Genomic DNA, 71,615 nt, shown 5'->3' with positions numbered 1-71,615 from the left:
CCACTGATCTCAGTGCAAGACAGTTTCCTACGCATGTGAAGCCTGCACACTACCTCACTATGCAGTTTTCAACCCCATGGATACCAATGAGGGAAGCATGTTCTTTCTCTCAGTGGTGTTAGTGGAGTTTCAACATGATTAGCTTTAATTGGTTTGTGTGCTTGACGTTCACCTGAATTAATTTGCCATCTCCCTGTGTAGCATTTCCTTCTTTCCCACCCTGTTGTTGCTCCCCTTCTTCCCCAGCTCCTACTGATTCTCTGGCATCCACGACTGCTAAGATGCGATGTTCTACTGCCCTGTCTCTCTTTTGCCCTCTACTTAAGAGAATGGCTTCCTTCATCTTCATTTTCACCCGAGATGGTAAGGCTGCAGAGGAAATGTTACTAGGACAGCTAGCATTCATTTAAATAAATACATTTAAAATTATTACTGCATAAAAACCCATAAGATACAGAGACATTGTTTGTATTCATAGCGCATATTGATGGTTGCATTTGTTTTCCCTTAATGCAAATCACTTTTTACACTGTTTTAATTAGCTTTAAATGGAAAAGCACCATTGTGATCTAATTGTTCTATTGCTATTGAACTGTTTAATTGCCAGACTGCATTGAGTGTGTGGTTAACCTGGGGTGGTTGTTGTTGTTTTTCTTCACCAGCTATAAACAAATAGTGCATTCAGCTGAAATAATTGCCCTCTCATTAGCAGCTTTCCTGTATCTTCCCTTGAAAGAGTGGGAACAAACAGATCATCCGGTGATTATATTTGGAGTTTTAGATGACAGCGACCAACCTCTTTGCATACATTCTAAATGGATTCACTATCCTGAACTCAGGGTGAGGGTACATGCCTTCAGCCTTTGCCAACCTGGTGCCCTTCAACTATTTTGGATAACTATCAGCCCCAGTCAGCATGGCCATGTTTTCTACACTAGTGTAGCTTTGCTTCCTGGGATTAATGGGAGCTGTAGTCTAAAGCAGCCAGAGAACACCAGGTTGCTGAAAGTTGCATTACATTAACTGAAAGCATGGATGCTTAAGTAGGTTGAGGATTGTGTTACAATCAATGGCACACATTACCCCACCATGTGGGAATCCCTTGCAGAGACAATCAGGTCAAGTATCCACAGCAGCACCATCACCATAAAGAAGGCTGATCGCCGAAGAATTGATGCTTCTGAATTATGAATTTTGAATTATGGTGCTGGAGGAGACTCTTGAGAGTCCCATGAACTGCAAGAAGATCAAACCTATCCATTCTTAAAGAAATCAGTCCTGAGTGCTCACTGGAAGGACAGATCCTGAAGTTGAGGCTCCAGTACTTTGCCCACCTCATGAGAAGAGAAGACTCCCTGGAAAAGACCCTGATGTTGGGAAAGATGGAGGGCACAAGGAGAAGGGGACGACAGAGGATGAGATGGTTGGACAGTGTTCTCGAAGCTACTAACATGAGTTTGGCCAAACTGCGAGAGGCAGTGAAGGATAGGCGTGCCTGGCGTGCTCTGGTCCATGGGGTCACGAAGAGTCGGACACGACTGAACGACTGAACAACAACAATCCACAGCAGCAACCAGAGGAGGAATGACTGCTAAGAGGAGCGCAGAGAGAAATGCCATGGTGCATCCACATCAGAACTGCACTCCTTCACCTGCCCAGCTGCAACAAAACATGGAATCACAGAATTGTACAGTTGGAAGGGACCTCAAGTGTCATCTAGTCCAACCCCCTGAAATGCAGGAATCTCAACTAAAGCATCCACGGCAGATGGCCATCCAACCTCTGCTTAAAACTTTCAAGAAAGGAGAGTCCACAACCTCCTGAGGGAGACCGTTCCACTGTCAAACAGCTCTGTCAGAAAGTTCTTCCTGGTGTTTTGTCGGATTTTGCTTTCTTGTAACTTGAATCATGTCTCTCCCATATCAACACTCACGGCCAAAGCAGGTGCTGCAATTCTCCAATAGTTTGACTTCAGCCCTGAAGGTGCACCCTTCCAGACAAACAGATGCCAACCAACACACTGCTAGATGCAAACTATTCCCTAGCTCAATCCCCAGCATGCTGCTAGATTTGGCAAAGGCCTTTTTTGGCATCGTTTTTATTAAGTTTTCAGTTTAAACTGAAAAGGCCTTGTCCGCTAGAGGCCACTGGGTAAATCACTCAGCGGGTCCGCTGAGTTGACTCCCCCTAACATTTCCCCAAATACACAGCTGTCACCACCTCCTGAGCTAGAGAAAGGAGTAAGATTCTCCTCTTACTGTCACTTACAAGAAGGATGGGGGGGTTGCATCTCCCAGCATACGGTTCCTTCCCAATATTTAAAATTTAGCATGGCATGCCGGTATATTGACTAAAAAGCCACAGTTCCTAAGGCAACAAGCTTCTTCAGTGTAAAAGAATGATGGAAATCAGGACAGAAGCACTAGCATTGTAAGCAGCAAACACACACAATAAACCCTATATCTGAATGCAGCCTTGCTCAACTAACTCTCCTGCTCAGCTGGCTCTCTCCACATGTCACTCATTCTTGCTCTGCCTGCCATTCCATCTAGCTCTCCTGCTGTCACTCATTTTTCCTCTCATCCTTCCCATCACACGTTTCACCAGCAATGGGAATGGTATCTGCCTGAGGAGCTGCCAGTCTGAGTCAGCAATACTGGTCTGATTCTGTATAACACAACTTCCTATGTTCACCTGAAAGGTTTCAGTTTGGAACCACCTTGAATCGCATCAAATGGCTCACTTGCAGAATCCCTGGGGCATTTAGTTGTTCAGGAGTAGGGGTGGGTGAATGTCAGGTTTGGTATCTCTCAGGTTCTCATTTTCCGATCTTCAGTTCAGTTTTCTACATTTTCACATCAGTTTGTGATTAAAAATGAGTTCTCATAAAAATATATCAGCATTTCAGTGTGAACTTCTAATATGTACATTTGTAAGCAATCTTCCTTAAGGTTTGCATTTTGCAAAGCAGTTTCCCATAATCTAAAGCATATTTGTACGCCATGTTCACTAATATGTGCATTATGATGCACATCTTATCTCAGTATATGCATTTTTGGACACAATACTTGGCTAGAGAACTACACTGAAAGATTTGGAGGAATCTGAATGTTGAAGGGTGGCTGTTTCAGTTTTCGTGTTGTTTGGAAAGTGTGATTTTAGGTAGCTTCTTCTTTCAATGTGAACTGAATCAAATTTCTTCCACACCCCTATCCAGGGGATCTCATTTCAGTGATCAGAATCCCATATCAATGATGACAGAACAGTGAACGCTGCTCACAAGATCAGACTTAAAGAGGCAGAACTGTTCTACTCATATCAGCTACAGACTTGGCTTCGTTATCGTTCTCTATATTTTATTAACTATTGGAGAAACTTGATAGCAATTCACCTTCGGAATTACAGGACTACAGAGACACATGTCAGATAAGTGCCAGACATTATGCTATGACTTGAATATGACCTAAGCCCAGAAGTCGCTTTCTGTGCTGAAACATTATGAAAACATAAGGAAAAATCAAATGTATTAGAGAAGATCTTAAAGTTCACGGCAATACATCAATGTTAACCACCGGGACAGGATTCTGTCATCATTCATTTCCACGTGACATCTGAGGCATCACGTAGCTATTATGCCAAACCCTATAATTGCTACAAATGATGTCACGTAGGAGCAAGCCATTTCAATAAATAATGCAAATTGCTAAAAGAATGAATACTAGAAATCTGGACAAGTAATAAATAATGTTGATGAACTACAAGGGGAGAACTACTTAAGAAGAAAGTGACACATACATTTCCCTGTTGTGGTTGAGAAGTATGTTGCTTAAAATGATATTCTTGAAAAAGAAGGGAATGGGTTTGTTCTTCAAACGAACGAAGGGCTCCGAAGGGCTCCGGTCTTTCCAGGAGCCACTTTCTGGCTATTGGCCTTCACACTACCAGGCAGGTGAGGCAGAGGGCTCAACCACTTGCCCTCTGGCACAAAGCTTCTTTTCTTTCTTATACAGTACTAATGACCCCTATTTAGGGACCATTATGGGCCCTGCCTGGTTAATTCAACAGTGGGATCCTCCATTAGATGTTAGCCCTTGCTGGATCCAGGAATTAGCTCAGGCATCATGTAGCCTAAAACCTCACCAAACTTGCAATAACCCCTTTGTTCATGGCTCTGGCTCCATCTACCACTAGCATGTGGCCCTCAGCAGAAAAAAAAATTGCCCTAAAGTATCAGGTTTGCAGTATTGAGGGGCTCATTGATCTTTGCTGTAACTTGAAGCAAAACTGACATCTATGGCACACAGTACTTTTCATCAGTTAAGACTAGTGTCTCAAATCACAATGTTTAGAATAATGATTCGGAGCAGACTTTTCAGTATAGCAGCCCCAGGTCGGTGAAACAGTGCTCCTGTTGAGATACCACAGGTGCTATCTACTTTCTGGGGGGAAATAAGACATTTTTGGATGTAGCCATCCTGATTCTTCCTGCTGCACTTTTTACAGTGGAGACACATACAAAGAAATGTATTCTGCTTCTATGCAACCCACCTTTAGAAGTTCTGTCACTCCTTTGGTAGCAACTGACATTCCAGCCATGTTCCCGTTGGGTTCCCTGCTTCTGATGTACTTAATGAGCAATCACTTATTAACATGGTAGTGATGGATAAACACTTTTCAGCAGAGGTAATTCACACATTTGGCCAAGTGTCAAGTGATGATCAAGGGATGTATGTGAATGTGTGAACCTGTTCCAAGTCTGGCGGTAGACTAAATTGAATTACTCTTCAGGAAATATTTCCTGCTACCTTAATGAAATTGATTGTTACGATTATTGCATCATTCTTTAAGCAGCAGAATAAATAACTTACTTGGAGATGATGTAAAGGCAGAGAGACAGATGCTGAAAGCAAGCAATTCCTCTTTCAATCTCACTCTCAACATGATTGTTAAGATTTGCAGTCAGGTGAAGAGAGAGCTATTCTTTTGCCAGAACAGTGCTCTATATTCCTTCCTGAGCTCCTAAGCCTACAGGGATCCTGACTCTCAGAAATGTGTTTGTTAACAAGTCAGTTGAAATTCTGTTGTCAGCCAGCCAACTCTCTCTCTCTCTCTCTCTCTTCCTGACAGCTGTCATGGATAACATTTTCCTGCATGACCCCAGCAACAATACAGGTTTTATTTTTCCCCTTAAAAAAATAAATCACAGCTTGACATTATTGACCAGCTTGAGAGAGGGGCAGATCTTGAAAAAAACCAAGGATGGGTTCAGATTTTTATCAATGGCAGGTTGATCGTCTCCAACTGCTCCATCTGATAGAGGTAATTCAGCCAAAGGAAATATCCAGCCTTTGCGTTACTGATGAGGCATCAAGGAAATGTGCAGTGGTGAACTTCTGCTTAATCCAGAAATGCCCAGCATATAGTCCATGGATAAGATCCAACCTCTAGCCATTTTTATTCGGACCTGGCCACCTCTACCAAATTATAACCATGGTACAATGGTTGCCCCCATGTCAATGAAAAAAGAAATCTCTTTAAACAAAAAGGAGAGATGTTCAAATCCAAAATGCACACGCACACACTTTTCTAGATGGCACTAAATTCATGATGTCTTGAGCATTCAGTATAGCAAAGTTATATACAATTGGCCCCCACCTCTCAAAAGGATTTTGCTTTCTGTTCTGTGGTTGAATTATGCACTGGATTTCACTCTGTACTGGCTGATCTGCAACTCATTGCACCAACTGGAGGGTGTCTTATGTGCTTTGCTGGCAAAACAGGAATTTCAAAATTCTGCAGAAATTTCTACAGCATCCGCTGAGAAAAGCTTGCAGGTGTATTGGTGATTATAGCTGTGTAGTTCTCAGTTTTCACTTTATTGTTTATTTATACAAATATTTATATACTGCTGTATCATTAAAAATATATTACAGCAGTTTATAACAGTATAAAAACGTAAAGCTCATCACTTTACAAATTAAAAACAAAAGCAAAAATAAATTAAAAACAAACAATAGACGATTGTGGTGAATGCACTCTTAAGTGTTTGCATAGGTCTGGCCGAAAAGTTTTCAGCATGTGTTTAAAAGTTGGCACAGAAGATGCCCAGCTGAATCTCTATTGGCAGGATGTTGCATAGGCCTGGGCCAATGACCCTGAAGGCTTGGTTTCTTGTTGATGTCAAACGAGCCTCACCAACTCAGGAAATGACCAAAAAAGCTCCTGCAGACAATCTTAAGTCTTAAGCTGGATTATAAAGGGTTAAGGCAACCCTGAGATATATCCTGGACCCAATAATAAACTTAAACCTGGATCAGTAGCAGCAAGGGTGATTGGAAAACATGGCGACCAATGTGACTACCTGCTAACACGACCTGTTGTTAAAGGCAAAGAAGAAGCAACAGCCCATAGAAGAGGTGTGGGCAACCTTTGGTTCTTCAGGTGTTGCTGAACTATAACTCCCAACATCCTTGGCCATTGGGCATTCTGGCTAGGGCTGACTGGAGTAGTACTTCAGCAGCATCTGGAGGGACAAAAGCTCCCCACACCTACAGTGAAACATTAATGGAAGCTGATTGCATTGTACTGATATCAAGACAAGACTGCATACTGAATGACCTTACAAAACATTTTCAGAAAATGAAATGTCTGTTCTTTTTAGCAAGCATTTTGCATTTGTTTTTTATATTTGTACATACAGGTGGCATTCTGTTTCCAGGAGAGCTGTCAGGTTTTTTGGTTGTTTGATTTCCTTGGAAAGAAGCTCCTCCACCTTTTTGCAAAAGGCAAAGTAATACAAAAATGTCTTTGGTGTGTACAGTAATTTCAAAAATAGTCCTGAAGATTTCAAGAACTTTAGGATTTTCAGATGCTGCCATTCATTCTTTTTTATATATATAAAATAGTACATTTTAACAAGAATTCAAGTATTAAAGGTGCATTGCAAAATTGAAACTCAGAATTGTAACCCCCAATAATTTTCCATAAAAATTTCAACTAATCTCAGACATACTCAGAGCAGAACCACTTAAGTCCACTGATTTCAATGCGTCTGTTCTGCGTATGGCTAATGTTGGATATCATTCAGTTAAGTTTCAGGACTGGAGCCTGTACTGGATAAAAAAAAATATGAATGAATGAGAGAAAAAGTAGTTTAATATAATTGACCCAAATCAGAACCACATTTTCTGAATTTTATAGCTGCACATCCTTAGTATCTATGATGCCATACAAAGAATCAGGCACAATGAATTGTGAAGTGGGATAGATTTAAACAATTATAGAAAAGTGAAATTAGTCTGCTTTTAAGGCTTATTAATGGAAATTTCTTAAACACTGTAGCTATAATTTTAGATGTAAGACTAAGTATATGTTGTACTATACAGTTCCTAAATTGTGTCCAGCTTAATCAAGTCATAAATGTCTGCAAATTAATTAATTGAATACATTGCGCTATACAACCCTGAGATTCAGAATACGTGAAATTCTTATGAACATTTCTTTAATTAACCTTTTTTATATACCTAGTAAATAGTAATTGCATTGAGATCAACAGCAGCTTTAATTCTAACTTTGTTTCTTTTACACGAAAAATATTAAGTGACAAGTGCAAATTTAAAAAAAGAACCCGAGAGATATAATTTTCCAACTAACTAGCGTTGGCTCTCATTGTTGGGGCTTCTTTAATGTGGAAGAACTACTCTAAGATAAGACACCTTCACAGATCCAGTGTCTGTTAAGTAATCTTTGGCAATATGGTGGTCTTGATCCACACATATCCCTTACCGCCCCCCGCTACGCCAAGGAGGTGAGGAAGCCACAGGCAGACAAGATGATGATGCGTTTCCCCCCGTTCTGCATCCTTCTCATTTGTGCTTGCTTCTTTCTGCTTACGGTACTTCCCCATGTCTCACAGTGGGGGAAAGCGAGGGCAGGAGAGAGAGGAGTAGTAGGAGGGAAAGAACGTAAGCATCTGCTCACCATTCCCCCTTTCTCTTCAAGGTGGGCAAATCATGTGCCAGACTGTAACTTTAGGGAACCTGAATCAGCCCAACTAGCACTAGTTGTCAACCCAATTGTCACTAGTTGTTTAGGCAGTACTTTGGCTTGTCATCCAACCAGAAAGTCTAACTCAAGAAACAGAAGCAAACAACTTACTTGAATGCTCAAGTATGCTCATGTGTTGTATTTTCTGGGCCCACAAACTGTTCTACTTCATTCTGCACACAGAATGCTCAGGATTTTTGAGACTCAACCAAGGAAAGATCATTGGAAACATAGAATTCCTGGAGTTCTTCCTGCTCATATTTTATGCAAGGCCTTTCTAAGTGGGTCCCAGGTTCCAGGGCATTCTGACCAACAATCTTTAGGTTCACAAACTTGATTTTCCACGTATTCTCCCTAAAGGGGCAGCGGATGAGTCCAAAGATTTGTTCAAAGATGCCCAAGCAAGAAGTATTTCTATGAACTGTGCCTGCTACTGCCACCACAACTAACCCATGTCGTGAAACTGTCCACTTCATGCCACCAGCGTCTAAGTTCGGGTTCAGGAAGAGGTATTCTTCTTTCACCAATGACAGTAAACGAAGGCTAACCAATTCTGCACCCAAGTACTCTTCCATGTTTTGTTCTGAAGTGTTATAGCAAAACTTTAGGATTACATCATCCCAAAAATGTTGTGGTCCCCATTCATCATGTGGTTCTCCAACCAACGGGTTCTGAGAGTTCAGAATTCCAAAGAACCACTGGCAAAACTCCTCTCCCAGACTGTGGCAATCTTTGCTGTGATCTTGCTTGTCTCCTCCTTCCTTCCCTCCCTCTTCAGGTTTCTGAAAAACAAAGTAGGGACTTTTATTTTTAAGCAGTAACAAAATGTACTGATTCCTTTCCACATGGTACTGTTCAGCAAAGTTGAAATGGACCCTATGACTATAACTAACATGGAATGCAACAATTAACACAGCCATAATTTCTGCTTTGAAAATGTTTAGAACTGTGCATACCAAATGAAGGGGCTGTCTAAAGATGTGTGGAATAGACAGCTTACTTGGATCCACTTTATTAGGCAGAAAAAACCTCTGTAGATTTCTGTTTTGTGCAAACAGGAACCTTTCATTAGTCATGGGTTGTATGAAATGCTGAGCAAGTGGATTTCACACAATAGGACTTTCACTTCCTCTCCTCCCCCATGTTCCAAGCAGCAAAAGAAGTAGGGGGAAATCAGATATACACATAGTACTCTCCAAACTGAGTGAATGAGCAGGAAAATGGCAAATACAAATCAATGTAAGCAAGTGAAAATGGATGGATCTTAATTTCACATGTACACTCATGGGGCCTGAACTGGCAAGTGACTACCCAGGAACAAAAGCTGTCGGTAGTTCTGGGTAGCTCAATGAAGATGCTGACCCAGTGTGCAGCAGCTGTGAGAAAGGCAAATTCTTATCAAATTCCACGCTAAGGATCATTAGGAAGGAACTGAAAATAAAACTGCTGATATAATAATACCATGATGCAAATCTATGGCATGAGTGCATTTGGAATACTGTTTATGGTTCTGGTTGTGTCACCTGAAAAATGTGTAGAAGCTTGCAGAGAATGAAAGGGGTTTGACTCAAACATCTAGATGGTCACAGGTTCCCCATCTCTGCTCTAAAGCAGTGTTGTGCTGAATATGGCTTCCAAAATCGGCATACTTTCTGTAGGAATCACTTACAGAAGCCTCTCTTATTTAGACACCTATTATTCTACTATCTTCAAAGCATGTGAGGGACAGACAGGAAGGTCCAATGCTTATGTTGCACAAAAACGCTGTCACATGACACACTTCTAATAGAAAGAATATGCCCCCTGCTACTCCACAGCAGAAAAATGTGAACAACATATTAAAGCATGAACAAGCAACTAATTTCCAAAAGGAATGCTTTGAATTTCTAAAACAGGTACAAAAACCTCACCTGTACATCAGGCTTAGTATAGATTTCCTCCGAGCCATTATCTTTTAGCTGTTCACACCAGTACTCCTTTGCACGGTCAACAAGTTGGTGCTTTTCAGAAGAAGGTGGCACTATGACTCCTTTTGCTGCCAAATACTTGAAGATTACCTCTCGAAAGACCTTCTTTCTCTTCAGCAGCTCTTCTGCACTTTGACTGTACAATACAATGGCATTTATGGCTTCTGAAAATAAAATCAGAAACAGGGGTGTTGCTAGAATCCAATTATCATTCTGCAAAAGAAAGCTGGAACTTGAATGTTGGTGTTAATCACCTGAGAAGTTAAAAGGTGCTTTTGAGCTATTATGTCTCTCAAACATGCCAAATTTTGCCACTGGTGTTCCTTCCCTCATTTCCTTCTCCCAAGCCAAAGAAACATTACCCTGATGGGTAAAAGGCAGCAAGGTTCTCTCTCAAGACAGAGGCCTAAATATTGTTGATTTTGCTTTCTTGAGTAATTATCAGTCTGTCTTCAGTGGCAACTGCTATTCAGAACATATTTTTCCACACAGGTTCATGGCCCAATGTAATTAAGTCACATGTTGGTTGGCAAGAAAACAAGTTCCATGTGTCATAGCAAGCTAGTTGCCTTATATTGGGTCAGGTCATTGGTCCATCTTGCTCAGTATTATTTACACTGAACAGCAGCAGCAGCTCTCCAGGGTTTCAGACTGGGTCATTCCCTATCCCACCTGGAGACGCTAGGGCCTGAACCTGGGATCTTCTGCATGCAAAGCAGCTGCTCTGCTACATAGCGACAACCCTTTAGTGTGCCATTCACAGCCAATAAGAAATCAATTGGAAATGCATGTTTCAATCAAGAATTATTCACCAATCAAAACAGAATAATCCTTATTGTAATTTAGTCTGCCTTCAACTACAAGGATAAATATTTGCAACAAGTTATTTCCCCCCCTATAGTTATTTACTAGGAATATACACAGAAAAATACAGTACTTTTAGCACTTTTCGCCTTTCCCTTGGAGCCTCCATACAGTATTCTGCTTGCCTCCTCCCACTCTGCCCACCCTACAGCTGGGAGGGAGGCTGTAGGCAGTCCGTTTTTGCCATGTGGTGTCTTTGCGCGACTCCATTTGTGCGCGGGCGGCACAACATTACACAGGAGGAGTGTGGCGATTGAAGTAATATCCCCCTTCTGAGCCTTTAACATCAGTGAAACATCGTGCCTTGCGCTCCTCCTGTGTAATGTTGTGCCACCCGCACACAAATGGAGCTGCGTGAAGACGCTGCACAGAAAAAACAGATCGCATGCAGCTTCCCCCACGCAGCCTCTGCCATAGGGTGGGCAGAGTGGGAGGAGGCAAGCAAGCTGAGATTGCCCTGTGGGAAAGACACTGCCTCTCCAGTTGGCCGCGAAGATATCTCTCCCTTCCGCACCTTTCCTGTGGGGCATTCTCCTTTTTATAGTACTGCGACTGCACGTTTACATGGCATTTGTATTAGTTGAGGCATTTGTGTTATGTGGTAGATGTGCAGCTGTATGAAAATATTGGTTATGTAACAATAGGCAGCAACACAAAGAAGCCCCGACGCCAAGAATCCACATACAGTACAATCTAAATTCAGACAGGGACGGCAGAGGCAAGGGCAGATCAGCTGAATACACTTTCTTTTAGTTGCAAACAATGGGTTGTATCCCACCAATTCTTACTCAGGGTTGACCCACTGAAATTAATGTCCAATAACTTCAATGGATCTACTGTGAGTAGGACTAGTGTTCAATACCACTCGAGGATTGGAGAGGCAGAGCTGCCACTGTCCTGGCGGTCAGAAGTGAACCAAGCAGAATGGAAGCTGCCTCTTGACCCATGACATAGAGTCACTAATGCCTCCTTCTCAATGGCAAGAACAGGCTTCGAAAACTTTAGAAGCTCCCCTAATTTTTTTTCAGTGTCCCACCTCTGCGGCTGCAGAAGCCATGAACACTACTAACTCCACACAGTAACCACATACTTCAACTTCTATCTACCTACAAATAAGCATTACCTTTTATCATACGACACTATTACTCATGCAGCTGTATGAAATCATCAGCCAAGTAACAATAGGAAACAACACAAAGCAATTTTCTCATAATGGCTCTCTTATATCTGGACACAGTTAAAATAATAGTAAAAGACCCAAACTGCAAGCTATTTTAAAGGTGTATTAGCAATATAAAGTACTTCTTTATTTTGGTCTCATCAAAGACACATGAATTTAACATGTCAGTATCATATTTAATTGGCAAATAGTCTTTAAGAAACATATGCTGTCAGAAGATCATTAAAATCCCTATGTTAACAAAATAAAACAAAAAATTATAGCTAACATGACATCATACATTTTTGTCTGGATATATTTTCTGGTCAAATTTATTTCTAACACCCACTAAATGTTAGTGGAAAAGGCTCCCAGAATGGCTTACAAATATCAACCTCTTCAATCAGATCTGGAAGCAGGACAGGTGACAAAGGGCAAGACAAGAGGGCAGACGGGGCTGTTCCTGGCAGCTAGAATCTTCAGATGGATTTGTTAAGGATTTTAAAAAAATACGGATTTCAGTTAATGAAGTTTAAGGATTCGCCCTTCCAAATACATACTTTTGCAACTACTGTATGCCCCCTTAAAACAGTGCACAACGACAACACAGCTCCTGAAGACTTGCTAACTGAACTCTGCCTGCTGTTTTCTCTGCAGTTCTATGAGCCAAAGAGTCAAGTCACACTTGGAGCAGAATATCAGTTTTGTTCCTACAACCCGAAGACCTACTGTGGCAAAACAGCATACAAATATCTGCACTTGTTTTCAAATCGCTGGCGGTGTTTTTTTGTTTTTTTTTAAAAAAACAAAAACAAAACTGAAAGTTAGGAGGGTGTGTGTGTGTGTGTGTGTGGAGAGAAATAAAGTAGCTTAAAAACAAACACCATAATACTAACCCTATCTTTTCATTGTTGCCCTCATCTCTCCCCACGCACGTCTCTTAGAAATACCAAAATTACGCAGTATTATTGTTTTTTTCCCATTCGGTTCGAACATTTCCCCTCTAGGCCCTCTATAGGCGCTTATGTTCGAAAAAGCGATTATTGTTATTGTTTGTTTACACAAAACCCGCATTTTCCCTTGACAGGTCCCCGCCCCGCTTTCGCCCATCTCTCGCCAGTCTCTCTGCATTTACTAAGCTAGAAGACACGAGTCCACTCCGGAGTGAGACCCACAAAGCTCCACTTCTACTCCCACCTACCCCCCCTTAACTCCGCAGGCCCCTTCCGCGTCCCGTCCCCCCCCCCCCAAATACCTTGGCGGTCGTCCGGCTGCACAAGGCGGTTAGTCACCGTGTCCGTCAGCGACAGCAGGTCGTCCGTGTGGAGAAAATCCAGGAGCTCCCGGCAGCCGTCCCGCTCGCGCTCAGTCAACCCCGCCCAGGCCGAAGCCATGGTGGTGGTGGCGGCCGGCGGCGGCGGCGGCGTCGCCTCTTGGTGGCGCGAGGTGAGGAGCGCAGGCAGAGGCCCCCCACCTCCCGCGCCCACACAGAAGCCGCCAGCGCCCCCTCTCCCCCCCCCCCCCCCCGCCACAGGAAACCTTGACAACCGACAGGCTCAAGGGACAACGTGATTCCGCCGCTCGGGTGTTGCTCCGAACAGCCTCCGGCCCCGCCTCCTCGACACTTCGCGCGACGAGAGCGCGGCCTGAAAGGGTTCGGCTTGGAACGCGGAGGGGGCCGCATTGGTTCCGTTGTCTTCTGAGGCCTCATCTAATAAGGGGGATCTCCCCAAGCGTACCTTAGCCAAGTTTTGGCCGTTGGAAGAGAGTGCTGCCGCCTGTCTGCTGTGATACGCAACGAAAGGGCGCTGAGGGAAAAGGCTGCTCTCTAGGCCCATTGCTAGTGCGGCCACCAAAACACACAATAATAATTATTTCCCCAGCCACTCTGGGCGGCTGCCAACGGAATATTAAAAACATAACACATAAAAAAACTTCCCTAAACATAACCCGCCCCAAAATAACTCAGTATGTGGCAGCATTAGGGTTCCAGCCATGCCTTTTTCTAAGATACTTCATTCATCCCTCCCCGCCCCCCCGTAATACACTCAGGCCTCACTGGGCTTTCTTTTTCTTTTTGTTTCCCCAAGAGTATCCCGTATTTCTTAAAAAGGATTGGACTCCTCCAAAGCTACGAAAACCTCTCCCTTTTGTGCCTAGATGGTGCCACTTCGGTAGTACAAAGCGGGGGTTGACAGGCTTCAGGATTGCTGGGTCTACTTTTTTTTTTACTAGGACCCCCAAATCTCCCACCCAGAGCAAGGTGGAAAAAACGCAGATAACAATCAAAAGAGAATGTCTCAGGGGCACTTGTCTTTACCTGAACTGAAATCGCACTAAAGTCCACCCACACCTGGTTAACTGTCATTTTTGCTACTGTTGTTAAATATTTGGGAGTCAGAAACCTTAGCTGATCTGCAAAGATGTTGGTAGTGGCAGAAAAGCAGCCATCACAAACATGGGTGGTTCTATAGGTAAATATTTAAACGGGAATCATAGAATATAAAAAGGTTAACTATTTGCATACCCTGTCACTTTAATATTTTTCCATGCTTCTGAGTCTATCGCAAAGGGAGTTTTCAAACCTGGCCAAACTCTGATCAACAAAGAAAAGCCAGCTTAACTGCAATGTTTCAACCTTGTCACCTGTTCCATTGCCACTTGGCATTTACTTTAGCAATATCATTTGCTTGATGGCCTTGATCATTTGCTTTGTAAGGCTGCTATACAAAATGCAATGTTGTAGTTGTAAAACAATGATGTATCTACTTGTCAAATATTTCCTAGGTAGAATCCCAGACACCATAAAAATCATCTTTAATAACAGACAATATTTTATTGAACAGTTCTATTTACAATACAAAAAGTTTAAAATGGAAACACTACTGTTGATTTATTGCAGTTTGATGGCTCAGTTTTAATTTGTATTCATATAAAATGCAAAATAAAATAATTTAACATTCAAGAAGGAAGCACAAATTTCCTTTCTTGGTGAATCTGTAATAGCTTTTACAAAGTAAGAGTCTCAAAATGCACACACTGCATTTAATCAAAGTGTTATACAGTACAAAATAAATAAAAAAACCACCCCCTTTAAGTGTTTCATCTTACCCCTTGGTGTTAAACAAAGAGTATCGCCGAACCTTCTTGTTATACATGATCCGAACTATACAATTTATAGATGTTTAACGAATATGGCTAAATAACCAAAGTACCAGTGACCTTTCCCACAGATATCCCATTTCCAACTTTTTCTAGAAAACTGGTTGTAGAGGAAGGTTACCCAGAAAATAATACAATTAGATTTTTACATATCCTTTAAAATGAACCAAATTTATATAGTAACAAGCCTGTGAACATCCTTTTTAAGTGTCTTTCAAATCCTAAAGAAACTAATCTGGAAAACACAGCCAACAGTTGGGTAGTTTAGAACCCTTTTAGGCACTAAGGGTTATTCTAAAAAATAAAGAACAACTGATAATCAGATGTGTAACTGAGAGTCAGAATAAACAGAAAAGCTTGAAAATAGTAGTGTTTACCCATATGATAGCATGGCTAGATACTGGGCATTCAATTAGAAAACATGGTCAGCCATGAAATCTGTATTTGTCACCCAAATTGGGGCAAGCAGAGATTGCTAATATTGCCACAAGCTGGTGAAACATAGAACATATGGCAACTGTGTTGTTTTCTAGCCTTTAAATCTTAAGAAGACAAACAGTCATGAGTGGCTGTGGGCATTCTTTTTCTCTTGACATTTGGGTAAGGAAGAGATGGAAAGGGACTAACACCTGTCATAGCACATTTCTCTGGATAAGCCCTTCACAACAACTGTCTATTGTGCTGTCCCTTTTGGAGGTGGGGGCATAAACAGCTGGAGAAATACAGTCCTGCGGACAGAAAGACAGATGGAACACCATCCATTAATAATTGTTTAATGCTTTTCTTATTTCAGTTACTTAGAATGTAGACTATCCACATGTAACAGCTTTAAGCACACAAAGTTCAAATACTTGCCCCTAGGTGTTTGCATCTCAATAACTGTTATCATTGTGTTATCTGAATTAGCAAATCGCCACTATCCAACAAACCTTGGGCCAAAAATCTGAAACAAGTAAGACTGAACAGGATCACGAAGGGGGGAGGGAGCCTCCCCATATGGGACCAGCAGCTTCAGCCTTTGTACACCTAAAGCTGGTTCTATGTTAACAAGAAAAGGGATCTCAATTACTTCCCAGAACAATCAAGAAGTTACAAGGGGTATGCAGGTGGTTGGTTGAAGTTTCCCATTCACTGTATTGAGTTTAACAGTGGCAGCCTACAAACAGCCAAAACCCAAGACTGTGTTTTGTAACCCGAGCCCAAAGTCAGAAAGTTATCCTGCACTCTCTTGCTCTCTCAGCATTTTGGAGTTACTGGGTTTGCTAGCCTATTCAGATTCTGGCCACTGTTTACGGTAAGCTTATTCTTTAAAAGCCACACAGATTGGGTGTGCAATCTTGATTTTTAAGCATTCATGTTTTAAGGTGCCTGAAATCCCAAACGTTCAGATACCTGTCTGGCAGCAGCCCCATCCTTTTTGCAATGCAACGTCATGCTGTCCTAGTACTAAAACATATCCAAAGCATTGTGTGGTGGCATAGCAAAGAGATCAGATAATAACTGAAAAGTAAATTCATTTTAAAAGTTTCTTTTTAAAATGGTTTGATACAGCAGGCAAAGCAAACTGAAAAGTAAACATTTAAGGGTAATTTTTCCTTTTTACAAAATGTTTCCTACAGCTATTTTGACTGATTTTCTACACTTTAGAAAATAATTCATCAACTTCAAAAAGGAAATCATTCCTGAGGAAGCCAAATTTTGAATGCCCAATATATGGTGATATACAGAAAATAAACACAATTTCAAACTAAAGAGGTGTCCAAGACTGTTGTCCATATCCAAAACACAAAACAAAACAGGTCAGAGCAGATAAAGTATCACAGCTACAATATCCACATAAACTGGAGAGGGAAAGCACTGCAAAACCCAGTTGTCTTTTAAAGCAACTTGATTATAAAGCGCATAATAATTTGTTTTTAAGATGCTCAGTGTGATGCCACTGAAGCAGGTTTTTGAACAGCACTAATACTCTTCCATTCAAATATAGCAATGTAACTAGAAATAAGTAAAAAAGCCAATACACACAAGTACAGGACTACCTGTATGAATATTATTGAAAACTGAAAAGTGTCATGGCCACTAGTCATGATGGCTATATACCATGTCCAGAATCAAAGGCAACATGCTTCTGAATTAGCAGCTGTTGAAAAACAACCTCTTGTGGACTCTTGCTATGTTCCTTGGTCATTATCTTCATTTTGAAAGAAATCCACTGTATTAAATGCCATTTATGAGAACTTTGACTTTTAATATTCCAATGATAGGAAAAATATTTACTAATCTAGTAATGGTATCAAGCAGATTCCAACTAAATCACAGTTAAATTCCAAAATTTGTTAATGACTCCCATTTAATGTAAACTACTAAACAGTTACAGGTGCCAGGGTACACAGAAACAAAAAATGTTATATTGGATCTCAAGTGGTAAAAAACAGAGAACCCAGGTATGATATTTGTGTAATGTGCTGAGAGTTATTTCCATGCAAAGTAATATTTCATAATTTATACGTCAACAGAAATCTATTATAATCTGGATTATATTGCGACTGAAATTTGCTATTTTAGTATAACCTAGAGCAGCTTTGACAGTGGGCAGAATACAAACTAAACCTTCTGTAAAACGGTTCCTTCAAAGACCTCTGATCCAGAGTTCCCACTGGCAGAAGGAAAAGTAGGCAATTGTCACCAATCCCTTTTCCCGCTGCAGCTACCTTGCATTGGATTTCTGCAATACACTCTACATGGGACTACCCTAGATGTTGATCTGGAAGGCTGGAGCAGAATGTGACAGCTAGGTTATTTGTGGGGTGAAACTACCAGCAGCATATAACACCTTGCTTGCTATATTTGCACTGGCTGCCAATTTGCTGCCAAGTTCAAGGTGTTGGTATTGACATAAAAGTCCCTATACAGCTCAGGACCAGTTTACTCGAGAAACCGCCTTATCTTGTATACAGCCAGTAGATCAGAGTTCCTCCTACAAAGATTTCAGAAGCCTGCTCCACATTAACTCAGAGCAGAGCTCTTAACGTGGCTGCCTGTTCTGTGAAATAGCCTTCCTGTTGAGATATGACAGATGGCCGCTATCTGCACTTACCAGAAACGGCTGAAGCCATTTTTGTTCCAGCCGGCTCCTCTAGCTGGGGCTTTGGTATGAGGGCCCACTTGTTAGGGTTTTAGTATTGTCTTAACTGTATTTTCTGTTTTTGTGTTTTTAACTGTTTTAAATTATTCTGTGTAAACCACTGAGACGGTGGTTTAGAAGGCAATTAATAAGTGTAGATTAAGTAATACCTATGGCTCAACAAAAATATGGATCCAAGTCAATAACCTCAAATGCATGCAAAGGTTAAACACATACTTTGGTGTCCAATACGCTAAATCACACTTCCTCAACCTCGGCCCTCCAGATGTTTTTGGCTTACAACTCCCATGATCTCTAGCTAGCAGGACCAGTGGTCAGGGATGATGGGAATTGTAGTCCCAAAACATCTGGAGGGCCGAGTTTGAGGAAGCCTCCACTAAATGATAGTTTTAGAGTACAAGCATGTTTGTGTGGGATCATAATTCCATCCTTTTCCCCCCATTTGGCTAGATTTGATTATGGAGGTTTTGTTTTTAACACTGAAATACCCTTATTTTATGGATGAGAAGAGGTAACTACGTGAACCTGATCAACAAGTTGAAATGCCTAAAATTGTGTTGTTAACTCACACACCATCATTCAATGCTTTGAAACATGCTACTCCACCCAAATAAATGTATCCAAAATATCTGTGGTTAGCAAAGTCTCTTGACATGTGACCTTTCATGAAATGAAAAATTTGCATATTGATTTATTCAAGAAAATATTGGTTTGGATCTTCTTTTGTATCTGAATGCTCTGTCTTTACATATACTATGTTATGAATGAGGATGGTTAAAGCTTCACCTCTCAAGGCACAGTGCGAATTGTCCTTACAGGTATTCAGTTAGCTAAAGAAACAGTGAGTCCTAAAAAATTTACCACAAATTTTGTAAAGAAATACATTTCAATAATCTTTCAGAAAAAGCAACTGTTTCATAAAGATAATTATATCTTCCTATACTGATTGCAATATGGATATATTTGTCTAATTCCCTGCTCTTTCACCAAGTATGAAGTTATTTTGCCAAGTGCTTTTATTCCTAGGATTGACAATCTACTTTGAATCTTGTGGGACTCTAGAAAAGTTGGAACTGTATCTTTAAAAAAAAAAAAGCCAAGTAACTCATTTTATAGAGGAAACTGGTCTTTCAAGATATCAACCATACCAACATAATAACTACTTTGAATAAAAAATCATTTTATATTCCAGGTCAAGTTCAGCTGTCTTCAATAGCATATGAAGCCTCAAACTGCATGTATCCAACACTGTACTTCAATAATTTTCACTTTTCCTGCATTCTTTATAGATGTCATCTATGGGTCAGGTATTGAAAAAAAAAGGAAAGTTGGTACATTTGAAAGAAGTTTAATTACTTGTGTTTTGAAATATTAGATTAAGACATGCTTCCATGTTTTGTATGCCTTAACATTTTTACCAGGATATGGCCATGTTCTGATCTTCTGTTACATTCATGAGTTCTCTTTCCAAAGTACAATATAAGCCAAATGCCAATGCTAAGAATAATCAACCTCTACAAACAGATGAACTTTTAATTGACTGGGCTTTATGCATATGGACATTTAATAGAATGACTCAAAATAGTTGTTATAATATAGACATTCTTCCTTTGACTGTGCACATCTGAAAGAGGCATGTACCACTTTCGTTTCTCCCTAGTTTCCACTCAGTATGTTACTGCACTTTGAACTTACTTACACTGGAACTTCATGTAGGAACTTGTGGCTTCTAGATTACTGGTACTTTGGGGGCTTTAACACAGTTTTTCTGGACTCAAATTCTGCAGTTCCTACAGTCACTTAGATCTGACCCAAGTATACTTTGACTGAGCAAGATCATGATTTTCTTTAGTAACTTCAGACTTCTTTATAATTAAGGCCAACAAGGGAAAGATAACTGATGCAGAATATTGTAGTGCTCCACCACATCACTCTTCACTGAGAAATCTTCTCACAACATTTGATCAGGCACCTGTGAACAAATATTACATTATTATGTTTACAGTATACACAATACAGTATTCTGTATTCTTGTTTTATACTGGAATTCAGCTACTTAACAAGTACAGAATACTGTGTTTTAAAAAGCACTCAAACTAACTTGCTTGCCTATATTATATTCTAAATCTGACAGCTTATATTCAATTGTTTCTTGCATCTATCTACCCTAACATTTTGGATTCATTTCTCCTTAAATGTACAGCACTCATTTTCCATATTTGTCTGGCACTTGCTTCTTTTCACTGTATCTTGTCTAATGCTTTTACAACTATACACGGACCTAGTATTTCAAAACTTACTTTCATCATCTGAATCGAATCCAAAGAGTGTCCGACATTTCTTTTGTGCAAGGTGAAGCTCAAGTGCTTCTGAATTACAGTAGGTGGTCAGGCATTTGCTGCATCTTAACCTTTCCGATTTGCTACTAGTTTTATCTTGTTCTGAATGGGTATCTACTTTGTCAGTCACAGTTTTTCTACGTTTTGGCATGCTAATGTATCGCTCATCCAGGTAACTTGGCGGCAATGGTCTAACAAAAGGCTTTGTTAAAATTAAGCCATATGAAGTATTTTCTGTTATTAGATTTGGTTTGGAAGGCAATTGAGAGACTGTAGCAACACTGTTGGGTGGTGTATCAGGAGAGTTCTGTAAAACAGGCAGAACAGATCCATTTTCTGTCCTTGTTTTGTCAATCACACTTTCTGAATCAGTATCTAGGGGTGCTGAAGAAGTCTGTTCCAGTTCACCATAGCCATTGACTAGTTGGTCAGTAACATTACAGTTCTCTGAATTTGGCTCTACTGCAGGTATCTTTTGGTCTATCAAGTTCACCACTGTAGCAGTACCTTCACATGCATTTTCATTCCCATTCGGAATTACACTATTAATTTTCTTCTCACTCTGAATGTAAGTCTTTGGTTCTGTAGAATCTTTCCTCGCTTTCCATGTTGGAACTGGCAAGTCTATTACAGTCTCCTTTTTACTATTACTACTTTCCTGAATGCTACACTGGGATTCCAAAGTAGTATCTGAAGAATTGTTTTCATCAGCTTCTTCCGAAGGACCAGTTTTGTTGGAATAATGCTGAGCTTCATGCTCATACAGCAACGAAAGATCTTCAAAAAGCTTACCGCACTGTGCAAAGTTACACTGAGCTTTAAACTCACTGTGGCTTTTTATATGCTCCGCAAGTTCTGTGGATAGCTTAAATCTCTGATTACAGTTAAAGTGTAAACAAAAATAAACATTTGGATAAACATGCTGCTTTAGATGATCAATAAAATGTTGAGAATCAAAAAATTTTCTCTGACAGAAGCGACATTTTCCTTTGTTAGACTTCATTATGTGTTCTTGCACCTTCAAATCAGAGGGGTGAGCTTTCCGGGCATGTTTATTCAGAAATCTTATCTTTTTAAAGACTCTAATACAGCCATTAGCAGGACACTTGAAGTTACCTGCTTGGTCCATAATGTCAAAGTCATTTTGAGGGCATAACACCCCATTTACTTTATGAAGTATAGGCAACTCTTTATTTAGGTTGCTATCCCTTTCTGGAAATCCTCCCATGGTTTCTGGTTCAGGAGTATTATTTGAACAGCTATCACAACTACCATTTTCAATAATGGTACTCAGACAACTATCATGATTTTCAGTTATATCAAATGGGAGTTCAGAATTTTGCATCTCCTGATTTGTATCCGGTATGATGACAACCTCTACTTTGCTATCTTTGCAGATTTCTGACTTCCCATTTTCAGTTGTGACACCTGTATCGGCACAGTTTATTTCATTTACATTAGGGGTTTCCTGATCATGACAAGTAACAGCAAGGTGATGCCTTGTCATTTTCTTGATGTGATTCTTTAAGTGCTTGAGCATTACTCCTTTTTGCCTGAATTTCCTGCGACACATAACACAGGAAAAACTGCCTTTTTTCTGATGAGCTTGTGCATGCCTCACAATGTGACCACCAAGAAATTCCCTGTTACATAACACACAACGGTGCCTTGGTACATTGTGATCAACTTTAGATGAACCGAGAGTTATATGGTTTTTCTTGGAATTATCATGTGCTCCAGAAGGGTTATCATGCTCTAGTTCTGTGTTGTTTACATCAGCTATACAGGCTTGATCACCACGCAACCCTCGACGTGTCTTCGAAACATGTGCAGAAGAATGCCCTGGCGTAGGTTTATTCAAATCAACTGATGCTTTCTCCTTTAGCAGTGCTAAACAGTTCTGCTTGATCATCAAGAAATTCCAGAACTCAGGATCAAAGAACAACCCCTTTTTCAAAATTGGAAGCAGCTCAAAACGCACACGATTCTGAACAGAACTGGTTTGATCATTGAATTCTTCATCCGCACATTTATACAGATGTTCAACTGTGCTATATGATTCCAAGGTGCGCTCAAGGAAAAAGACAGAAAGAGCACATATTCTGACAATCTCCAAGTCATTTGGCAAAAAGTGAGCAATGGTTTTATATATCAGACACTTCATTTTTGGGTCATCACGGAGATCCAACTGGAGAGCACTTCCACATATCTCAACACAAATCTGCAGGCCTTCTTTGCCAACCTATAGAAAAGAAATGAGACAATATAACTTACCAATGTTTTCAAATCCCAGAACACAAAGACAATTCAATTTACTGGGATCCTTCTACAACTCATAATATTCTGCAGCTATTTACAGATTATAATATCCTGACTGGAGCAGGCATGAACATCCCTGCCAAATATGCTGTTTAAAAAAGCTTCCGTTTAGCCCCATTTTTTTTTTTTTTTGCTATGTTATGTTCTTAACCAACAGCTATAGTTTTCTATTACACCATGACTATTATACCAAGCCTTCAATAGTAGTAGTCTTACATTAGGGAAAGGGCCAATGAAGTTGTCTTCCTTGACATGCGCTAGACTGATGGTCGGAGGCTACAGCAGCCTCCTATATACTTGCACAACTGTTACAGATTTATAAAGGAGACCTCTGAAAGCACCAAGTTGCACCTCTGTATGTTAGAAGGAAGTCATACTTCTGGTTGTACTTTCATGATGATGTACAAGTGAGGAAATGACATATTTCCCTTGCGGTACAACACATAATCTTCAGATGCACATATAATGTATGCATCTTACTTAAGTATGCCTACATTATAGTGCAATGAAATGAGTAATAAAGTTATTGAATTAATACTTGATGGCATAAGTAACAATGGCAATATAGACAAGTAACACTGGGAAGTTGTTTTTTTAAAAAAACAACAACATGAATTCGTCTCGAATATATCTACAGAACGCAAAAAACTAACATGCTAGATGTAATAAAAACAATCTTCGACGTTTCTGTTTAAACACAACTTTATCTTATGTCCCTATACAAAGAACTACAAGTTTCACTAGTGGCACTGTGTACATTTCTGCTGCAAACTAAACCATTATTTCACAGTATGTTTCGGATCTTAACCAGGATTAAAATAGTGGTTAGCATTAATTATGATTAAGAGTTATGTCTGCAATGCTCCTATCTTAGATGCACCATCTATAAACAATTTCCTGACGTTTAAACTAAAAGTTCTATTATGCATCTGTACTCTGTGTACAATAATTATTCATAGCAGTGGTGGAATCTAGTATTTTTTTAAAGAAGTTTGCAAGAAACAATAACTTACTTCATCCCTAATAACTTTCATGAAAGGGAATATAACTCTTATGTTTGTAGCTATCCTTAGGAGGTGGTAGCATTGCTCTACAAATACTTGTTTTGATGGATTAGATTTAAGCTGCAGTTTACTCCAAATAAAGATCAGCTCCCTATAAAACAGAAAGTGGTTTGTTAGCATGAAGCTCAAACAGCAATTCTGTAAGTGAAATATTTATAGAAGAGTAATTATGCTACTAAGAACACAGTAATTTACATATAACTCAGGATTATAAACACACACACACACACACACAGAGAGAGAGAGAGAGAGAGAGAGAGAGAGAGAGAGAAACTGCAGTATATCCCCATCCCATGCTGTAAGGGTATCTTCCAATAGCAATTCAGAAAAGTGAAAGCTTGAATATGTATTAGTTACAACTATAAGTTATACTTCTACTAGCCTTTAGAAGCAATATGAATCTACAACCTGCAGATTTTATGTTACCATAACAGAATATTACGAGAGAGAGAGAAAGTATTTACCATATGCAATACATCTCTCCTTTTTTGAGCTGTGGAATAAGGAATGATTCACAAAGGTACAAAGCTAAGGCAGTCTTCCCTTCCTTTGCAATGTTGCAGATGATTTCAGTGCCATTCTTGCAATCAGTCCTCAGCAAGTGCTATACAATCAAAATGAGATTCATTTGAGTAAGTCTAGTAACATTAATGCTCACCATATAACAGTAACTAGAATCCTCAAACTGCCACTACTAGAGTGATTGCTGTCAAATATGAATGCCAATTTTATTTTGGGATAGGACTGGGAGGGTTGCCTAGATTTTTATTTTAGAATGGAAGTATATTAAGACAGTTTCTATACAACATATATTTGACCCTTGTAAGCAGCTAGTTTGGCAATTTGATTTCAGTAAAATGCATTCCAAAAACACTCAGTAACAATGTTAAAAGGGATAAAAATAACTTCATAATATTAACGCATAGAAACGAGTGATGGAAGTTTAGCAGTAAACTATAACTTGCTGTAAACTGATGTATTTTTATTCAACCCTATGTAAAACTATTGACTGCAACAAAGTAAAAATTGCTACCTTAGTAGTTTTGTAGCAAAGTGATTGAGAAAGATATTATCAAGTATTATTTTAATTCCAGAAAAATACTAATGCATGCATGCCATCTGTGTATAAGATGACTATTTAGAAAATTGGAGACGTTTTAGAGTTATCACTGCTTGCGCCATACATTTTTTCCCCCTGCATCAATACTGTTTCTGAACAAGGTCTAAACCACTAAGCCTCTTGGGCTTGCCAATTGAAAGGTTGACGGTTTGAATCCGCGCAAGGAGTGGAACTCCTGTTGTTCTGTCCCAGCTTCTGCCAACCTAGCAGTTCAAAAACATAGCAGTACGAGTAGATAAATAGGTACTACTGTGGTGGGAAGGTAAATGGCATTTCCATGCACTCTGGCACTCGTCATGGTGTCTTGTTGCACCAGAAGCGGTTTAGTCATGCTGGCCACATGATCCGGAAAGCTATCTGTGGACAAACGCCGGCTTCCTCAGCCTGAAGTGAGATGAGGGCTGCACCCCACAGTTGCATCTGACTGGACTAAACCATCCAGGGGTCCTTTACCTTTAACCTTACAAACAGCATTTCAATAACTCGCAAGCCAAAGAAGACACTAGCTTTCAGCAGCATGGTTGTCAGTATTACAGTAAATTGAGTGCCACTGCTATGGGAATCTATTGAGAAGACTAACAATTAATACTGTTCCAGCCTAAAATGTTTTAAAACTGTTTTATGTTTTAAATAACATTAACACCATAAATCGTTAAAATGCAATGCATTTTCTCTCACTCCCCCCAACACCAAGAGAAAACATGGATCTCATCAGAAACTGCTTGTAATTTGGTCCCATCAATTTCACCTCTCCATTTACTATATGGCCCCCATCACACCAACTATGGACATCTGATTCTGGAGTAGGGATAGTGCTACGCTAGCATTAGAACAGCTTCTATTGCTCTTCAGAAATTATCTTCTGTACAAAGTTTGATATTTAGTGCAGAAATTAGATTTTAAAACATCCTTGCTTACCATTTGTCTACTTTGCTGTAAAAGGAATTTTACAATTATCAATAAACATTAAGCTGTATTGATAAGCACAAAAATGTGTTGAACAGTACCTCCTGAAATAGCTGGTCTTCCAGTGGTGACATATAAAGACACATGAAAAATGCTTGATCGAAGTAAAGGTCTTTACTAATATCTGGATGATTCATGCAAGATTTGATTAGAGCCATTGCCTCTGGGATGCGTTCACAGGCAATAAGGTATCTGGCACGCAATTCAAAGAACAGTGGGTTTTCAGAGCTTAAATATTTGTTAACTGGTAAAAACAAATGAGAAAAACAGTTAGATTACAAAAATCTTAATTGCAAAATAGGTTTAAACAAAAAAGTTCTATTTTATAAAGATGTACGGTAAGAGCTTCTGTTAAGTTAACAATTATGCTAGGTCAACCTCCCAACAAATTGTTTTGGTTATTTATGAATTGCATACGTTGATATGTAAATCTTTATTTTTACCTGTATGTTGGAGGCCTTTTTCTGTAACATAACAAACTAACAAATTTAATAAAAAAAAAAGTAAAATATCTACCGGTAGCTTAATAATAGAATGAGGTCAGTTAGGAGTAGGTACTTTAGAAATCAGTATAAAAATTATTACATTAACAGGAAATAGCGTATCACCTCCACTGCCACATGCCTCTTTCATATTAACTCAGCCCCAGTGACGGCTTAATGACAACTGTAAGCCTTTTATTGCAATATTCTTCATTACAATTGCATTTCAAACTCCTAAACAAGCAAATGTTTCACAATTGACTGAGGGAAAGATTTGTATAGACAATTGGGGGGAAACGCATGGAGTTGTTCTTTGAACTTTTTACTCATCAGGAGCAATACACAGAATTGAAAGCAGTGGCGGAGGAAGCCTCTTTGCCGCCTGGGGCGACGGAGCGGAGGCACTCCCCTGGGGGCGGGGCATTACGACGCACGTCGGATGCACTACGCATGCCTGGAATTTTCGGGCATGTGTTGTGCACCTGGGCCGGTGCTGCTCCTGCTGCGGCGAGCGGGTGAGCGAGCGGCAGGTTGTGGGGCTGCCCCATCCGTGCTGCTTTATGGATGGGGCAGCCCCCACGGCCCACTGCTTGCTCGCCGGCTTGCTCGGTCGCAGCAGCACCAACTAGGATACAATACCCATGCCTGGAAATTCCAGGCATGCGTAGTGCATCCGGGCCAGCACTGCTGCTAACGCTTGCCAGCTCATGGGGCTGCCCCGTCCGTAAAGCAGCACGGCCGGGGCAGCCCCACAAGCCGCCGCTCGCTCACCAGCTCGCTGAGGGAACAGCAGTGCCGACTCGGATACACTATGCATGCCTGGAATTCCGGGCATGCGTAGTGCATCCGGGCCGGCGCTGCTGCTCCTGCAGCGAGCCGGCGAACAAGCAGCGGCTCATGGGGCTGCCCCGTCCATCCGCAAGAAGCACGGACAGGGGTGCCGGGCGGCAGGGGAGTGGTGGGAGGGGCCGGGGAGTATCACCCCCTCCCCTAGAACCCTGGGCGCCCCGCCCCCTACACCCCGCCCTTCCTACGCCACTGATTGAAAGCTTCACATGTATAAGCAGTCAATAGGGCAAGACTAGTGTGCTCATATCAAGAATCCATTTCATACACAGGCCATTTATTCTACCCAAGTGTCTTTTAATTTCCATGCCAATTCATTTTATTCTGTTATGTGATTTTATGGTGTGTTCTTTTTTCTTTCTTTTCCATAATTGTCAGTTGCCCTGACAATAATGATACACCGGGGGGGGGTACAGAGGAAGAGAAATTCCCTATGGGGAAAAAAATATGAAATTATGAAATTATGTCAATTCTACCCCGCTATCCCCAGTATAAAATGAGTGATAAGACAACCTGCAATGAAGTTACATAAAATTATGAGCAGATATCATGATTTAGGACATTTCTCTGTGGTACTATTTTGGTCTATTTATGGAAAAAATGCTTAGTACCCAACTCCTGAGAAACTGGCTTTGCTTTAAGGACAGCTTGTAATACAGGGTCTTCCCAAGGCCCTCATCTCTGATAATTCGAGTCACCAACTCCAAGTTAACGCTTCCATATCTGCTCAAGAGGTTCTGACATTCCTAAAATGGATACAAATATTTCTTTAAATATCATGTGGACTGTGCTTTGTTTGTCTTTTCATAAACAAATTGCATAATTTAATATAATTCCATACACACACAGGGTAAAATACATTTAGTTATGAGTTAAAGGCAACCTTTTCCGTTGTTTACATTTGTATTTTCAAAGTTTTAAAATAAAATTTACAAAAATGAAGATAACAGAGATATATCTTGACTAGGTGGGAGGGAGGTCAGAGTGCTGGCCAGTAATGTGCTCAGGTTACGCTTCTCAATGCCCCTTGACTAGCTCTCTCAAGCTTTCCTTCCCCAACACCCCCAGCAGCACACAAATATATCACAGAGACTTCTGCAACATTCTCTCATTGTGTCACAGGATGAAGGCTGAGATGGCAGTGGCAATGCTGGGAGGCAAGCCCAAAGTGCTCAGTGTTCTTGGTGAGTGAAAAGGCTACAAGAAAGACATCAGACAATGGTATTGGCCTAGCAAAAAGCTGAGTGACTCTCAGGCTTACTTCCAATTGACAGCTCCCTGAAAGTACATTGTCATTTAGCACTAAAAGTTGTTTTCTACTTTCCCAGTGTGCATGTAAGGACAAGACACTGTAAATGTGGGATCCAAAGTCACAGGCTGAAAACGTTGGCCATCCTTGTCCTAGGGAAGTTTAGCATAAAAAGCTGATCTTAGCATAAATATTTACCAGTGATCTCATTTCTCAATTTTAAGGTTTTTCAAAGCAGGAGGCTACTTTTTGCTTACTGAGTCTCTGTCACATACTCTGAAAACTGTAATAATAGCCTTTCCTCAAACGTATGAACACTAAATTACCTGGATTGAGCCCCAGCATATCTTTTAAAGGATCTTCATAGAATTCATCCTTTCCAAAGAATAGCAGCAATTCAAAAAACTCCTAAAAATCAAAGCAATTAGGAATCAAAAATGAGGCAAAAAAATGAAGAATATTTATTTCACAAGTTTTAAGCACAGAATTTTAAACTAAGCACAATGTGGCACTAGCCCCTGTGGGCTTTATATCAAACAAGCACCCTGAATTGCATCAGAACACATGAGGAAGTCACTGAGATACTAGAGCACTAGCGTATGTTCTCACTTATATATCACAAAGATGAAACTTGTTGTGACTGAGGTAAGAAGGGACTGGGAACCTGTGCTGTCCAGAAGCTCCTGAATTCCAACTCCTGCCAGCAAGCATGTTCAATGGTTGGGGATGACAATAATTGTAGTTCAGCAGCATCTGGATGGCACAGAATCCCATTTCTGCTATGAAGTCAGCATTAATTCTGACAACCCCTTCCCTCGTATTGCACATGGCTTGCCAATCAGTATTAATTCAGTCCTAACAGTATTCAACCTCATAATGGCTACGCAGTGGGCAATCCTCAAGACTGAAGAACCTAAGAGGAGAGAGCAAGTCAACTCCAGCTTCATGGATAATCTAACCTAAGGATCCCAAATGCATGTGGTATTATGAGAAGCAATCCTTATAGGAATCTGAAAGGGAAGTTCCAAACAAGTTTCACATCCATTCTGGCCTTCCTGCCAAAAATACAAGTAACTTCTTGAACAATTTTACAAGCCTCTGCCAAGGCATTCGTAACACCAGCAGTACCTAAAACAAAGTGCCGGTTATTTTAGTTCGCAGGCAAAATTTTAAAAGCATAAATGAACACATCTGGAAGCCAAAATTCTTCCTCAAACCAGGCATAGGCAAACTCAGCCCTCCAGATGTTTTGGGACTACAACTCCCATCATCCCTAGCTAACAGACAGTGGTCAAGGATGATGGAATTGTAGTCCCAAAACATCTGGAGGGCAGAGTTTGCCTATGCCTGCTCAAAACCTTCAAGCTGGAGATTTTCGTTGTAAATGCCAGGGTTATCTCCACCCCTATTCTGCTTCAAAGTTGGGAGGAAGACTGGCAGCTTGCTACATTCTTCAGAGAGCAGTGTCATACTTGCCATGGTGAACAAAGTACTGAAGCATCATTGTAAAAATACCAAAATCTAGCTAAGGCATAGAACACTTAGAGAAACTACATCAATATTGACCAACTACAGATTTGAGCTTTTTAATTTGCCGTGCTTAAGGAAGAGACTGGTGATTCTAGCCAGCAATTAGCCAAGTGTCTCCTAGTCTTCACCAGCCAAGGAAAACCTCTCCCACACCCAGTACATACACTGCACTGGCAGCTGATACTGGCTGATATGTATCAAAAAGAGACAAGATTGAGCTTTCAGTATTTCAAAACAGAGACTGTACGGGAACTTGTGACTCACAAGTCAAACTGAACACAACTATTATTTACAGAGGTGGCAAACGTGAGGCAGACAGGGGATTAAAAATAAAAAAGTATTTCAATCTGATCACAGATTATTTTGATCATCACTTTAAAAGATGCTCAAAGCAGGCAAAGCAGGTTTATCAAGAGCTTCTTTTAAAAATAGTAATAACCACCATCCCATCTAAAAATAGCTTTTCTAAGAAATGTTCAGCTCTGTTTCACATCTTAAATTCACAGGGGGAAATCCCCCCCCCCCCCCCGAATCTATCATAAAGCTAGATTAATTAACATGTGGAAAATGATACACTATCACCCAACAATGTATATAGGCCAATCCCAGCCTTACATGTGAACACACGGGAGGATATTGTTAGTTTCAAACTGCAACTTGTGAAATGGTTATGACAGCAACCATTGATTTTCGCATAGGGTGGGAGGAAATGAGATACTAATCTTCTTCACAACACTTAACTCAGAAAATACACAGTTGTCCTTGACTATGCATTTCTCAAGTGATGAATTATCCAGAAAATTAAGACAGAAATAGGAGAAACAAATATTTTGTTTAGACATGTTCTGCTGAAGTTGTTCTGTTTCTATTTTCCCAGGCATTTTTATTAACCAGTTGTACAGGTTTGCTGAGGCCTCAAACTATTGTTTACAGTTTCATTATATACTTTAGTTTATGATATAGTTTAGCATTTTTACTTGTTACAGCATTGGAATCTTACAGGATGAAGAGTGAAATACTAATACTTACAAGGCTAAGCTACTCAGCACATACTGCACATGCTCACAATCAGTTGGGAATGATACACAAGCAGATGTGAAACAACACAGCGCTGTCTGAAGCACTTGAAGCTGTGGCAGAGGAACCTGCCATCTTCCAGCATAGTCTTCCACAACCTATTGGCAGGGGAAAAGAGAAAAAAAGAGTACAAATTAAATTTGGTCAAAATTAGAACAAAGAGGAATCCTAACAAGTTGCAAAGCCATGGGAATCTCTTTTGCAATATCTGGCAAATGGGCAGTCCACAGTCAGGGTCAATAAAATTGCTACCAAAGATTACAACAATTTGAGACAGTACAGGAACTCTGATAAACAAGAACTAGATATGGATGAAACTGAGGACTGCTAACACAGGCACAATATAAACAAGTGTGCCTACATACACAGAAAAAACTACTGGTGCTAGGGGCCCAACAACTATTTGTCATGACTTTAAAAAAACAAAACTTTTGGAATGTTTCATTACCCATCTCAGTGATGGGCTGGAATTCTTCCACCAAATAGCATTACTGTATTTATTTTTTAATATGTATTTGATATAAACACACATCATTGCATCCATCCTCTCCATGATATTCAGAAAGAGCTAACAAGCAAGATATAGCAAAAAAAGGAAAAATAAAGGGTGGTCTGCAAACAGAAAGCAAAGCAAAAGAAGGAACAAAGAGTGAGAGGTACACCACCACCAACCTAATGGATATGTGTGGGCTTCAATGCTGATCAAATATCATATTAACAAATTATCTTTTGAAAAACTGCACTTAAAAATCTCATTTTACCTGCCGGCACCAATAAAGCCAAATCTTAGGAAGGAATGCTTATTTGGGGCTCTTTGTTTTGAGCAAGCTGGTGTGTGCTCTTGCCAGGAAGAGGGAACAAAGGTGCTTGCAGGCATTTAGTAACAAGCAGTTCTCCCACACATCCTCCAACAAGACTGATGGACTAATAAAGACAGGAGGGGTGGTTGGAGGGGGGATGAGAATGAATACTTGAAGGGAGGGCAGTGGGGTGACCTGCTAGAGATCATTGACATGAAGTGACCATCATTGCATAAGGCAACTCCTCCCATTCAGTTTTTACTGCTTTGAATATTTTGCTACCAGGTCTAGTGACGAGGAGGGTATTCAGCATCGAGTATGTATTACAGAAGCGGCACAACTTGTTCAAATGATATTTAAAGCAGTATTTAAATGAATATGTTGCGTGTGGCTTGCATTTGTAAACAATGGAATATGCAACATAAACTACAGAGGGGGCAGAATCTGAGTTTGCCTGCAGATTATGAGATTGAATCAACTGTGTTTATTCATTTATTTTAATAAAAACATTAAATATGCTTGGCAGCATAGAAAAGTTCAGCAGACATTTAAAGATTAAAGTCTGCTGAAACTTTACCAGCATTGCTTTCCATAGGACAGGGCCAATGACATTAAAGGCTTGTTTTCTTGTTGCTGTCAAATGAACCTTGCCAATCCCGGGGACAACCAATGAAGCTTCACACAGTGAAGAGGTTGATTTATATCCCATTTCCATTTCTTCCCATAGGTGTTTTTGCTGGATAGGATTAAATTGTTCCAAATCCATTAGTAAAAATTAATCCTAGATGTTTTTAACATAAATAGAGGGCAGGCATGAGATGCATTTTCTCCAGAAACAACAATTCTGCAGAAGTGTGCATGCACACGAAGGCTCATACCAGCAACTAACTCAGTTGGTCTCTAAGGTGCTACTAGAAAGAATTTTCGATTTTGTTTTAACAATTCTGCAGTAATTTATAATTATTTTTAACACGACCATACTAGCTGCTGCAGCAGCTGTAATCCCAGTACGTTTCCGAGCACAATTCAAAGTGGTGGTGCTGACCTTTAAAGCCCTAAATTATTATTATATATTATTATTATTATTATTTATTTGTACCCCGCCCATCTGGCTGGGTCCCCAGCCACTCTGGGCGGCTAAATGGCCTCGGGCCCAGTATACCTGAAGGAGCATCTCCACTCCCATCATTTAGCCTGGACACTGAGGTCCAGCTTCAGGTTACGTGTTTTCATGTTGCATCCGGCGGCAACCAAGAAGTACCAGAATGGATTACTCCCAGGTTTCACCGCTCATGCATGCGCAAAAGTGCTAATCGCTCTGTGTGCGTGTGCAGACGCGGCACTTCAGTTTGTGTCAGGGATGGGCCTTCGGAACGGATCCTGTCCATAACACAAGGTTCCACTGTATCTGACGTTTTGAAGACATCTGAAGGCAGTCCTCTTTAGGGAAGTTTTTAATGACTGATGTTTTAATGTACTTTTAATCTTTTGTTGGAAGCCGGCCAGAGTGGCTTGGGAAACCCAGTCAGATGGCAGGGTATAAATAAAATTTTTATTATCATTATCATCATCATCAATGGGAATTGTTGAAATGACACTTGTTACCCCCACCAATATCACTTAGGAATTGGGATGGAAGAGAGATGGTTTCATTACTGGTAGCAAACTACCAGGTACAGTGGTACCTCCGGTTATTAACTTAATCCGTTCCAGAGGTCCATTTGTAACCTGAAAACGTTCTTAACATGAGGCCCACTTTTGCAAATGGCACCTCCCGCTGCTGCTGCACTGCCAGCACGTGGCTTCAGCTCGCATCCCAGGGCAAAGTTCACAACCAGTAGCATCTACTTCCGGGTTAGCAGAGCTCGTAACCCAAAGCATTCGTAAGGAGGGCGGTACAAAACATGAAGTTCCACTGTATATGTCAGCTGGCATCAGATACATGTGTACATAATTTTATTTGTATGCTGGCTTTCCATAGTTAAAACCATGCTCACGATGGCTTACAACAAAAAAACATAATTACATCAAAAAGTACACAATCAGATCAAACCATTTCCACAAAATCATAATATGATCTAAAATAAGGTACAAAAAATTATTAAAAACTGCAACAACCCCACCCCCAACAAAACCCCTAAACCAGGCATGGCCAAACTTGGCCCTCCAGTTGTTTTGGGGCTACAATTCCCATCACCCCTAGCTAACAGGACCAGTGGTCAGGGATGATGTGAATTGTAGTCCCAAAACATCTGGAGGGCAAGTTTGGCCATGCCTGTCCTAAACAATACCCCAACCCAAGAGTCTGCTTAGTAGCCTCAACCTTTGCAGTTATCAGTCAGGGCCCTGCCCTCCCAGGCTAGGGGGGAAAGGCCTGCAAGGCAGAGAGCAGGTCTTCTAGGACTTGCAGCCAAGAAGGTCTAGATGTTAAAGAACTACCTAGCTGTTTTCCTTGTAGCACATTATCTAAAGATCAGCACCGAAAACCAGCTTACACTTAAAAAAAGGACTGGACTACACTAGCATTTGAAGAAGTCATTTGGTCACAGTGTTTTACCTGCCTGTAAGGAGCTGAAGGCTACCCTGTGACATTTCTAGCATAGTATACTATTTTTAAAAAGCTTAATGTTTTCTCTTTATATTTCCTCACTCAGTCTAGAATAGGCTAGATTTACTCTGAGATAAATTTGCAATTCAAAGTTACTCTATTGCATAAGAAATCTACACATAATTACATGCTATGGAGAAAATGTAAAAATACAAGATTTTGAACCAACAACTATAACCAAGAGCAAAGATATTAAAGTTATGTTCTTACAGATTATCAGCCAGTTAAACAATGTATGAAAAAGTAGGAGAAACGTTTACAGCCAGGATGGGGAACGTGTGGGCTTCCAGATGCGGCTGGACTCCAAATCCTACAAACCCGAGCTGAAATGGCCAATAGGGATGGTAGGATCTGTAGTCCAGCAACATCTGCAGAACTACTTGTTTTATGATTTACAAGTTTAACAATCATGAATGCACCTTTCACTATGAAAGCAAAGAACACATTGTAGCACTATTCAAAAGTCAAGGAACACAGGAAGACGCCAGTAGCCTGGTCCCATGATAGCTGCAGAGCAGGGGAAGCCCCTTTCTCTATGATCAGCATGGGAACACAAGATACAGTACTAACTAGCCTTTTATCAGTTATGCTAATGAAAGACAAGACTTCTTTTCTCCTCAGACAGCATGGAAACCAAACAGACTGGCTGAGGGGGAACAAAATTACATGCACACCTTCCTGGTGAGTTATTAAACACAAAGCTGTTTAAAATGCCCTTTTAACTCTTGGTCTTCATAAGTTATGTAAAAGACTCGGCATATACTGAGAAATGAGACAAACAGTGCAATTCTACCAAATTCCACTGTGTTTATAAGTATGCACAGGATTGCATCCAGAATCTTGTATATGAAAAAAGGATAGTATTGCTAAGATGCTGCAAAAATACAGTCAGCTTTAGCCAAAGGGAGTAGTTGAAACTGAAATGCCCCAAGACTTTAAAAACCAGCTCCAAACTTGGATCCTGACATGTGTTATGCATATCCTCTACCTACAAACATTACTAACTGAACAAGTGTGTTACTCAACATCAAATTGCAAAATCAATGTCAAGTTAGGAACACCAGTTGCTTACACATAAGCTAGCCATGAAAACGAAATCCTCCAGTCCCATATGATAAGGAATAGGAATTGTAGCCATGAAAAAGTACAGCTTCCTTTAGCTCTGTTTTACTATTGCTTTCTTGTAATACTGTCTCCTCCTTCCAGTTTAAGGCATCAATTTTCTTAAGGTGTTTAAAAAACAACAACTTGACTGCAAGGTACTGCTTGTCATACACATATATGACAGTCAAGACTCACCCAAGTTTATAGCCACACACTATTCCATATCAAGCACACAGCAATGTATGTGTTATTGGAATTTATTAATATTGTCATTTTATACCAACTACTTTACCCTAGGCATCCAATTGTGGAAATTTATAGTAACAATTCAGTAACTTTGTATATCATTTTAAAACCACTCTACACCAGTCAGGAACATATTCACAGGCTTGTACACAATGAGTGCACAAATGAGTTTGCAATACTGCCTGGCCGAAACAACTAGCAAGGCCTTCCATACCAAAGCCTCCTCACACCAGACAGGGAAAAATACAGCTTACAAGACAAGACAGATCCTGTATGAGAAAAGAGCCAAAGAAACAGTGACAATGGAAAGGCCTGGTTTAAACAAAAAATGGAGGATATGAAGCCAATAAAAAATAGAAAGGCAGGTTAAGTAGATTTCCATTCCAGCCCTAAACACACTGATTTGAAAGTCTAAATGTTTATCAATGAAGACTGTTTAAAACTGCAAGTTTTACCATGCCAACCAGATTTTCACCAACTAACATAGCACTGTAAGTGTGGAATAGATGAACTCTCAGTGCATAGAATCTACGTGTTTGAAAGAATGGGGAATGAGAGAGCAACAAGACTGGGCCACTACAGCAATCTTCACAGTCCTATTAAATCTAGTTTTTAAAAATTGAAAGCTACGAAGAAAGGATTTCAGAAAGGATTCTTTAAAGGGTATCAGCACTCAAGATGTAGGTTTTTTGGGTTTTTTTGCAAGTTACCGGTATTTTTATCAGCAGTCTTCCTCCAAAGCATAGCATTTTATATACTGGCATTTTTTCTGTCTGCATGCTATTAGGGAAGGGGAGAGAGATGCACCTAGTATATAGTCACAGTTGTGAGCTTTTGCCTGTGCTTGTCGCTACACCGCAATCAAAAGTGGCTAACACAGGTTACAAAGCTATGGTGTTTTCAATAATCTACTAGTCAAGCATTTGATATACAGGTAATATTTATATTAAATGCATGGTCAATGTGAAATCAAAGCTATCTTCTGATTACCTTTGCATGAACAACTCAATATGAACAGTGCAATCCTATACATGTCTACTCAGAATTAAAATTCAATGAGTTCACTTACTTCCAGGTAAGTGGGTAACAGGACATCCCAAATAATTTAAATACAAAATAAGGAAAGCAAAAATGGTTTTTTATTTGGCCACCAAGTCAATACATTGTCTTCCAGTCAATTTTGAATTGCTGTTGCCTTATATACAAGCAACCTACAAAAATGCAACAATGTAGCAATGACATTTAGCTTTCATTTCATCTTTAGGCTGTTCAAATTGCTTTTAAAATCTTCCAAACCCGGTAAATAGTTGATCAGCAAGTGTTTCAAAATTAAGTAAATAAGTCATTAGAACAATTGACTGGGGGGGGGGAACCTGATTGATTCCAATGAGCATACACACCTGCAAGTAAGTTTTGCTAAATAGGGTGAACTTCACCTCAAGCACGCATAGCACGGGACTGTTAGTGTCATAAGATACCTTGCAGAAAGAGCAGCCGAGCGATGTTTCAAATAATACGAACCAAGTAGTTGATTAATAAAACAAGACCACTCAACCAACCACGGTCCTCCTCTTCCCCAGGGAACAAAAGCCTTCAGGGACAGCTACCCCCTCCTAACCAACAGCACCAGCAACGCAAACTAGTTTGCCACCAGCCATTTTCCTCGGAGCGCATTTTTCTTTCTCCCGTGGCAAAGAAGCCCTATTAATATTATTAATTTTTAAAGAAAGGAAGGACAGGCCAGGAAAGACTTTCCCCGGAGAAGAACAAATCTATCTGTCTCCTCCTGCTCCTTTTTGCCTCACCATTTGCAAACAACCCCCCCCCTCCGCCAAGCCCTGACCTCACCAGGACCCCCGCGCGCCACCCTGGCAACTAACTAACTGCCCGACCGGCGGGCGGAGAGAGAAGCTACCTCCCTCCTCCCCAGCACCTCCACCGCGACAGCGCCAGGAAAATGGGGGGGGTGAAAAGGTCAGGCCGAGCTTCACTGTTGACACCCCACACAAATCACTGTTTCCTCCCACAATAAAAGAAGGGGGGGCGGCAAACCACGAGCTCGTGAACCTCCCTATCCCTGAGGGGAGAAACTGACACGGAGTGAGAGGAGAGCAATCCTTCGCCCCACTGCCGGGCATGGGAGAGAGAATGAAGGAGCTTTCCCCGCGAACCCCCTTGCCCGGTCGTCGCCCGTGAGGGGAAAAAGGGGCCCGGAGAACGGCGCCTCGCTTCGGCCGATAAAGGGCCCTCAGCGTCGCCTGCTCCGTCGGTTGGTCCGCCCCCGCGAAGCGCCTCCAAGAGAACCACTCGCAGGGGACTCGCGGAGCAGCTTTTCCTTCTCGGCTGCCCCTGTCCTTCTGTCCGTCTCCCCAGCCCACCCCCACCCCGCAAGGTGTCAGCCTCCAGGGGCGGGGCCAGTGCCTCACCTGGCAGAAGCGGTAGCAATAATACTGGCTGCTCAAGGCCGGGGACAAGCCGGTGGGAAGCTGCGGGCCGGCAATGGCCTCGAGTTCCTCGCCGAGCCTCTCTGACTCCTGATCGCTCTCGTCTTCCGCCATGCTGCTCCGGCCGCCCTGCGCGTACCGAGCTCCAGCTCCCCTCCCCTGTGCTCCCGATCCGCCGGATGGCCCGCCCCCTGTCGCGGCGTTCCTCAATTCCGGCACCACCCCCCACGGGCCGTCCTTACTGGCGAGCTCGCTTGTCAATCAGCCGCCACGGGACCTCGCAACCTCCGACCCTCCGGCCGTTTAATTTCGGCACAGCTCCGGCTCTCCGGCTCCTGATTGGGAAACGCGCCTCCCTATCCGCGGCTGAACTTTCAGACCCACAGTTTGATTGGCGGGAGGGCCTATCGATCAACCCCTCTCCCCCCTTAAAGCTCCTCCTCTGCCCTTGGCGATTGGGCCCACATTTCATCCTTCAAAGTAAACAATCTCCGCCTCCCCCCTTGTGAGTGGCAGCGGCATCCCCCCTCGACTTCCGCCTCCTCTCCTCAGTGACTGGCGCGAGCCCCTGCCACTCTCCTCGTCGCGAGCCGCACAGAACGCCGTTCGCTCCTCCCCTCTCTCATGGGCTTTCTCCCTTTTCCGACGCCGTGATTGGCGGCGGTGTTGCTAGGGTGGGTAAGTCCCGCCCCATTGGGCTGAGCCGGAGAGAGGAAGCAACTCCGTCCAACCGCCCTCACCGCCCCCTTCCCCTCCCTCCCTCCCGCCCTCCTCCTCCTCCTCCGGTCTATCTGTCTGGTAGGCGGCTCCGCCAAGTCTGCTCCGCGCTGTCGCGGGACCTGGAAGGTGAGCGCGGAGCAGCAGGTCGAAGCTGAGCCACGGACCCCCCCTGGGGACAGAACAGGCGGCTGTCAAGAGCTGTAAGAAGGGGGTTGGGCGGCGGGGGGAGGGAGGGAAATGGTCCCCCCTCCCCACCTGGGGGGGAGACATAGCATTGGGTTTGTGTGAGAAAGGGGTGGCTAAGATGGGGGGTGTTGGGAAATGGCGGGTCAGGGGGCGCAGGAAATTTTGTCGAGGGAGAAGGAATCCTGAGATTTGGAAGCGGCGAGTAGACTACTAAAGGGGGGTAGTAAGGAGGTGTTGGGGGGGCACACGTTGGGGCTCCTCGTTAAGACGAAGCCATTGTGGAGCATGAATGTTGTATCTGGTGAAGAAAATCTGCACAGGGAAATATAATGGGGAACCTCTAAAGAGCCACCGAGAAAGAATTTGGCACTGTGGTAGCATAAAATTCACCGAAGAACAAAAAAAAACCCATGTTCCTGGTGAGGTATCATAATGGAGTGTTTATTGGTGGGTACAGTTCTGGAAACGTTTGCATGAGGTCCTTGCCCACTGACTGGATTGATGGTTCAGATACTAGTGTCCTATGTGTATAGTACTAACGCATGGAGTAAGCCCTGTTGAATTACTTCAAAGTAAATAGTAACATGCCTAAGTTTGCACTGTAAAGCTGTAATCCGATATACAGTACACTTCTCTGGGAGTTAAGGTGTAGGGAACTTAGTGGGGCTTCTGCACTGTGTATACTATATTTTGCCTCCTGAGAGCTCAGGGTAGTATTTGTTCTTGCACAGTCTCTGTGAGCTACGTTAGTCTGGATTATAGTTTTTTTCCCCAGCGCAGCTTTCAGTTTTATTGATGTCCACTTAGTTTTGGCTTTTCTTGGAGACTTCAACCGTTAAGGCATTGTCTGGCCTAGATTCTGTGCATTTTGTTTTAATCTAGTTCTCATAACAATATTGATAATAGGAAAATGTGTGAATTGTATTTTACCTGAAAAGCTGATTCTTTCACTCACCCTATCATAATATTTACCTGTGAAACCAAAGCTAGTGCGAAGAGGAAAACACTGTAGTCTTTTAAATTTCAAAATTATGATTATTACAGACGAACACCCTAATGAATCTGGTGACAGCTCACATTTTGACCCAAGATTATGCCATGAAATAATATATCAAGCTCCTCATGCTCTAGAAATAGAGATCTCACATATGGATTCTCATGAATCCATATTTTTACAGCTGGATCTGTAAAACACACCATTTATTATAGTTCACTGCTATACTGACAGGCTGTACAATTAAAAGAACCCTCTTCCACATATGCACTCATGAAAATCTAGCATTTTATGACGAAAGTGTGGCACAAAAATGCAGGTCTAGGGCATGGTTGCACATCTGAGACAAGGTTGCTCTTTGGCTTAAAGTCAGACTCTCTTCACACCTGCACCGTCCCATCCATCATCAAGGCATAACTGAGACTACAGCATAATAAATAGTTCACCTAATGCTCTACACTACAGCAGCATCATTCTGGAAAATGCAGTTTAAGACATAGATCCAAGTGGTTTCTACTAGAATCACAAAAATACACTGTCTCATTGTAGCTCGCAGATTACAATGTTTTTAAAAAAGCATAAATTCAATATATTGTGACATCCCCATGGTGCAAAAAAAAACCAACAACAATAACAAGGAATGGATCAGAGATTCTCATTTTTTATAGGTACTTAGCCTATAGCTGCTGCCCAGTTGCAATTTGTATCAGTATCCACCATCAAAAAACACCTTTATACCCAGCTGTGTGGTATCATTATAGCACAAACACCTTGACCACACATGGTTCAGCCACAGAATGTGTGAACTAAATTCATACATCAAACAGCAGTTTGTGCTTGCTGTTAAGTAACCACAAGCTCCCTCAGATATCCAGGAGTTGGGACAAGGCTTTCAAATCAGAAAATATGGCTTCCAGGCACACATGAGGAGGAACTGTTCCACAAATGTGCACTTGCTGAATCTGTGAATGGATGCCTCGGATAAGAATAATGAGGAAATTCTATGACATTTGCTTTAACCCAGGAACCAGTGACTAGACTGCAGTCCCTCACTAGATAAAGTTCTCCAACCATTTCCAGCTTTTTCTTTTTTCAGTTCACCTTTCTTATTACACCTGGGCTATTATGTCTGCACAAAATTGCACCCACCAGATTAATTTGTATAGAGTAATTTCCCAGTTTTGTACTCGCACAGATTAAAATTCTCACTCCACTCATAAGCAGACATTGAAAGAGGTGAAATAATTCTTGGTAGCCACTGTAATTATGACAACATTATGTAGATGCATTGTTAATCTGTGTTAAGTGACCTTGAGTGACCACATTTAGGGCATGCACAGGCAACTGATGAAGTGATCTGCTGAGTACCTTTTCTGAGCTCTTCTGGCAAATGAGCAAGAGAGATTGAAAAAGCTCATATGCGACTGAGGATAGGGCATGGTGTTAGGATAATTCCTTCTGACTTGGGGCAGGTCGCCACTGCTCTGCATAAATTTTTTTAACCAACAGCAAAACCATGCATGTGTTGCCAGCATCAGTTGGAAATTGTCCATCTGTTGTGATTTTAAGTTTAGCCATAAAGGTAAACAGTAATGGTTCTCTTCTTACATGGTGAAGCTGTGGACATCACTCCCCCCCCCCATGTTGCTCAATTCACATATGAAGTTGCTGTTCTGTATTGATGAGTGTACACATGTGCTTCTTCTGGGAGAGAGAGAATTTGTGTCCATTGGGATTCATGCAACTACCGGTAGGTATTGGTGTGGAGCAGCCACTTCATAATGGAAGTATCTGTCCATGGTAGCTAAGGGGCACCATACTGAATGAACTAGGGCCCAGAATTAGAGCAATGTGCTGAAAGTCTGAGTGTATACCAGATATTACCCTACAAGTGGCAAGGCAAGGGCCCAAGATTGTTGATATTGGGGAAAGCACTCCTTTAGGTACTTGAGCCCCAACCCACATCTGCCTTGGTATGCTAGTACTAACACCTTCGATTGGTGGTACATGGTGCCATTGAACTGCCCCACTGACCAACCTGGCAGCCAACTTCTGCACTAGCTTCAGCCTCCAGCATCCCACATCACAGCAGGGCATTACAGTAGTCCAGACATGAGGGCCCCAAAGCATAGACAACTGAGACCAGGCTATCCTGGGCCAGGGATGACTTAAGCTTGCAAACTGGTCTAAGCTGGCCTTAAACACTCTTAACCACAGACAGATTCCAGTGACAAATTCGAATCCAGGAGTACTGCACTTCCAGACTACAAATCTACAAATTTCTTCAAGAGGAATGCAACTCTGCCCAGAGCCACGTTTCCAGACACAGGAACTGCTCACCTACAGCACCTCTCAGTTTTGTGACTCCCACCTAGCCCATCACTGCTTTCAGATACCAGTTCAGCACCTTCGCAGTCATCCCTGATTCAGATGAAATGGAGAGATAAAACTGCATGTCACGTACATAATGTCTCTAGATGATAGCTCCTAGCAATTTTATCTAGATGTTGAATAGTGAGACATAATGGACTCTTGGCTTAAGAGCTACATTGCTGAGAAAACTTTTTTACTATTGCTTTCTGGTAAGGACCCTACAGGTAGGAGCAGGACCATCCCATTACAGTGCCTCCCTCGAGTTTCTCCAGGACACCATGGTCAATGATGTCAAAAGCTAAAAAGATATCACAGAGCTAAGTACTCCAGGAATTATAGAGTGGAGTCTTTTCAGTGTGCAAGAAATTGAGTTAAGTGATAGAAATACTCTCTTGAGGTGATTTCAGGATTTACAAATTTTGGAAGGTAAATCATGCATAAGAAGGATAGTAGAAGATTATCATTGTGCAGAATTTGGCTACAAGGTTGGTAAGCCCAATGGGACACCAGTCCTGAAAGCACTGCACTGGCTACCAGTGAACTACTGGCATCCAGGGTGTTAGTATTGGCATACAGAGCATATAAATGGGACCCAAGTTCCTAAGAGAGCACCCTCCCTAATATCAACCATCTAGGTCCCTATAATTGGCTGGTGAAGATTTGGTGGTAATGCTGTCACCGGGAGCTGCCCAGTTGGGGTTAACAGGTGATAGGGGCTTTTCAGTGGTGGTTCCCTGTTTAAGGTAAAGGTAAAGGACCCCTGGACGGTTAAATCCAGTCAAAGGCGACCATGGGGTTGCAGCACTCATCTCGCTTTCAGGCCGAGGGAGCTGGCGTTTGTCCACAGACAGCTTTCTGGGTCATGTGGCCAGCATAACTAAACTGCTTCTGGTGCAATGGAACACTGTGATGGAAACCAGAGTGCACGGAAACGCCGTTTACCTTACCGCTGCAGCGGTACCTATTTATCTACTTGCACTGGCGTGCTTTCAAACTTCTAGGTTGGCAGAAGGTTCCCTGTTTGTGGAATGCCCTCTCTAGTGAGGTGCATCTGTCTCCATTGCTTTTACATTTCAGAAGGAAATTTGAAAACATTCCTCTTTACCCAGGCATTTAGTGACTAAAGAGTACTGGATGAAATATTGTTTTTAATTGAAATTTGCTTTTAGATGTTTTCAGTTGTAATAGTTTTTGGAATGTTTTGACAGTGTTGTTTTTTAATTGTGGATGTGTTTGCTGTCCTGGGCTCCTTCAGAAGAAAGGCTGGGATAGAAATTCAATAATTAATTAATTAATTAATCAATCAATCAATCAATCAGTAATTTGGCAATAGGATGGTGAAAGACTGCTTTATGAAATTGTTTAAGATGTGAGAAGAAGTGAATTAGGTATCTACAAATTTAAGTTTGTTTGGGGCAGCAGCGGGGCCTAGAGTATCTTAAATTTGTATTTGCCTTGTGAATCTCATGATGTCCTTTTATACAAGATAATCCTAGATTTGAGGACCTGAGATAGGGAAGCCTCCCCCTCCCCATTAGCTGAATGAAAGTGACTGTAAAAAGTGCATTTGGAGTTTGTTAAAATAGATCGTCTGCATAAGTTTTGGAAAGATTTCTTAGTAAGTGTTCTCAAAGACAGAGTAAGTAATTAGTACCGTTGAGCAGAGATTGGAACAGACATCCCATTTCAGCTTGAATCCACTTTTATTCTTCTAAGAAAAATGATTATCAAAACAACAACTGAGTATTTCAATTTGCTACTTCTGTTTATCAAGTAGAATTTCCCCAGCTACCACTTCCGGACTTGACAACGGCCTCCTCTTATAATAAGGGAATTTGATTGAATTCAACCACTAGGTGTCACCCTTTACCATTCAAAGAAGGATACAGCTTCTTTGCCTGATAAGCTTGTGATTTGTCAGTTCATTTTTCTTGTTAGTTTGTTACCAATGAGCAATATCAATTTATCCCATCTGCTCAAAATAATACAGTATTGCTTCCTCAGTTCAAGAAAATAAGTGATTTTTAAAAATAAATATAAAAAATTGTGACAATTCCCACTCCCCCTTTCTGGCTCATTCAACATTTAATCTTATTAAACATTTTCTGGTTGTTTTTTTGGGGGGGGGGTAGCAAGAGAACCAAGATTGGGAGACTACTCTAAGGTAGCTTACCTTACTTTTCCATAGATAACGGGAGGACAATTTTTACTTTCAGGTCAATCCTACTTTACTCAGTAAAGTTAGACCTATTGCATCTGTTGGAGCTTATTTCCAGGTAAGTGTATACAGGATTGCAGCTGAGTAACTAGGATTTCCTTCTGCATATACCTGCATCAGATTGTACTGACTGTGATAACATAAATCCCAAATGCCAGTTGTATAATTGATCATAATTGGGAATTTTGCAATATTCATTTAGTAATTGTTCATCCTGGGGAAATGTGTTTCTGCTTAGTAGCAGTACTGCCTTTCTGAAATCATAGGAAAAATCAGGTTGGGTTTTCAGAGCACTGTAGGAATGTTCCTAAATACTGAAAATGTCTGCCTAGTTTATGGTGCTGTGAGTTTAATTCTAATCCATCTGAAATGGGCTGGATGTTGTGCTTTGATTCTGCCCTCTATCACCATGCTTTAAGGTATTTCTGCATTTCCTTCCCTTAAGACTCAAAACCAAAACAAAAATAAAAATGGGGAGAGATAGTGAATGCAGGAATAAACCACAAAGAAAAAGTTATCAAAGCGCCAAAAATATTCCATTGTTGTCTGAGGTGTTTTGGAAACAAGAAGTTCAGTCATCAGGGCAAGCTACAAATATATAAAACATGTATCTAAGTAATATTTTGAAACTAAACCTATTTAATTTTATATTAATAATCTTTTCCCACTCAGTTTTGCACTGGAATAAGCAGTTAGGCTTTATACTTCACTGTTAATATTACCTTAATATATCTCACAAACATTTGCCTGTATAAAATCAAGCACTTGTATTACGTACAAACCATTTATCAAAAATAATAAGATCTGGTTGAAGTGCACATGTTTGCCATGAAGGTGGTTATTGTTGGTATTCCACATTTCAGCTGGGAAGATTCTTAGGATGGTATATTCAAATATACAAATCAATGCAACAACCATAAGGCCAGCAATGTAAAACAAATATTGAAATGCAACCGTAAGTGTTAGAGATATCTGAAAGTGTCATGCTGGTGGAAGTAAAATGCTATGCAAGCCATTTCGTTCAAATGTTTTAAAGTACTTATTGAACTGAGTAATAAATAGACGCTCTCCACAGACTATTAGGCGCCACCTATAGGCAGGAATTGGTCTGTAGGGTAAGAGATTGTAATTTAGGAGAGACCTGGGTCCCCTAGTGGTTGGAAAAATATAATAGAAGGTAAATTCTGAAGTAGAAATGAAGGGGAATAAAGGGAGTGCAACACCAGGGGATAGAAGGCCCTCAAAGCAAGAGGAAGGGAAAGAATGGGAAGGTCTATTATCAGAAATAAAGAAAAATAAGACAAAGCGAGCAAATATTGAAAAAAAAATTACAGACCTGAAGGAGTCAATGGATGAGAAATTTGAGAAAGTAGTAGGAGAGCTGACAGAACAATTAAAAGATTTGACTACCAAATCTAAAACAATAGAAAACTCAGTAAAGAAAGTTCAGAAGGAAGTTAATCAAACGAAGAAGGACACGGAGAAGGTAAAAGAAGAAATTGGAGATCTAAACAGGGTCCAAGAAGAAATGCTGGACAATTTAGCCATGTTAGAACTCAGGCAAAAACAATTAAATCTCAAATTCCGCGGGATTCCGGTGGAAGCCAACGAGAATATAAGACAAAAATTAGTGGCTGAATTAGCTAGATGGCTGGACACGAAACAAGAAGTGGTGGAATATTCTATTCTGAACGCTTTCAGAATAGGGGTAAAATCTATAAAGGCCAGAGCGAAAAAATTACCAGGAGATTGCTTGGTAATGTTTAATTCATTAGATATCAGAAATGAGATTCTGAGATTAAGCCACCTCGAAAATTGATAATAGGAGGCAGAGAAATTAGCATATATAAAGAAATTCCTGTGAGATTTTTACAGAAGAGAGGGCCTTATCATGCGTTGGCAGAAACCCTAAGGAAGAAGGGATAAGCTTTCGATGGGAATTCCCCGAGGGATTGACGTTCTACTTTAAAGGCAAAAGATATAAGATTAAGAATGTACAAGAATTAAAGAAGTTCACCAGGAGATACCCGAAGGAGCTAGGACTGGAGGAGGAGAAGAAGGGAAAGAAAGTAAGAGAAATAGCAGAAAGGAAGAAGGAGGAAGGAGCAGTAGGAGGGGCAGAGGAAGAGGAAGAAGAGGACGAAGAAGAAGAAGGGAGAGAAAGAAGTGACCAGGAAAGTGAAGAGGGAGAAGAGGAAGAGGAAGAGAGAAAGAAGACAGCGAGAGCACCAATTTGTAGAAAGATTTAATAGAAAGAATTTATAAGACATCAGAATCGGAAACGAAATATGATTTTAAAACTCCAATCCTGCAATATAAATGGTTTAAACAATAAATGTAAGAGAAATAAAGTTGAACATGTTTTGAACAAACAAAAACTAGATGTCATATGTTTACAAGAAACCCACATTGCCAAAAAACACAGAAGAATATTAATAAATAAAAGGTTGGGTTTGGATTTTGTGTCGGCAGATAAAAAGAAAAAGCGAGGGGTGGTTTTTTATATAAAACAAAAGTTAGAACCTAAGCTGGTGTATAAAGATGAAGAAGGGAGAGTGGTAATTGTACAAATAACATGGCAAGGTGAGAAAATACAATTGGTGGGGATATATGCCCGAACAATAAAAAAGCTAAATTTTATAAAAAGTTGGAGGAAACATTGCTTGAATTTGCGGATCAAAAACAAATCCTAATGGGTGATATGAATGGGGTTGTAAACCCGGCATTGGACAGATCCTCAAGAAGCTCAGGCTCAGAAGGTAAATTGCCAAAGACTTTCTTTACGCTAACAGAGAACCTAAATTTGATAGATGCATGGAGAGCCAAGCACCCTATAACAAGACAATATACCTATTTTTCGGAGCCCAACAAAAGTTCAGGGAGAATAGACCACATCTGGGTTACTAAAGGATTGTATTTTAAGGTGAACAAAATAGAGATCCAGCCGAGAATATTATCTGACCATAATGCGGTATATATGGAATTAAAGGGAGAAAGCACTAAAACCAGGTGGAGAATGAATGAGAGTTTATTTAATGATAGCAAAGTAGTAGAAAAAGCAAAGAAGGTATTAAATGATTATTTTGAATTGAATATGAATAAAGGAACAGACCTGAACATGGTGTGGGATGCCAGCAAGGCGGTGATAAGAGGCTTCATGATCCCAAGACATTGGTAAAAGGAAAGAAAGAGAGAAGAAGAAAGAAGAAATCTTAAAAGAATTGGAAGATAAAGAAAGGCAATTAACTCTAAAACCAGGAAATCAAGATCTGAAGCAAAATATTAAGGGGCTGAAAAACCAATTTGAAATATTAATCAATCAGGAAATTGAGTGGAAATTAAAATGGTTAAGACAAAAGAATTTTGAGCATGCCAACAAAACGGGGAAAGTATTGGCGTGGCAATTGAAAAAAAGACAAGAACAGAGTATAATAAATAAAATCAAAAGGAATGAGGAAATAATTGAGAACCCAAAAGAAATTAAAAATATTTCAGGAATTTTACAAAATCTTTATCAGAAAGAACAAGAGAAGGAAGAAGAGATGGATTACTATTTAGAAAAGAATAAACCAAAAAAAATATCAAAAGAGGATCAAGAACAATTAAATGCATTGATAACAGAAGAAGAACTCAAATGCGCAATACAAAAATTAAAAGGAGGGAAAGCCCCAGGCCCCGATGGCTTATCGACGAGATATTATAAGGAATTGGCATTTCAGTTAGTACCAAGGTTGTTGGAGGTGATGAATGGGATCTTGACCAATGGGAAAGTCCCAAACTCATGGAAAGAGGCCTTTATCTCGTTAATCCCTAAACAAGGCACAGACCCATTAAATGTCAAAAATTATCGGCCGATTTCATTATTGAATTTAGATTATAAATTGTTTACAAAATATTGGCGGACAGATTGAAAAAAGTTTTAAATAAAATAATTCATAAAGACCAAGCAGGGTTCCTTCCAGGTAGGCAGATGAAAAACAATATCAGAACAATTGTAGATCTAATTGAGTATTTGGATTTGAAAATACAGAAAAAAGCAGCCTTAATCTTTATAGATGCCGAAAAGGCTTTCGACAATGTATCGTGGCAATTCATGATGAAGGTTCTAGAAAAGTTGGAGGTGGGAACAAAATTCTTAAATGGGATTATGGCTATTTACAAGGAACAAGTGGCAAAATTAGTGGTCAATACTACATTAACAGATGAATTTACAATTACAAAAGGAACAAGGCAGGGATGCCCAATATCGCCGCTTCTTTTTATTGTTGTGCTAGAAGTCTTAGCAAATAAACTAAGAGATACAAAAGACATTAAAGGAATTAAGATTGGCAAAAAGAATTCAAAATAAAGGCCTTCGCGGATGATTTAGTTATGACGTTGGAGGAACCGATGCAGAGTCTGGGAGAAATGTTGAAAGTAATAGAGGAGTTTGGGAAACTAGCAGGTTTTAGGCTAAATAAAGAAAAAACAAAAATACTGGTCAAAAATCTAAATAAGAACGAAATTGAGGAATTACAGGAAAAGTATGGCATTATGGTGGTAAAAAAGGTTAAATATTTAGGAATTTGGCTGTCACCTAAAAATATTAATCTGTTTAGTGATAATTATGATCCGACATGGAAAGAAATCAAAAAAGATTTAGAAATTTGGAATAAACTAAATTTATCTCTGTGGGGAAGGATTGCAAGTGTGAAAATGAGTGTCCTGCCGAAAGTCCTATTTCTTTTTCAAATGTTACCTGTGATAAAAGGTACAAGTCAGCTAAAGGAATGGCAGAGAAATCTGTCAAAATTCATCTGGCAAGGCAAACGTCCAAGAATCAAACAATTATTAATAGACAAAAAAGAGAGAGGAGGATTTGGATTGCCAGATTTAAAAATTTATTACGAAGCAGCATGTATGACCTGGTTGAAAGAGTGGATAACTTTAAAGGATAGAGAGATATTGGACTTGGAAGGCTTTAACAACAGGTACGGATGGCATGCATACCTTTGGCAGGACAAGGTGAAAGTACATAGGGAATTTTTGACACATGTATTTAGAAAGCCCCTGTACGAGGTGTGGCAAAGACATAAAGAACTGGTAGAAAGAAGGACACCTAGGTGGTTATCACCCACGGAGATATTAACAATAAAGAAAATTAATACAGAGGAAGAAAATTGGCTAACATATGAGGATTGTTGATTGAATCAGAGAAAGATTGGAAAATTAAAACTTATGATCAGGTGGCAGATAAATTGACTGGGTGGATCCAATATCACCAGGTGTGTGGTATTTAATGAAGACAAAAGAAAACGTAATTTTGATAATAAGAAATCGAAATTTCAAGTGGAAATTTTAGAAAGTGATGAGAAAATATTATCCAAGATGTATATTATTTATTAGAATGGCATACAAAGACGAAGAGATTAAAGATGTTATGATAAAATGGGCGATAGATGTCGGGCACAATATCCAAATCGAAATGTGGGAAAAACTATGGAAAGATCATATGAAATTTACTGCCTGTATAATCTTAAAGGAAAACATTATGAAAATGATGTACCGATGGTACTTAACCCCAGTAAAATTAGCAAAAATATATAAGAAATATGATAAGAAATGTTGGAGATGCGAAGTGAAAGATGGTGAGTTTTTCCATATGTGGTGGACATGTGAAAAAAAAAACCTTATTGGGAAGCAATTTATAATGAATTAAAAAAAATTTTTAAATATACGTTTACGAAAAAAACCAGAAGCCTTCCTGATTGGTTTAGTTGGAGAAGAAATCGAAAAAAAAGATCAAAGTTCTTATATGCCACCACAGCAGCGAGGATATTAATAGCGCAAAATTGGAAATTAAAAGAGGTACCAACGGTAAATGAATGGAAAAGGAAATTAATGGAATATTCTGAATTGGCGAAATTGACTGGGAAAATAAGAGAGCAAAGTGACCAAAGGTTTCAATTGGAATGGGGTAAATTTCTGGATTATGTAAAAGATTGTAAAGATATGTAAACACTTACAGGATTGACGAACTTCTTGTAACAGGACAGAAATGTATAACAAAAAATGATAACAATATGACAACAAAACATGTGGGAATGAAGAGAAAGCGAGGGAATAGCTAGAACAATAAAAAAACCAGAGAAGAGAAGGAGGGAAGTCAGGAAAGCTCGGCGGAGTTTGTGTAACAATTGTGAAACTTTATTTGATGAATGTATATGTATTTTGTTTGCTGATGGAAAATAAAAAAAAAATACTTGCAAAAAAAAAAAAAAAATGTTTTAAAGTACTGTGACGTGCCCTTTTCTTTCTCAACTGCAGATGGAAGCAGGAGTTGGATTTAAGCTTCTTCAGTTAGTTTAGGTTCCCAGTTATAATTCTGTGAAAGTTAGCCTCTCCGTAACAAACCTGAGCCGTGTGTGGAACTGGAGCACCTGATAGAGCAGTGATAACACCATGGAAGTACGTTTTTCACTGGGAATTGCAGCTGATGTTCATAACTTTAGCTACAAATAATGGAAGTATGCATCATATTCACAAACAAGATAGCTGCAAATTACTGTACTTTGCAGTAATGTTTGTTCCAAAAAATTTATATATGCTTTTAATTTATATGTTACATCTCCCAAGCCTATTTAAAAAAAAAACACCATGAAAACTCTATTTTAAAAAGAACTTTGGGCCAGTCATCAGTGCCAGGGGCCAACATGTGACTTACACATGTCTGTCTCTAACATAAACATAGGGCAGTATCCAACTAAATAGGCCCTTTAGTGCAAGACTTCTGGCTGTGCAATGTAATTTCTCTGCCCTCCCTCTTCCTGTTCACCCTATAATTCTGCTCCGGAGGGTTGGAAAATCTGAAACAGATTTAGGAGGAGCGCAGGGAGAGGAGACGGTGGGAAGTTCTGTTGTGTAGCTAAAAGTCAGTGCGCTAGTGGAACTATTTAGATGCATACAGCCCATTTTCTATAAAACAATCTTCCCATAATAATTTTGCTGTTGTTCACAAATGTCACAGTATGGTATAATCATCTTGTACAGAGTACAACATTTTTGCCTGCAGTCACCTAGTAGAGAAATCGGCATTTGTATCTCTTGGTGTAGGAACGTTCTTGTGACTGAACATTCTGGTATTCAGCTATACCCAAAAAACAAATCCCGCTGTTTACTGGAGAGACTGCACAGAGTGAACATAAATGTAATACACTCTCTATCTTGTTTTTTGTTTAAGATCAGTTTACTGAAGACTGCAATGGAACGATTTGACGTGAAGCCACCTCCCTCTCGGAGCCGTTCTAAAACCGCTTTGTATGTGACTCCTCAGGATCGCGTTACTGAATTTGGCAGTGAACTGTATGAAGATGGGGGGAAACTGTACTGCACATTCTGCAATGTGGTCCTGAATCATGTTCGCAAGTCCGCCATCAATGACCATCTGAAATCCAAAACGCACACCAAACGCAAGGGGAGTTTGAGGAGCAAACCGTCAGGAAGAAACCACGAACTCTGACTGCCTCTTTGCAGTGCAACAGCGCAGCCCCGACAGAGAAGCCCGGTGTTGTCCAGGACTTTGTAAAAATGTTTCTGGAAGCTAGCATTCCCCTTGAGAAGGCTGATCACCCAGCTGTGCGAGCTTTCCTCTCTCGCCACGTGAAGAATGGGAACTCCATACCCAAGGCAGACCAGCTAAGAAAAACCTACTTGCCTGATGGGTATTCACACCAGCTTCTCAAGTCTGAAGACCACTGAGTGGAGGAGGCCACTTGGTTCTAAGTGTGGAGTATTAACAGTTGCATAGCAGTGACGTGGTTTATTTTTATATTCATGCACATGCAATGTTATGTAATGGTTTTTGTATTGTAAAATGACAATCTATTGCAAAACACAACGTGTGCAACAAATTGTTGGTGACTCTAGTATTACAAGAGTTTGGATCTAAAATGTTGTTGAGCTCCTTGAGAAAGGAGGTGGGAGTGGGGGGAAATGGCAGAAAGGTGCCATGTTGCTGAGTTTGTACAGTCCAGTGCAATTCCTTTGCTCGCTTTTCATCCTCCTGCATTACCTGATAATTGCAAATGATCAAATTAGGTAGTCTAATTTCTGGCTTTAACATGTATTCATATGTGCCCAATATGCGTGCCCCGTATTTTCAGCATAAATTTATCTCCAGCATAGCTATACTTAGGGATGCCACAGCAATCCTGCAGGCTTGATTTCCAATGCAAATTTTCCGTTTTTCTGGTTTGCGCTATTATCCTGAACCCACTTTCTGTCTCATTCTATGTGATTTACATTCTTTTGGGTGGAGAAGTTTTAACTGGTGGCTGGATGTCCAAACTCTTGCATAGCTGTTGAGGGTTGAAAGGATGTAGATGTGCATCCCATTGAAAGCAAAGGGTAGCATCTACTGTTGAATGCTTGTTCTGCTGAGCATCCCTTTTGCGTACACAGTCCTGAAAGCACGTATATATGACATACTCCACAGAATTAATGGGGCAGTTTTCCCACATCCCTAATTATACTACAGATCAGAGGAAAGCTGCAGGACTGTAAGAGTAAAGTTAAACCTTCAGCTGCCTGTAGATGGCAATGTTTTGCAAATAATGGATATAAAGAGAAGTTGTCTAATGTGCATTTCAATTTCTCCCTGTTTAATTTCAAAACTGGCTCAAATAGGTGGTTGGTGTTTTTTTTAATCTACGTGAATATCTCATGTTTTTGAACTTTGCACAGTCTATGTAATATGACTTCCTAGAGTTACTGATACCTTATGCTTCATTGTCTGTTGTCTTTTTCTTTATGAAATGTTTTCCAAGGAGCAAAGCGTTATTAGGAATTTGTAATTCATGACTAAAACATTTCTTCATGCATTAGCTAACAGCAATTCCTGATCCTACCACAGTTAAGCACTTTTGGTTCCCATTGATTAGAATGGGAGAGTTTACCATAACTGATTGATTGAGTTTTTAAATGCATAACTTTTAAAAGCATTATGCCCCAGACATTTTACTTTTTCTTGGTGGAAGGAAGCAAATTAGCTTCTTATTTCTGGCCCTTTTTGTTTTTTGTTTTGTTTTTTGTTTTATTAATTAACATACAAAGCCCAAATCAAATACAGTGGTGCCTCGCAAGACGAAATTAATTCGTTCTGCGAGTGCTGTCGTATAGTGAATTTTTCGTCTTGCGAAGCACCAACGGGGGAATAGCGGTTTGACGAAGAAAAAAAATCGGAAATTTTTTCGTCTTGCGAGGCAAGCCCATAGGAAAATTTGTCTTGCGAGACAGCCTTTCGCTAGCGAATGCCTTTCATCTAGCGAGTTTTTCGTCTAGCGAGGCATTCGTCTATTGAGGTACCACTGTAGAAAAGAATGGGAAACTTTACCATAGACATCTGGTTGGAGTCAGATGATGGGTCCATTTCTTTCCCCACACTTCCCCCTCCTTTCTGGGACTAAAACAGATAAGAGAGCAGAATAAGCAGTTTAAGGAACATGCAGATCCACTGGACGGTTTTGATGCAGTCACACAGGCAATATTGCATTAAAAAGTTGCATAGAGTTTGCAGAGGAAGCGGGTGATCACCAATGTAGACCCATTGAAATCAGTTGACCCAAATTACTCTAGTAGGCATATACTCTTTACGTTGGAGATTATCCGGAATCTGCAATGCCATGTTGAGCTTGGCATTGGTGAATGTAGCCCAGGATCTGGTCTGCTTGGCTTACGAAAAACAGTATATTTCATATTTAATCAAATATGTTGCTCTCATATTTGTATGAAATTTCATAGGTGGCATCTATTATAGTTTTCCATATAATTGGGGAGGAGCTTCCGTGTGTCCCCCACCCCATCTGCCTTTTCCCTTTTCTGTTTTCCTCCTGCCACTGCAGTTGTTGCCAAAGTACTCTGTTTTTTGTTTAAAGAATCCAATAGAACCCCATGTATTGCTCCTAATGTTACATCTGCAGCATGGAGGAAAATATTGGGGTTTTCTTTGGGCTGAACCTAATCAGCCCTAAGCTTAATTAACTCGTAGCTGAACAAAGGATCACAGCCTTAATATTCAGTTCCAGAATGAGAAACAGTTACTTGAACGCAGAATGTGTGTTCCAGTATAGACTTCCTGCACAATAGTTCTCAAATGCAGAGATGCAGTACTCCAGTGCAGCATTAAAAAGAAATGTGTTACTCTGTTACACTGGGTGACACTGGTACATCAGTTTCATAGGCATGCCATTGTCAAGTTTTAAGATTAGATCAGCTTTCTTACCTATGAAGAAAACTCTAAAAAAATAAATTGGGAGTAGAAAAATGCCCTGTTTGGGTCCGTAGTAGATATTCTGTTGAAAATTTATCTCATTTAATTTCAGATACCTTAAAAAAAGAAAAGAAACATTGCTCATTAATCTACCTTGGTCAGAGAGGAATGCTGGAGCAAGTGGGTAGTTCCCTAAAAAAAACCACCCTGTTTTCATTAAATTTATTTTGCTTATCTACTAATTCTAGTGAATTAGTAAATAGGAGAGCTTAATGCTGTGCCATCAATATATGTGTACTTCCCTGTCATCTTCATCTACAGGCTTCCTTTATATGATGTCAGAAAGGGAGTAGGTGCTCATTGCATGGCAGTGGGAAATGCATGTGCTGTACGCCTGGAATATTTGTATTGCTTTGGTTCTTCTGTTTGTAGGGCAGCCTCATCACAAGGAAATGCCAGCAAAGAGTGGGGCGGGGCGGTATGTGTGCGTTTGCACACTTTCTTTTCACCCTTTCAATTAATGTGCCGAGTAGTGATCCATGAATTGCCTTCTGCTTCTGAAACTTGCACATCTCACAGCAAAATACATTAACTACCCCTGTCCTAACTTGGTTTCCTCAAGATGTTGTTGGGTTCCAACTCCCCCCAACCCTTAAGGTTCAGAGATGGGGGGAGTTGTAGTCCACCAACATTTGGTTGGCTACCATTCAGTTAAACAGTTCTTGTTTGGCCCATTACATTTTAAGTGAAAAGACCATGCGTAAGTGTGCTATGTAGAAGAATGGAAGCTGCTCCATGATGCCATTAATCCAGGTGACTGGTACAAATCATGGAAAGAAGTAACATTAGATTCCTTTCCTTTGGGATATTGAATCACTATTTTGACTATACCAATGAAAAGAATTGTTGAAAGCCAGACTTCTGTAAGCATAAAATGGATAGTTTACCTTTGCACACATATTTTCGTGTTGTTTGTGTATGTAAAAATTTGAACTGAAATAAGTAACTAGTAGCAACCTAGCCAAAGGAATATGTTTTACAGATTGGTCTGAGTAGTTGCCTAAAAATGATGTGGCTTTTGAATAGCTATCGAAAGCCACAGTCCTGTACATGCGTACTTCAACATAAGTCATGTTGAATTCATGTGACTTGCTTCCAAGTATAGGATTTGGCTGCTCATATGTTGTCAATTGACATAGAGCAGAAACTTGAAATCCATCCTTTTGTTGTTGTTCTAGACTCCATTGAACACAAGACTTCTTTTGTGAGACAGAAATGATTCTAAGCTTTCTTAATGCTAAAATGAGTATCTGGTTGAGAAAGAGCATATGTTTTCTGAAGCATCCTTCACAATCGGATGTTAACATGTACAAACCATCCAGATTGGGTTGGGGATGAAGGAGGCTGCTAATAATGGGTTGGATCCAGGCCGAAAGCTCAATCCTATGCATGTCTACTCAGAAGTGAGTCCCATTGGGCTTACTCACAAGTAAGTGTGCATTATAGTACAACCTAAATTAGTTGCATTTAGTTCCTGTTGAGGTTAATGGAACTTAAGTCATGATTAACTTTTCACACTTAACTCAGTGGAGTAATATATTGAGTAGAAATCGGATTGCCTTTAAGTATGAATCCAAACCAAGGTGTTACTGTTCTGCATATAGTTGTCGAGACATACCTACTTGTTTTTGAAAACTGGCTCCCACCAAATTTCCAAACCTGCATTTTAATTAAGTTAAAAGTTCAGTTTTTTATATTGATTGTTATAATGGATTGAGAAAACTTTTGACCTAACCTGTCCAGTTTACAAGAGATGGCAAAAATAGTTTCTGCCAACTAGGATATGTTCTTATGCTACTCAAAATCCCTAACTCCCTAAGTTTTTTTTTTAAAGTAAATAAATAAATAGTCTCTTACACCATGCAAAGATAGATAGCGATGTAGTTAAACTGATTTTGTGTCTCCATTATAACTTTTTTTCCCTTGAGTGAAATAAGGAATAAAATAGCAGTGTGCTAACAATTACCATTTATTTATAGATATATTGTATGGATAATCTTGCTATCCCTTTTTACTGTTCCATCTTTGAATTTGCTGCTAGGATATTTTTGTTTGCTTATGCATGTTGAATATTCATTGTCTTTATGTTTTTAAAGTTCTGTGTTAACTTTACAAAATAAAGAGTTTTAAAACAATGGCAGCAAGGTCATATTTGAACAGCAAAAGATACATAGCAGAACTGCCAGATAGAAAGGTGGCACTGACTATTTTAGTTTCCCCCTTTGCTGATACTTCTCTACAGGGCTTATACTTCAGGGCTTATGCTGATACTTCTCTACAGGGCTTATACTACAGGGCTTATGCTGATACTTCTCTACAGGGCTTTTTTTTCAGCTGGAACTCAGTTATGGCACCTCTCAGATGGGCGCCATGGCCATTATAAGAGAACAAAGGAGGCATTTGTGGGGAGTTCCGTCACCTCTTTTTCTAGAAAAATAGCACTGCTCTCCCATTTTGGGTACAACTGCGTTGGCACTCAGCACATGAGTTCACTCTTAGAAGGAGTGACATGAATTTCCAAAAGAATACATCCAAATGAGGTGCTGCAACAATTCATCATCATCATCATTATTAAAAAACCTTTATGTACTTCTTCAAATGCTTTTTTTAAAAAAATCTGAAGCTACTGTTTGAAAAATGTTCTGCTGATTTCATTTTGTTTCCATTCAACAGTTCCTCTTTCAAGGTGCAAAAAAAAAAAAAAAAATACTGTTTGGTTTTGGAGGCAAGAGGCTTTAGAAACCAGCAGTTGCAGGAAGTCATACGGTGAGCAATTTTGATTTGTTGTGAGCGTGGCAGAGCTCTTTCACATCCCCTCACGCCTCCAGTCTGGCTCACTTTCTTGAGGTAACTGAAGCGTTTCTACATGAGCCTCCGCAAGCCGAATTAAGAAGTTGCTGAAACTGCACCCGAAAAACAGTTTCATCCCGACGGGTCAGCTTTCTTTTCCGCGACGACTATGAAGTGAAGCCACATTCCAGGCCATGTACGCAGGTAGCTTTGCAATGCGCTCCCTCTTTCTGATGCTGACGCTGGAGAATACGTGGGCACATGGTAAGTAAGATATGGCCGTATCCATCTGAATGCCAGTGAAACGTGTGTGAAACCTTTTTTCTAAATGTTTCGGGTGGCTGTATGCAACTGTTAAATTCAGGCTACAGCTTGAATTGGGTTAAATAGTACAATAACAGGCCTTATTCTCAGGCTTAGAGTATTTAACACCAGTCTTCAGCCCCAACAGAGAAGCCACTATTAATCTATATCCAAGCACTATATATCTATATATAGCAAAGCTACAGGGAACCAGGCAGAGGGCCTTCTCGGTAATGGCACCCGCCCTGTGGAACGCCCTCCATCACAGGTCAAGGAGATAACAACTACCTGACATTCAGAAAACACCTGAAGGCAGCCCTGTTTAGGGAAGTTTTTAATGTGTGATATTTTTGTATTTGCTTTTTGTTGGAAGCCGCCCAGAGTGGCTGGGGAAATCCAGCCAGATGGGCGGGATACAAATAATAATAATTACTATACTATTACTATTACTATACATTATTATTATATCAGGACTGAAGTTTCTTCACTGAATAATTACAGTCACCTTTCATATGTGAATTGGTGTAAGGTCTTCCATAAGAAAAGGAGTGTGGTTTTTAGACACACTTGATTCCATCACCCTCTACAGCAATGTTTCCCAACTTGGGTCTCCAGCTGTTTTTGAAGTAGACCTGCCATCCCTGATCACTGGTCCTGCTAGCCAGGGATACAGCCTGCCTTTTTTCTGCTCTGCACAACAAGCAGCATAATGCTTTTTCTGGCAAGCTTTGGGGATGGACCATAAAGGTTTATTTTATTACTGACCAAACATAACAATGCTATGATTTACTCCCAGGTAGAGGATTGCAGCCTAAATGTTTTGACTTTACTGGTAACCTGTGTGCTTTGTCCAGTGTTTTTAAGATACACAGAACCATTTTAATATTTTCCGTAACGAGCTACATTGAAGATGAAGCCTCAGGCATTTACAAAAGTTTATGCCCTAAATAAATTTCAGAGGTTTTATTCAGCATTGCACAAGAAGATGGCAAGTCACATGATAGGTCATATCCTTCTCTTCCTTGCTCCCCCCCAAGCCCTTCGTACCCCCTCATCCTCTCTGTACCCCTTCAATCCAGAGGGAACTCTCTACAGAACATTGTGAGCTGCATCACATGGGGAACTGAGAGGGAACATTACTTATTTATTTTAAACATTTTATAGAACACTTTATCTTCAATGAATAATAAAACGTTAGAACACGTGAAATGGCTCTCTATCACCAAAGGCTATTCTGCGGTCTAGGTGGGTATAGTGTTGGACTAGGATCAGGGAGACCCAGGTTCAAATCCCCCCACTGGTGTCACTCGCTGGGTGTCAGTGATCACAGGTGAGCCAGTCACTATCTCTCAGCCTAACCCTACACGAAAGCGTTGTTGTGAAGGTAAAATGGAGACAGGGAAAATCATGTATGCTGCCTTGAGCAACTTGGAGGAAAGGTAGGACACAGATACAGCAAATAAATAAAGTAATGCCAGGCTGATTAACACTTTCATTTGTATTCAGCAGTGCATATTCAAGTATGAAACTACACATTAGACCAGCAAATGTGTGTTTCTCGAAGTACCAAAGAGAAGTGTGCCCTAGTTCTTCAGCTCCCAAGATTTAAAATAAATCTTTTTGCATCATTCTCTCTCTCTCTCTTCTCTCTCTCTCTCTCTGTGTGTGTGTGTGTGTGTGTGTGTACACATGCCTGTTTGGACTGCTGGGTGTTGAGGAGTCTTTGTGAATTTTAGGAAACCAGTGGCACTCTCCTTCGGGGAGCAATCACGAATTTTGTGTTTTGGAGGCTAAGTCTCTTGATGGCTACCAGCCATGATGGCTATGCTCTGCCTTCAAGGTCGGAGACAGCAATTCCACCATTTGTTGGAAACCACAGGAGGGGAAAGTGCTCGGGTCTTGATTGCAGATTCTTCTATTCAGATATGGGGAGGGGAACAAGACTTACTTGAGGATATTGTTGTGCCTTTTAAAACACCTGAACTTCGTAAATCAGATCAAGTTATTGAATCGCACCATGTCATTCCATTTATGCCTACTTGACCCAGGCAACCAAACAGCACTCTCTTCTACCACTTTTTGTGGCAAACTGGCTGCAGCCTGCTACTTCGTCTTCGTCTTTCCTCCTAAAACCACAGACTTACATAAACCCTACACAAGCCCTTGTTCCCAATTTCAGCCACACACCTAGTTCCATTTCCACCTTCTGTAGCTGAAGTTGCCTTGTGGTCACTGGTCAGAAGGGGGTAGGTGAATCAGTTCCCTCATTTTTCCAATCTGAAATTTAGTTCACTGTATTAGTTCATTATATGTTTTTTTTAAAGGCCCCATATAAATCCACCAGCATTTTAGTGCAAATTTCTCATCATATGCCCACTTTTGCCTGTGCCTGATGTACACATTTTTGCAAAGTAAAATTCCCCGAATAGAACACATTTTCGTGTGTTATTTTCACTGATGTATGCATTCTTATGCATACTTTGCCCTGGTATATGCAATTTTGCTCACATTATGTGCCTGGAGAACTGTGCTGCAAAATTTGGAGAAATTTGAATTTAGAATGTTGGCTGTGTTTCAGTTTGCATGTTGTGCAAATTAGGTAGGTTCACCTTTAAATGCAAGCGGATGGTCACTATCGAGAAGGCCCTCTGCCTGGTTCCCTGTAACATCACTTCTCGCAATGAGGGAACCGCCAGAAGGCCATCGGAGCTGGACCTCAGTATCCGGGCAAAATGATGGGGCTTAGCAAGAAGTAACTGTTTGACCAACCAGACTTCTGATGCCAAGGTCCAGGTTATCTGAAATACTGCATTCCCTCAAAAAACAAAACAAAAAAACCTGTCCAGGCTCTGAACTCTTTGTGGGAGGTTTTTCTCTCGGCCCCACCACCCACTTGGACAGGGCCTTCATAGTGGCTGCTTCCAGACCTTGGAACTCCCTCCTTAAAGAAGTTAGACTAGCTCCATCATTGCTGTCCTTCTGCTGGCAGGTGAAGACTTGTTTCAATAGGCCTTTGGGAACTGACAGGGTTGGGTTTTTTTAAGGAAAGGGGTGTTATTGGGATGTGTAGTTATTGTTTATGTTTTTAATGGATCTTTTTATAGCATTTTGATTCTGTTAGTGTTTAATTACATTTTAAATAATTGTCTTTTCTTTGTTTTTAAGCTTGTTCTGTTTTATAAGCTGCCATGAGTCCCAGTCTGGGGGAAAGGGATAGAAATAAATATACTAATAATAACAATAATAATAATAATAATTTATAAATATCTTGGCTGTGATTAAACCAATAACAGATGACTGATGTCAATATTTTATCATCAGTCATATTAGCCTGCCAATCAGCTCCTTTCATTTAAGAAGAAGAAGAAGAGTTTGGATTTCATATCCCGCTTTTCACTACCCAGAGGAGTCTCAAAGCGGCTAACATTCTCCTTTCCCTTCCTCCCGCACAACAAACACTCTGTGAGGTGAGTGGGGCTGAGAGACTTCAAAGAAGTGTGACTAGCCCAAGGTCACCCAGCAGCTGCATGTGGAGAAGCGGAAACGTGAACCCGGTTCCCCAGATTATGAGTCTACCACTCTTAACCACTACACCACACTGGCTCTTCTTCTTCTTCTTCTTCTTCTTCTTCTTCTTCTTCTTCTTCTTCTCTTTCTTCTTTCTTCTTCTCTTCTTTCTTCTCTTCTTCTTCTTCTTCTCTTCTCTTCTCTCTCATTTAAAGCTTCTTCTTTTCCTCATTTAAAGCTTCTTCTTCTCTCATTTAAAGCATTGCCGTAGAAAGGTATTGCATGGATGGAAAACCACCAAGACGCCAATGAAGTGATATTGCTAACAATGCAAAATATGTGAGTTGCCAGGCATAATTTCCACCCCCCTTTTTTTCCAGGGAATGAAAACTGCACTATTTCTGTCCCAAGGGAACCAACTACACGATAAATGCTGGCGTATCATTCATTATAAAGTGCCCAGTGATGGATTGCCAAGACAATCTTACGATAAATTGGTACAGGAACAGTGAAATTCTGCCTCAAGGACAAAGACACAATATTTCTAAGAAAGGCCATGATTTTGTTTTGCAATTTTTACCTATTTCTAAGAATGACAGTGGACGCTATCAATGTCAAGCTACTATGGGGGAAAGCATACTCTCAGGTCATGAAATAGAAGTCATTGTACAAGGTAAGCATCATAAGCAATTCCGAGAATGAGGGCCTTTTCCCAATTCATTGTTTGCAGCAACCGGCCTATGGGCAATCCAGTCAGCCTCCTGGTCAGTTGCCTGGTGCTTATAGCCCTGCAGTCATTTGTTTGTTCTTGTTCTGCTCAAGAAATGCACATCAACACAACCAAGGTTTCAACTGTACATTGATTTTATTTCCTCTTCTCTAAGCACCTCTGGCATGCTGCAGGCTAACCCTTTCCTCTTATCTGTGTGCAGCACTCTTTAGTACGGTACAGAAAACTGTCAAAAGGCCCATCAAAGTCCCAGCCATGTTGCACGCTCTGCCTCTCTTACAATGCTGGATCTACAAATTTTGCAATAGGCGACAATGGTTTGCACTGTTGCCCCGCTCTCCTTCTCAGCATGTTTAGCCCAGTGGCAGCAGTTGAGAAGGATGAAGAGAGTGATTTGAGACTGAAAGGATCAGCAGCAGGTGAACTCTCAAAGGCATAAGGGAGGCTTGGAAATCCAGAATAGCTTCAGAGGAGATTGGGGGGGGGGGTACTTGAACATTGATCCTTTCAACAAGGAGCAGGTTTCCCGAGCCTCCCTGAATCCATCTTTTCAAGTTCTGATTGTGGAGCCTGAATGGAGGGGCATGGGAGGCTTAGAGAGGCCATCCCACACTGATACTTTGTCGTGTGCATTAAACTGTTTATAATGATGTGTTTTAAATTGTTGCAACCTGCCCTGGGACTTAGTTATGAAGGGTGCATAACTCATCATCATCACCTCAAGGACTGCCTCTCCCATATGATGCGATCCAGACCCTGTGATCATCATCTGAGGCCTTTCTTCATGTACCTCCTACGTGAGAGGTCCAGAGGGCGGCAACACAATAACGTGCCTTTTCTGTGGTGGCTCCTCATTTGTGGAATGCTCTCCCCAAGGAGGCTCACCTAACGCCTTCATTACATATCAGGCTTTGGCTGATTAACATTCTATGTCCTTTTAAACGTGTTTGGGAGAGGGGGGTTATTGCTTTGCTTTTGTTTCATTATGTATTTGTATTTTTTAATGTTGCGAACCACCCTGCGATCTTCAGATGAAGGGAAGTATACAAAGTTAATAAATAATCGTAGTATATAAATGCTTTGCTTGTAAGATGTCTTGAAACCGTGCATGGAGAAAGAGCTTTTTTCATCCAGTGCTTTTTTTCTTAAAAAATGTTTAGGGGTAGTCTCATATTTCCTACTCATATCGAAAATACTGCACCTCAATGAGGTCAGACTTGGATTCACAAAATGTTTAGGGGTATGTGTCCCCCCAGGAAAAAAAAAGCACTGGGTATATCTCCCAGAATTCTTTTTTGGGGGAAGTCCTGTTTAAAGTGGTATCATAGTGATTTAAATATATGGTATGAACGTTGGCTAAGAGTTGCTCATTTGTTCCTTGCTTTGCGGTATTTCAAATTTCCAAATCTTGATGGGGTTCATTGCAGAAAACAGTTAAACCAAGCGCTGCAGTTACAAAATGTTCAACACACATCAAAGACATCACGGTTCCCTTATTTGCAAACATTGTATAGAGCGGTAGCCTTATCAGTCATTTGACAAAAAAATAGGCTGTCTAGTAGTGCAAAGAAATGAAACCTGCACAGAGTGCCAAACAGCCCATGTTGTGACATCTAAATGACTCAAATTGGTATTTGGACTTTCTGTGTATGTAAATTCAACAAGAGGGTCACATTGCCCAGCTTAAGAAATGGCCGGTATAAAATTGAAATGCTGAAACCTTTACAAAATAAAAATCACCGCAGGAGGATGAAATATGAAACAAGCACACCTAAGGCTGTGCAACTCTTACTATAGCGCATGGGTAGGCAATCGCCTTCTCAATCCGGCCCATGGATGGTCCAGTAATCAGCATGTTTTTACATGAGTAGAATGTGTGCTTTTATTTAAAATGCCTATCTGGGTTATTTGTGGGGCATAGGAATTCGTTCATTTCTTCCCCTTCAAAATATAGTCCGGCCCCCCACAAGGTCTGAGGGACAGTGGACCGGCCCCCTGTTGAAAAAGTTTGCTGACCCCGCTATAGCTGATCTCAAACTGACTTACCTTAGTTTCAGTTCTCTAAGGATTGAACTAAATGTGACTTTTGACTCACATAGTTGGGATACTGTACTTCTCTCTTTTTAAAAAAAAAAAAACACAACCCCCCACAAAAACCTAAAAATAGTCATAAGCCCCATCCCAACAACATCTGAAAGGGGAAGTTTATCCAACTTCTCCCCCGTGATGTTTTCCTACTGAAAATTATCTCTCTCCAAAACTGTTAATTCACCCCAATGTTGCTATCTGATGCAAAGAGCAATTTCAGGGAGGCAATGGAAGGATGACACAGGTAATGCCCTCGTGTGGCACATGAGGAGAGGTCAATACTTTCCTACCCTGCTACTTTTCCAACCAGAATTAACACCTGCTCCCTCACCCCACACCTCATGACTGCTATCAGTTTGTTTTATGAAAGAAAGAAAGAAACAGAATGTCAAGCAAAGGATTCCCAGATAAGTTTAATACTGTATCAGGTTTACTATGAGGCTGAGTTTCAAGTCTTTACTTGTACTCTATAAACTGCTTCCCTCCATGCACCCAGTCATAGAACATTTGGACGGGAGGGGGGCTGTCACATGATCCTCCTCCCAAGTATGGAAATTGAATGGGGGCTGAGTGGGCTAGCCCACCCCCTACTGCTGTTGTGCCCAGTGAAATGTTCCTGTCAACTATCCTTTTGAAGTGTGCCTCTAAGTAAGAGAAAACCCTGACTAGGTCATGGCTCCCCTCCTCATGGAGTTCTACGCATGTACAGTATATTGGTCTGCTTGTAGAAGCTATTCTGACTTGCTCCAAACACAGAGATGGTCTGGCAGTGGCTGCCTGGCAAGCAGTTCCATGACACACCCATCCTTTCAACTGGGGCTCTAATAGCAGGTTGAATGAACTATTTTGGTAATGAAAACAGTATTGGGGGGGGGGAGTGTAAAATGTTTTTCCCCTCCAGGGATACTCCTCCTTGCTGAGTTCAACAATAGCAACACTGAGACTGAGGAGGAAGAAGACTGGCTGTGCCACCCCAGAGTGAATGTTAGTAAGAAGGCAGGCAGGCATGAACTGGAGGAGAGCAAACTCAGATATTGGGGCAGTGCCTCATTTGCCTCATTTCATCATCCTCTGCCGCCCTCTACAAAAAGCGCTGGGAATTCTGGATCCTCCTGCCTACCCTGTAGTTTGACCTCTTTATAGCCTCTCTGGCTTCTAGATTGCATTAAGAACATTTAGAGATCATAATGTGTTCTCAGTGACCCTTGTGAAACCTTCTTGATCAAGCAGATTACTTCTGTTATAGGAAGCATGCTATTTTTCTTTTGAATTTTAATTGACTTTTGAATGCTCTTTCTCTTTCTGAGAATGCTTACTTTTAAACAGTGTTTAACTTCTCTTACCATATTGGTTATTTCACCACTGTTAAATTACTGATGATGAACTGTGCTTTGGTAGGGGGCTGAGGGGAGATTTTTAACTGCTCGGCTCATTGTATTTGCTTAATGATTAACAATTGCATTGCTATATTGAAATATGACATTATGTTGATTGGCATTAGGACAATAGCAAATGTAAATAGTAATTATAACAACAATAATAATAACAGATCACAATAAAATAAACAGAATCTGAAAATGCTACTGCAGAAGATAATGAAGCACCTGGAAAAGGCATGAAGCCTGATTATTTATTTCCTGTCATTCCTGGGACCACTGTGCCTCTTCACTTTGAGCTGCTTGGGCCTGCTGTGCTGCGTAAGGAGACATCAAGGTGAATTCTCTCAAGATCTCTCTAGTTCAGAGGTCGGCAACCTAAGGCCCATGGGCTGGATACGGCCCATGGGCCTCCCGGAACCGGCCCATGGCCGGTTCTGTGGATTGGTGAGGGGAAAACATGGGGTTTTTTTCACGACGCGGGTACCGTTCCCCCTCCCCCGCTGACATCCCCCCTCCCTCAATGCGGCGGAACCTCCCCCTCTCGGTGTAGCAAATTGCTAGCCAATCACCTGCTAAGGTTTGAGGCCCTGGCCAATGGGCGAGGCGGCAGCTGCACGTGGCCGAGAGGAAGGGGTCTCGGCTGAGCTGGCCAAGCGCATTTCCAGCAGCCCCTCATTGGAGCAAGCTGTTTGCTGCGGCCGCCGCTCTGCCAAGTGCGGCTCCTATTCCTGCCCTTGCGAGCGGCAGAGGCTGTCGGCGGCAGAGGAGGAGGAATGAGCAGCCCGAAAGCAGCCCTTTCAGACTACTTGTTCTTCCTCTGCCACTGCCACCACCAGCTTCTGCCTCTCGGCAGCATCCTAGGTAGGCAGGGGGATGGGAGGGGCAGGGGGGGGAGAGAGAAGCCCCCTGTGCTGTGTGTGCATGCGCGCACACACACACGCACTCTGGCCCACCAGGAAGTTTGTGGTGCGGTAATCCGGCCCACCCCCCAAAAAGCTTGCCACCCCGCTGCTCTGGTTTCCACCCCTCTTTTCTCTGGACAGAGATATTCAGCTGTCTCACTTCTGCTACTCAAATATCTTTTTCATTTGTCACATTACCAGGGCTGAACCTACCCACATGCAGAGTGAGGGAGTTGAGTGTGAGTGTTACAGAACTGCAGCAAATGGCTACTTTTAAATTTATTATGATTTATTTTATTCTCAGGGCGAGGTGTTTGTGGGAGGTTTCTGCTTATGGGTCAAAATAAGTTGACCAATCTCGGGAACCACTATGTGCCTTGACCGGGGTGGAGGGAAATGGCTTCACCCCCATTTCTGTTTTACCTCAGGATTAAAAAAAAGTGTCTTGGGACAGCTTCCATGACTATCTTCCAAAACTCATAGTCTTGGATAAAAGCTACTTATTTAAATATTTATTGCCTGACTTTCTTCATAAAAAGCATAGCAGTTTTGGCCTATCCATAAAATTTAGTAAGGATTTCCTTGATCCCCTTTTTATGAAACGGGGCATTTTCACAAGCTGCGTTTTTGTTTTGTACAACGAATGTGAAGAACTATCCAAATGTTGTTCCATCGAGTATTCAGTGTTTTTCTTTTCCTTTCCAGTGAACAGCAATAAGGGCCCATCAATCTCGCAAAGTGAAATGAATGTGGTAGGTTTTCTTCATTGATGCGCCTTGTATTGAATTTCCAAGTACTTAAATGCCCATAAACCGCTTTCAGGCATTCTGTCCCTGTGTACAGTAATCACATGAGCTGAGGCCATAGAGAAGAGGATGCTAGCGTTCCCTCACCTCCCAAATCATCACCCACCTCCCTCCATGAGTTGCAGGGTGACTGTGTCAAGCCTCCTGAACCCATGGAAAATCTTGGTTCTAAAATGCATGGAGAGTCTCACAAGTACAGGAGGCTCCCTGATTCACATGGACACTACCATGAGGTAAGAATAATGACATGGGGTGATGCTAGGGTGCTCATCCCTACAACCCTCGTGAGTCAAACCATTGGTCCATTGAGCTCACTATTGTCTGCAATGAGTGGCAACAGCTTTCCAGGATTTCGGGCAGGATTCTTCCCCAGTCCTACATGGAGATGCCAAGGATTGAAGCTGGAATCTTCTATGGGCAAAGCAAATGTTCTACCATGGAGCTACAGCTCGAATGCCTGGAGAGGGCCAATGTGTTATGTTCCAACCCCTTCAAGATACATATAAAAACCTACACCTCATGGACTTTGCCACTTAAAGGAAGCAATTTTCATTCATGAACACAGGAAGAAAGCTCAGCCTTCAACTGAAGTGGTGTTTAGTTGTGTTTTAAATGCTAGCCATCAGTGACATTGCATCTTACTGAACTACATGGACAAATTCTGCCTCCCAAGTTCTAGGAACCTTAACCAGAAAGTATGAAACAACAGAGAAATATGGGCAAATGTTCTTAGTTTTGTGCAAAGGACTAACGCTCCTCTTCCACATGCATTCCCAATCTAGCTCACCCTTATCACTACCACACTATTTTTTTAAAAAATCAACCATTTGATTTTTTTGCAAGTACTGAGGACATGAACCATGTCTCATTTGTGTCTAACTTCACATCAAAACAATACATAATCTAATGAGTGTCAACTGCACTTCTTTTAATCCCAGGTGCCTTGGATGTTATCCTGGGTATTAAAATTTAAAAGACTTCTCCAACCTGCTACCCTGCTAATGTTGTTGGACTCCAACTCCCATCAGCCCCAGGAAACATGAGCAATGCTTAGGAATGAATGGGAGTTGCAGCCCAACAAGGTCTGGAAGGTCAGGGGACGGGGAAAACCTGTGATTTTTATGAGGCTTGAAAACCGACATCTTCCCTGATGTTTGAGCTGTCCCATCTGACATGGTTGTCATCTTTGCCGCTAGCTAGATATGTGATTTCGATACTGCACTCTCTCATGAATCTATTGTGCTCTGTTTTCCCCACAGCTTAATAGCAGTGCAGATGCCCATTGCAGCAATGTCTCCCATACGATAACCTGCACTTCATCAAGCTGCTGAGCCTTATGTGCTGCAATTTCCAGATGATGATCCCATCTACGGCAATCATGCAATTGCTGGAATGCCACCAGGGCACCACCCAAGCCTACATGTGATGAATGTGTCTCCAATACCCGGCAACTCTTACCTCAAAAGAAAGGAAGCCCTTATTTATGCAACACTGAGCTATGGGGAACCTGTTCAGAGACATGAGCGTTCTGCTGAGATGGAGTTTACAGAATATGCAGAATATGCTGCCATTGGGCTGAATCACTAAATGTGGACAACCGCTCATTGTTTAGCATCATATAGCTTCTTCCACTGTGACTCTGCCATCTTTCTCACCAGCTCCACTCTGATCATTGCTTAATGCATGGGTATCGCACCATCTATTTCCACTAGGAGCATGTGTTTATTCATAGATGCTATTTATTATTTTGGGGTTGTTAAAATGACTCTCATGCTGATGTTATCTATTCTGTTTTCATAAGCTGCTCTGCAAGTCCTAGTTTCCAGAAACCTTGATCTAATCAAACCACATTACGGTTGGTTGCATAAGCAGCCTAGTGCTTTATTACTAAATCCCTTCAGCAAAGAGAGACAAATCCTGAAAGCAAATCCCCATCACTACCTAGCTTTCCATAGAATTGGATGGTGAAAGCTTAGAAATACTACAACAAAAAGAAAAAGAAAAATTCTGAGAAATTGCAACTTCTATCAACTTTTGTTTGCACTTCCAGTTTACTAAAAGACTGCAGGAGATAAGACTTGCATTTTCCCTGCTGCTTTCCCCCCAGTAAAAACCCAATATTTACCGGTGAATTGAAGCAATAAGCTTTTCTCTGGATTGATGTTTGTTCTGAATTAGCACTAAAGAGCGTGTTTTCCAGGGGAAAGTGGCAGAACAAAGACAAACTGCTTGGACTCATGCCAGGAGAAACTTTCTAGGCATGGGACAGGCAGAAGTGTGGACATGCCCTCTTCAAATAGTTGCTATTTTCAGGTGGGATTCAACCACATGCCAACAAATTAAGGTCATGCAGCTAAAATGATTTGGAGCTTTTGCATAACAAACTCCCTTCCCCAAAAGACTGGACTGCAATAAGGAAAGTGACAGGGGAAATGCACTGGAAAGTGTCCTTTGACACAATGTCATACAACTCACTTGCAAATGAGAATAAATGCTCATTCATAGCCAGTGTCGTCTAATCTCCCTGCCAACAAGTCGGGACGAATGCCCATAATCTGGTCATCTGGAAGTGTGCTCAATGAGTAGAATGAATGTATACATTTTCTACTGACATAAAGCCAAATTAGGAGAACTTTAATCATGTATTTCATTTATCTCATCCTCAACTAGTCAGAATTTTAAGCAAAAGAATTTTGAGGCTAAATGAACCAATTACTGTATAGATTATAGTAATTATCTTCACTAGGAATGAACTGGAAAAGAACTAGATGTGTACAATAAATTATGGTTGATAGATAAATGATTGCTACTCACTGTCACTGCAGATGCTGAAATGGCTGCCAGCATAGTCCACAAACTGGCTTAAAAGAGGGTGGGGTGAGCAAATTCATGGAGGGCAGGGCTATCAAATGTTCACAGTGGCTATATGTGTTCCTTTCATGCTCAGAGTTCATATGTCTTTGAATGCAAGCTGCTGGGGAACAATTGCAAGATAGCACTCATATATCAAGCTTGTAGATATCTCCAGAGACATCTTATTGGCCACTGTGGCAAACTAGGATTTTAGACTGGGCCTTTGATCTGAGCCAGCAGGAATGTTCCTATGTTCTCTTTGTTTATTTAATAATGGCACCTTCTGCCTGTTGGATCCAATCTCCATGTAGGGTGGCCGTATGAAGGTGATGGCAGGGCTCCCTCACCTTTAACAGTTTGTATAGAAAAGGGAATTGAAGTAGGCTTCACTTTCCAAGAGGAGCCCTCTGTGCTTCTTAATTCATCCAGCCAATGTCCAACGCAACCTATAAAGCCCAAGGGACCAACCATCAATAATAAGAAAGCTGAGCGAGATAAAATCAAGAAGTGGGGTAATAAAACCAGCAGCAAAAGTCAAGCAGGGGACAATAAAGGGTGCTTAGCTGGAGCACAAAGGGGGGGCAGTATAGGTGACTCTGGGAAGGACATTCCCCTTGAAAAGGTCCAGTACCTAGTTGCCACCTTGCCTAATCTCCGGCATCTTACTGAAGCAGAAGGATGTCAGTGCATGGAACTCTGCTTTGACTTACTGTCAATAGTGGGGTGAAAATGAAATCATTTCAGAACACTTTCAGCTAAAAGTGCCCACAGTGTCTCTCAGGAAGTAGAAGAACCCAAAGATCTAAAGTATTGGCTTAATGAATATGTCGCTCCCCTTTTGATATGAAAGACACAATATGTGAGAAAAACAGGAAGCGTTTTAGCATCTCACCATCAAGCAGACTGACTGCAGAGGAAAGAGT

The 71,615-nt window shown here is 40.9% G+C and overlaps 4 protein-coding genes across 5 annotated transcripts; 2 read left to right on the top strand and 2 right to left on the bottom strand.

Annotated features, from left to right (window-relative positions):
• Positions 1-7,487: 7,487 nt before the first annotated feature.
• C4H3orf38 (chromosome 4 C3orf38 homolog) lies at positions 7,488-13,519 on the bottom strand. Its single transcript, XM_033146734.1, has 3 exons — positions 13,292-13,519; positions 9,957-10,177; positions 7,488-8,828 (listed from the first exon to the last, which is right to left on the bottom strand). Exons 1-3 carry the CDS (start codon positions 13,428-13,430, stop codon positions 8,235-8,237), a joined length of 954 nt encoding a protein of 317 aa, XP_033002625.1. The 5' UTR covers positions 13,431-13,519; the 3' UTR covers positions 7,488-8,234.
• Positions 13,520-19,858: 6,339 nt separating this feature from the next.
• Positions 19,859-38,725, bottom strand: ZNF654 (zinc finger protein 654). 2 transcript variants are annotated; one of them, XM_033146733.1, is made up of 9 exons: positions 38,520-38,724; positions 31,288-31,433; positions 29,055-29,136; positions 28,091-28,225; positions 26,193-26,395; positions 24,530-24,669; positions 24,015-24,156; positions 20,644-22,924; positions 19,859-20,315 (listed from the first exon to the last, which is right to left on the bottom strand). In XM_033146733.1, exons 5-9 carry the CDS (start codon positions 26,307-26,309, stop codon positions 20,308-20,310), a joined length of 2,688 nt encoding a protein of 895 aa, XP_033002624.1. In that variant the 5' UTR covers positions 26,310-26,395; positions 28,091-28,225; positions 29,055-29,136; positions 31,288-31,433; positions 38,520-38,724; the 3' UTR covers positions 19,859-20,307. The 2 variants fall into 2 exon arrangements, with proteins under 2 accessions (XP_033002624.1, XP_033002623.1); XM_033146732.1 differs by lacking the exon at positions 19,859-20,315 and having other exon boundaries at positions 20,633-22,924; positions 38,520-38,725.
• A 574-nt stretch (positions 38,726-39,299) lies between these two features.
• On the top strand, positions 39,300-52,899 carry CGGBP1 (CGG triplet repeat binding protein 1). The gene is given in 5 exon segments (XM_033146730.1): positions 39,300-39,457; positions 45,027-45,086; positions 51,335-51,475; positions 52,248-52,479; positions 52,482-52,899. Coding segments are annotated over 3 exon segments (522 nt in total). The 5' UTR covers positions 39,300-39,457; positions 45,027-45,086; positions 51,335-51,469; the 3' UTR covers positions 52,766-52,899.
• A 5,185-nt stretch (positions 52,900-58,084) lies between these two features.
• On the top strand, positions 58,085-69,910 carry LOC117045094. The gene is made up of 5 exons (XM_033145877.1): positions 58,085-58,388; positions 60,607-60,662; positions 62,346-62,607; positions 66,321-66,465; positions 69,153-69,910. The coding sequence occupies exons 1-5, from the start codon at positions 58,319-58,321 to the stop codon at positions 69,424-69,426; spliced, it is 807 nt and encodes a 268-aa protein (XP_033001768.1). The 5' UTR covers positions 58,085-58,318; the 3' UTR covers positions 69,427-69,910.
• The last annotated feature ends 1,705 nt before the right edge of the window (positions 69,911-71,615 follow it).

Source organism: Lacerta agilis, chromosome 4, assembly GCF_009819535.1.
Source record: "Lacerta agilis isolate rLacAgi1 chromosome 4, rLacAgi1.pri, whole genome shotgun sequence".
In the NCBI taxonomy this organism is placed as follows: Eukaryota; Metazoa; Chordata; class Lepidosauria; order Squamata; family Lacertidae; genus Lacerta; species Lacerta agilis.
The sequence above is the reverse complement of the archived record's forward strand: the minus strand, read 5'-3'. Positions and strand labels throughout refer to the sequence as shown.

What these genes read in the sequence shown, in the direction of transcription:
- C4H3orf38 (XM_033146734.1), bottom strand. Translation starts at nt 13,430, where the DNA reads ATGGCTTCGGCCTGGGCGGGGTTGACTGAGCGCGAGCGGGACGGCTGC. An exon ending in GCAGCCGGACGACCGCCAAG is followed by an intron (nt 10,178 to 13,291) that starts GTATTTGGGGGG and finishes TTTTATTTTCAG; the next exon opens with AAGCCATAAATGCCATTGTA. An exon ending in ATACTAAGCCTGATGTACAG is followed by an intron (nt 8,829 to 9,956) that starts GTGAGGTTTTTG and finishes TTTGTTTTTCAG; the next exon opens with AAACCTGAAGAGGGAGGGAA.
- ZNF654 (XM_033146732.1), bottom strand. Translation starts at nt 26,309, where the DNA reads ATGGCTCTAATCAAATCTTGCATGAATCATCCAGATATTAGTAAAGAC. An exon ending in AAGACCAGCTATTTCAGGAG is followed by an intron (nt 24,670 to 26,192) that starts GTACTGTTCAAC and finishes TTGATTGTATAG; the next exon opens with CACTTGCTGAGGACTGATTG. An exon ending in TGAAAGTTATTAGGGATGAA is followed by an intron (nt 22,925 to 24,014) that starts GTAAGTTATTGT and finishes TCTTTTCTATAG; the next exon opens with GTTGGCAAAGAAGGCCTGCA.
- LOC117045094 (XM_033145877.1), top strand. Translation starts at nt 58,319, where the DNA reads ATGTACGCAGGTAGCTTTGCAATGCGCTCCCTCTTTCTGATGCTGACG. An exon ending in AAGTTGCCTTGTGGTCACTG is followed by an intron (nt 60,663 to 62,345) that starts GTCAGAAGGGGG and finishes TTCTGTCCCAAG; the next exon opens with GGAACCAACTACACGATAAA. An exon ending in AATAGAAGTCATTGTACAAG is followed by an intron (nt 62,608 to 66,320) that starts GTAAGCATCATA and finishes TAAAATAAACAG; the next exon opens with AATCTGAAAATGCTACTGCA.